Here is a 53,119-nt window from a genome sequence, read left to right as displayed (position 1 = left end):
GATTTCTTTCAGCAAGTGCAGCTGGTACCACCTGGCCGGCCTCTAATGGACGCCCTGCCCAGAAAGGATGAAAGGCTTTGGTTCTTACAAATGAGAATATCCCTCCAAATGAGCTAAATACTCACCATGGAGGTAGGGCAGGAAAAATCACAAATTATATTTTTTCCTCATTCAGTAAAGCCCTAGTGTTTCTCACTGCATTACTCTTTGCGTAATTCAATATTTAGATCCTTGAATAAAAATTCTACAAGAGTCTTTCCAGCAGTCTTATTGTGATCCTGACCTTTCTTTATGCCCTTCATTGGATAGTACTGACACCGATATATATATATGGGTGTATAAAAAATATAGATATTTAATATATTTATACTTACATATAAATAAATAAATATGTGTATATATACACACGTGTGTGTATATATTTACACACACACATATATATATACATATATATATATACACACATATAATTTTGACCAAATAATTTTGGCTCAACACACTCAAGACTAAAAGATATTAGTCAGGGGCGCCTGGGTGGCTCAGTTGTTAGGCATCTGCCTTCGGCTCAGGTCATGATCCCAGGGTCCTGGGATCGAGCCCCACCATCAGGCTCCCTGCTCAGCAGGAAGCCTGCTTCTCCCTCTCCCACTCCCCCTGCTTGTGTTCCCTCTCTCACAAGATCTCTCTCTGTCAAAGAAATAAAATCTTCAAAAAAAATAATAAAAGATATTAGTCATCCTAAACATAAAAGGAAGTAGTAAAGCAATATATAATTATTTTTCTAGAGATTTTATTTATTTATTTGACAGGGAGAGCACAAGTTGGGCAGCAACGGGCAAAGGAAGAGGGAGAAGCAGGATCCCTGCTAAGCAGGAAGCCCTATGTGGGGCTCGATCCCAGAACCCTGGGATCATGACCTGAGCTGAAGGCAGACGCTTAACCTACTGAGCCACCCAGGCGCCCCCATTTTGTATTCTTTATTAATAGCAAGGTGGATGCTGCCAATCCTTAAGTAAGCCCATGCTGCCCCTTTAATTATGAGGACTCAGCGTTTTAGAGTCTACACAGGCCATGCTTGCTGAGGAGTTACGTGCTTAAGATCCTATGAACATGTTTCATAACTCCTCTGCTAAAAGTCTGTCACAGAGCTATCAAATCCATAGATCTCTCTTTCTGGGAGTGAGCTCTGAAGAAAAATTCACATGCATACCCACAAAAGAAAGATAAAATGAAAAGGACACCATGACATAAACTTTTCTAATAAATGCTAAAGTTGTAGTTTTGGTGTTTTCTTCTCTTTTTTCTTTTCTTTTTTTCTTTCTTTTTTTTTCTATAATAAGACTGTAGCATATAATTTTTTTTAAAGATTTTATTTATTTATTCGACAGAGAGAGAGACAGCCAGTGAGAGAGGGAACACAAGCAGGGGGAGTGGGAGAGGAAGAAGCAGGCTCCCAGAAGAGGAGCCTGATGTGGGGCTCGATCCCAGAACGCTGGGATCATGCCCTGAGCTGAAGGCAGATGCTTAATGACTGTGCCACCCAGGCGCCCCTGTAGCATATAATTTTTAAAGAGAAAAATTCATAGAGGCCAATTAATTTGAAGAAAAAGATCAGGAGGGCCTTTTGTTGCAAATACAAAGAAGAACACTTTTCAAAACTGTGGCTTAAGTGATGTCAATAGTTACAAAGTCCTTGGAACTGATGAATTTTATCCTGTGGAATGACATTTTAGGCCATTACTGACATTTATCCTTTCTTATCATGAGCATTCGTAGGTCATTCCCCAAGGAGTTCTAAAATTTTTCTAAGGAACTTCTGCATCATTCTAGAGTAGCATTTGCTAAACTTAATTGCCTTAGGAAAAAAAAAACACTCTTTTATATCATATTTTGCATAGCAACATCCCAAACACAGCAAACATGATGATGCATGGAAAATAGAGAGAGTCTGGGAGAAATACAGCTATGGAGGGACTGGTCATGTGTTCCCAGAAATCACTTGAGGACTGTGTTTCTGCTCTCTCATGACAGCTGCCAGGGGTCAGGCTCATCCATGGTTCTTATTTCCTGAACCTCTGCCTTAGCAATTCTTACAAACAAAGCTTTATTTTATTCAGAAATCAGGTGAAAAGGAAAGAAAAATCAATGCTTATTAAAGGGGTAAAAAAATCTTCCAAGATGATGTGTACTCCCATAAGGACGGGCTGCATATTTTAGAAGTATAGTAAGTATGCACTGGTCTGAAACAGTTGCTATAGGAACCAAACTTTTTCCCCATTAGATGGAAGGGTAGTCGCTGTAGTAAATTTCCACACAAATATCTAAGCTACACCAATTGAGCATCAGTTGGGAATCAAATCCAACAGACTGTAGACTTAATAGGCTGATGTTAGAGGCGGAGGATAAGGACTCTAATATAAGGAAAATCTTTGCACATCCAGTGATCGAACTAGATTTGCTAAACAAACCATCAAAATAGACACTTTGGTGCCCATTGCTGTTTTTATTCTGCTCTAATTTCCCAGAAGGGCATCACCCAACTGTCAGCCAAAAGCTGTGCTGAGCAATATCAAAGAGGAGTCTTACAGCATGGTTCATAAGAATTTATTCTGAAAAAAGAGAGCAAATGTGACAGAGCACCACATAGACGGATACATAGGGTTCTGGGAGCAATGGGACGTGTCAAGTGGGGTTAGAGTTATGGACGCTTCCACAATGAGCTGGATTTGAGTCTAGCTCTGAATGTAAAGACATTTTAGGATTACCTTAGCCTTAATCTCTTTATTTCACATAAGACTACATGAAGAAATCTGCATCTGAAGTTGAAAAGGGCTCTTTTCCTATAAAATAAAAATTCTAAGTGATAAGAAAGCATTGCAAAGGTTTGTTAAGATTTTTTTTTTCTTAATGGTACCTAAAATGATAGCTCTACGATGACATCTTACACTTAATGAGATACAGGCATAGGAGAAGGATGAATAAGGAAAATATGATCTTGAAGACACGCAACAGAAAAGCAGAAGTTCACTTTGTGAGATGGAGAGGGGGCGAAAGATCATACCACACAAGACTCCCAGAAAAATATTGGTTAGCAAACATAATAATTTTAGATTTAGTTTTCTCTTAAACATTTGAATAAACTATCTAGCACACATGAATTCTGATATGACTTTTAAAAGAATCTAACAATTTAAAATAGTTTTAAAATCTAATTATTTTAAGAAAATTAGTCCCAATGTGTGTATTGAAAGGATTGTAATAATAAAATATCAATCTAGGGGCACCTGGGTGGCTCAGTCAGTTGAGCGACCAACTGTTGATTTCAGCTCGGGTCATGATCTCAGGGTCGTGAGATCGAGCCCCACGTCAGGCTCTGTGCTCAGCGGGGAGTCTGCTTGAGATTCTCTCTCTCCCTCTGCCTCTGCTTCTCCCCCTGCTGACATGCTTTCTCTCTCTCTCTCTCATTCAAATAAATAAATAAGTCTTTAAAAACATGTATCAATCTAAACACTCTGAATTGAATTAAATTTACATGAAAAATACCTCAGTCTAAAAAAAATCCCCAAATACCAGATGTTGAATCAATGCCAAGAGATGACTTAAGGGCCGCCTGGGTGGCTCAGTCCATTAGGCATCTGCCTTTGGCTTGGGTCATGATCCCGGGGTCCTGGGATTGAGTCCCGCATCAGGCTCCTTGCTCAGTGAGCAGTCTGCTTCTTCTTCTGCCTGCTGCAGTCCCTGCTTGTGGGTTTCTACAGTCTCCCCCCTCTCTGTCTAACAAATAAATAAATAAAATCTTTAAAAAAAAGGAAATTACTTAAAATATACTTAAACTTCTAAAAGAACACTAGAAACCTAAGACTAAATGTTGATAGAATAATGTATCCTTTACAAAGAGCGTATTCTACTGAAGGCCCTTGACTTCCATTTTACTTTTTTAGAATTCTTCATTTCGTTTAATTTTTAAAAGCATAAGGGTCAATCGTCATCCATTTCTTGGCTCATACTGGAGTAACTAGAAATTTTGAACACTTAGAATCTTGGCACATTCTTTATTTTACTTTTTACGTTATAAAATATACTTAGAAGACTTCTTACCAGAGTCTTTAAGGCTTTACTACTGTATTTTAATTCTCTGAAGGGTGTGTCAAAGAGATTTAAAAAAAAAAAAAGTTTTGGGTGCATTAAAAGAACTCCAGCAGTTTAATGCTATAGAAGACGATGACCTAAAATCTAAGATAATGCTATAATTTCAGGCTGAACTCACCAGTCTCACTCGTCTATACCACCCGTACCCTAGAAGGCCCTTGGGTTAATGCTGGACATCATCTCACTACGTGGGTGGCAGCTGCCTGTCATCTCAACAATTCTGAAGAAAAGCCAGGGAATTTGTTTGAAAGTATTTGTCCAGATGAAACCACATGTGGCCTCCAGGGTGCTCTGGGCCTGAAGCCTAAGCCTGCTGGCCATGGAGAGCCACAGAGCTCATCCAGAAGAAAATCTGATGTCTCCTCAAAGCCAGTAAAGATAAAAGAAACCTGCATTAGTCCAAAACAGCACAGTTCATGTGTGGGAATTGCACAAGATGAGGGCTTGTCCTCTTTGTTGGCCTCAGAAAGGCCACGGAATAGAAAGGAAAGTAGACAGCTGCTGAGTCCCTCTGTTTTGTTGTTTTCCTTGTTTACAAGAAACTTTGGACAGTTAACTTTGCCTTGATTAACCCTATGGGTGGATCGGGGGCCTTGAGCATATAATAGCGAACTGGTTACTACGTCCACTTAGGTGACGGAACCACACGACTGGAACAGAATGCTGTGACAAGTAAGGCTTGACAGGCTTTCTGTGCCTTAGAAAGGTCTGATTCCTCTTAATGGTGGTTGACTTGCATGACATATGGATGGTAGGAAAGATTCTCGGGCAGGCTGGAAAGCTGTTGACCCTTGTTATCCCATGGCAAAATATTTGGTAAAGTTGTCACTCAAATTGTCATAGAAGAGAAACCACTCGCTTATCTATCCCGTCGAGGGGAACTGTTTGGAAGAACTCAGACTACTGCGGTAGGTCGACGGCTCCTTGTTGCTTTTCTCAAGATATGATGAGAGAAAAGAATTCAGGCAAGGGCCATGCAGTTTGCACGGAGAAATGGAAGTGAACAGACTTGTGTTAAGAAGGGCTTCTTAGAATGCAGCTTGCCATCTAAAGTCCAAATGTGTAGCCCTCTAGTGTTGGAAAATGCAATCAAGAAAGAGAGAAACACAAAACAAAGGGGGCAGGACACCCAACACAGACTCTACCCCTGGGAAGATGAAAGGGGATCTCAGAGGGCTGCAGCGACTCCAGATTGGAAAATTCACCCAGTACCGATGGCCTCTCTTCCATCCAGAACGTACAGAGACCTAGCGAAGGTCATCCTATGACCTTCCAGAATGTACACAGAGGCATCCAGAAGGCACAGAGGCTTTCCTGATGGAATCCACAGTGCTGTTGGTGTCTGGCTGATGAAGAATGATAAGACAACAAAAAAATCTATTCCTTACTTGAATACTTAGAGTGATCGATGATGCCTTTCTTGGCAAGAGTCTTCTGATTCTCATAGGCTGTAACAGAAGAAAACTGCATTATCTGTCAGACTGGAGTACTTCTCCTAGAGATAATATAGGATTGTTTTAATATTATAGATACATGTGCATAGAATATTCTTTGGAGACATACACAAGAAGCCGGTCACAGTGGTTGCTTCTGGGAAGAGGGGTACCGTACCTGTAGGAAACTGCATGAGGGAGGCTTCCTTCCCCTGTTCCCAATTAGGTAAATCATCAGTCCGTGCACATCCATCTCTTATTCACACACACACCGCAAAGTAAAAAAAAAAAAAAAAAGTTTCTGGGGCGCCTGGGTGGCTCAGTCGTTAAGCGTCTGCCTTTGGCTCAGGGCGTGATCCCGGCGTTCTGGGATCGAGCCCCACATCAGGCTCCTCCGCTGGGAGCCTGCTTCTTCCTCTCCCACTCCCCCTGCTTGTGTTCCCTCTCTGCTGGCGTCTCTCTCTGTAATAAATAAAATCTTCAAAAAAAAAGTTCCTAATAAAATTACAAGTGCACATACCTTTTCACCTAGTTCTCTCCCTCTTCTCAATGATCTACAGATAGAACCAAATGTGTGAAATGATGTCTGTTTAAAGTCGTTAAATTGTAGCATCCCTTTTAATAGCAAATATTGAAAACAACTTAAGTGAAATCTTAAGCGTCCATCGACAGGGCACTGGTGAGGTGTCTTACATACAGCCTTATGATTTAATACCCACATCCACAAAAAAGAGATAAAGAACAGTATATACTGGTAAAAATGAGCTCTACAATATTACTAACTCAAAGAGGCAAGTATTACGCAGTCTCATTTGAGCTAACTAAATGAGAGGAATATATACGTGTATGTATAAATACGTGTATATATATAGGTAGCGTGTTTTTGTATATACATATATATATTCATTTGTTTTGATTAAATATTTCTGAAAGGTACATAAAAGATGATAACATACGCTGTCTCAGAAAAGGAGAACTTGGCAGAGGTTCAGGGGTGGGGTAAGTAACACTTATTCCAAAAGAATTCCATATCCATATTCCATATCGATAACAACGTTTAGGTGTATAACCTTGCTTCATACACAACATTCGAGTGCCTAAGTTAAGGCATTTAAAAAAATATGTATATATATACATTACCTCTCCAAACTCATTTCCTTATATAGGCAGCATCCTGTAGAATAAAAAGTGTGATTCTAAAGGCCATATCCGCATGTACAATTTTAAAAATTAATATGTGCATGGATTTTTTACACCGATCTTGTGAAACAGTATGTTCAGTTTCCAGGGATAATTAGCATCAACTTAGTCTGTTGCTAATTTCAGTTATTTCTCACCAAGTACATTACGGAGAAAAAAATGCTGCTGCCACCTTTGATGTCTTTCACCAATGAATGAGTGAATCAATTGTTTATTGTGAAGACCAGATTCCTTTTTACTTATTTATTTTTTGGCCACGGGCATCGAGTCTGTGGCATGGTCAGAGAGAATGTTCTTCTGTAATGGAAACCACTCTTTCTAGCTACAAGGACATATTCCATTTCTTTTTAAAATGTTCTCTTCCTATCCCTGTTGCCTTCCCTCCTTCTCTTTGTTTTCCACTTCTTTCCTTCTGTTTTTCAGCATTAGTTTCCTAGAGAGACCATTTGTTTAAAATCCTTAGAGTAAAGAATACCTTAGAGTAGTTGGAAACCTCTAATGACTATTATTAATAAAGCTTTCATCTAAAAAGACCTAAAAACTAGCAAGAGTTTTGCTTTACTTAACATTCTTTCTAGTATGTCAAATGGCAGATTGAGCTGGTCAGTGTTGGTGCAAATCATTGGCTCTGGATCTTCTAGTGCTTTTCTGTGTCCCGAAGAGTTTCGAGACCAAATTTCTGCATAAACTAAATTGAAAATAGTCAGATACTTTGAGAGCGATGGACCATTAGAACTGGAGGGAGGGTTGAACAAAGCCTACTTAGTTTCTTTGCTTTACAGATGAGGAGACTAAGGTTGAGGGACACTGAGTGATTTCTCAAAGGTCGCATTACTTAACAGTCAGAGCCAAAATTTTTCACCATAGAGGTCTCAGCCAGGAAGAAACAAACCCTCCAGAAAAATTATCTTGCTCTTTTTGTCCCTTATCTATGCTTGTCTTTTACTTGGAGTAACCAGTGTTTATGAACAAATCACCTTCTGTGGGTTACTAAGAACTTGGAAATGAGAGAAGTTACATTGCCCTCTTAAGAGTTAATCGTGCTATTAACCAGCATTGGCCTTCTTACCTCCTGAAAAATTCCCTTGAGCTGTTGAAAAGTATCCTTGGCTTTGGTGGTCAAATTGTTAATGTGGGCTGTATTAATAGACAAGTAAAGTCACATGCTAATCTTGTGACATTGGCCGATGATATTAACATATCTAGAGAGATAAGAGGATTTCAGCATAAGAGTTTGAACTGCAAATATAGAACAGGAGCAGGGGAGCCAAGGTGGGAGTTGACCTGTATCCTGCTCAGAGCAGGGGAGAGGAAAGCCCAGCTAGGGTGTTGAGAATTTCATTGTCCAGCATCTCCCTTAGGAAAAGAGTCCTTCTGTTTTGAATTTCCTTGGGTTCCTGGTTTTCTTTTGACCTCTGAGGCCACTCATTCTCTAATCACTTTCTCCTTCTTGCTCTCCCATCTGACTTCTAAGTGGTAGAGTCATTGAAACCTCATTCATTGTCTTCTCACCCGATAACTTTGTCCCAAGGTGATCTCATTCATATTGATGAATTCTCAGATTTATAGCTCTATCCCAGATCTCTTTTCTTTTTTCTTAGAGACAGACAAAGAGAGACAGAGTGAGTGTGTGTATCCCAAGGAGGTCCATGCACAGCACAGAGCCCAACACTGGGTTGGATCTCACAACCCTGAGATCAAGACCTGAGCTGAAATCAAGAGTCAGACACTTAATCGACTGAGCCACCCAGGTGCCCCTCTGACTCAAATATCTATCTATCTATCTATCTATCTATCTATCTATCTATCTATCTATCCATCCACCTACCTACCTGTATATATCGTCTAACTCCAACTAGATGTCACAAGATTGTCATAAATACAAAAGGTCTAAAATTATATTCTTGATCTTTTTACCTATCCTCCCCAGTCTGGTCTGTGTTTAGATGTCCCCAACTCAGAAAATGGCACCTCCATTGCCTGGCTGCTAAAATCATAAGTTTAGTGGTCATCCTTGAAATCTCCCTCCTCTCCCCTTTTAATCCATCACCATGTTACATTTTTATTTTTTATATATTTCTTGACGCCAGAAGCTATGCTTTGTCTTCACTACCATGGCACTGGTAAATGCCAGTATCTTCTTTACCTGGTGGGCTGTGATAGTGTCCTAGTCTTCCCACATTCATTCATTCTTCTGCTTTAGTCCATGTAGCAATTGATCATTTGCCCCCTCTCTGCTTAGAACATGTTAATGCCCATTGCTTCCCTCTTCATCGTCAGCTTAAATCCTTCTGCTTTCTCTGTATCCTCCAGCCCCAATGGCTACCTTCCTCCTGTGGGTTGAGGGTTCCTTGCCCCATATCCTTTATACATTTTATTCTCTCTGCTTGGAGTTCTTTTACTTCCACAATCCTTCTCTTCCTCATCTCTCCCAGCTTCTATTAATTCTTTAGTCTAATTTAAATGTCATAGAGACAGAAAGTAGAATGGCAGTTGCCAGGGGCTGGGGGATGGGGGAGAATGGGGAGTTATTGTTTAGAGGGTATAGAATTTGTTTTATAAGATGATAAGACTCATGGAGAAAGATGGTGGTGATGGGTGCACAACACATTGAATGTTTTTTTTTTAAAGATTTTATTTATTTATTCGACAGAGAGAGAGACAGCCAGCGAGAGAGGGAACACAAGCAGGGGGAATGGGAGAGGAAGAAGCAGGCTCATAGGGGAGGAGCCTGATGTGGGGCTTGATCCCATAACACCGGGATCACGCCCTGAGCCGAAGGCAGACGCCCAACCGCTGCGCCACCCAGGCGCCCCCCATTGAATGTATTTAATCCCACTGAAATGTACACTTAAAAATGGTTAAGATAGTAAATTTTGTCAGGTATTTTATCACAATAAAAAAATGATGTTCAGGTGACAACTCAGACTCACGTGCCTTTTGATTCTGTGCACCAGTCTCTGAGGTCCTGCAGACAGTGAACCTGTGGGCCCTCAGACTTGAGGTCAGGCCCTGGGCCACACTAATTCACTAATAAATATCACCCAGGAGGCTTTGTTGGAGACAACCTTGCAAACCGTTTTCCTCAGTGATGCTTGGCAGCATTACTGACTTCAGCTTATCTTTTTGGGTGGTAATATCTGTGCTGAGTAATTCAGGAAGTATTGCCAAATTTTTGCCAGTTATTAAAGATAGCAGTTTCCAAATACAGTTATCATCTGCGTGCGCCACTAAGGAGATTAGCCAGGCTAGGGTAATTTCAGGCTAGGACTTCTAAACTGTTCAATCTGGTCCTTTCCTGTAACTGGATTTCATAAGCTTGGAAAGTTCTGCTGATAGTATGCTAATGGGCCCAGAACCAACTGGACAAAAGTACTACAGAGTCGAAGAGTTTGTTTTTGTTTTTTTTTTGTTTTTTTTTGAGAGAGAGTGCGTGAGCTTGGCGGGGGGTGAGGGGGGCAAGAGTTGCAGAGGGAGAGAGAAAATCTTGAGCAGGCTCCATGCCAAGTGCAGAGCCCCACACAGGGCTCAATCCCATGATCCTGAGATCATGACCTGAGCTGAGACCAAGAGTCAGACACTTAACCAACCAAGCCAGCCAGGTGCCCCAGAATTATATTAATAATAATTATTAATAATAAATAATAAAATAATAAATAATTATTAATAATAAACCTTAGCAAGGAATGTATTGTCTTTCTACATACCAGGGACTATGCTGTTATATTGTTTCATTTCGTTTTCATCACAACTCGACAAAGCATGGCTATAGGTTTTCAACCCCATCTTATAGACTAGGAAAACATATCTTCAATTTTGAAGCACGGTTAATAGGTGCTGAGCTGCGATGTGAACCTGAGTCCACCCGACTCCAGAGTTTGAGCTCATAAGCACGACAAGAGATTGCCCTCTGACTTGCTCATGCAGCTAGTTGCTGTGCGCTCAACCGCTTTGTTTAGTAGCCAAAATCCCTATCCTCTAAGTCTGGTTTATGTCATGATAATAATGCCAATGGGTCATCAAAATATATGTTCGGACATCATTGATTTATTCAACAAAGGTTTTTTGAGCACCTTTTATGGTGTAGATCCTAAGGAATGTAGACGAAAAATACGGTCACTTCTCCCCAGAAGCTTGCAGTTTTGTGGGAAAAAAGCAGATCATCACACAAACACAATACAAGATGAGCCATGCTGGAATAGGAGGATTGAGTCTGGGACTCAAAAAGGGGTGTCAGGAGACAGAGAAGGGCAGAGGGAACAATGTGCAAAGACTGGGGGGCAGGGGGCAGGCATCTATACCTCAGTATTATAGGAACACCCATCACCGCGGGTAGGGGGCAGCATTTCAAGGAATCAAGCCGAAGAGATCACAGGCAAGGGGCCAGACCACATGGGATCTTTATTTGACTCAGAGCTCTTTTGAATAGGAATAAAAACCAGGTCAAACCAGCTGCAGGAATGAAGTCTGACCTTTTAGGCTCAAGTGCCTGCTCCCAAATGGCTCTGGTCTCTGTGTCTCTTAATTCACACCGTTGAGAAAAAGAATCTGATCAGTCACTGACCGATCGCTGAGTCCGGTGTCTGCCCCTCTTCTGCCTGGTAGAGTGAGCCAGGTATATGTGCGTGTGTGTTTGAATGTAGATGCAGGAAGCTAGCACTGGAGATTTCAAGGTCGGGATCCCATGGTAGGAGTGCAGGATAATGTCTCAGGAATCACAGATGGGAAGGTTTCCCTCAGAGGCCTGTGAGTGAGAAGGGCAATAAAGTCAACCTAGCAGGACATTGTGGGCCATGGAGAAAAGTCTATTCTTTAGTAGACATTTACAGGAAGCAAGAGAAAAACCATCTGTTAAAACCACAAAGTTATCATGTAAGGCAACTCTCATTCACGGCCCCCAAGCCTAACCATCGTAAGGCTGAAATAATTAGAATATTTTTGTATCACTACTGATTGTGAATTTTAAAAAACGTAGTATGTGTAGGGATCATCTCACAAATAAAATACTAACCTAAACATCTTATCCTTCAGTGTGGCAGAGAAGGGTGACTGTACCAGCAGAGCCACTAGACAGAAGGAGACTTAAGTCCCTGAGTGACTGCATGGAACAGAGTGTGGTCCCCCTGCCCCCATTCACCTAAGGCAGTAACATAAATGAGAAATTAATGTTTATCAGGCAAATAAGATTTGGAGGTGGTTTGTGTTTGGAGGTAGTTTGTGTAACTAGTGTTCCTGACTTAGAAAATGCAAAGAGAAATGATGTGCACCTTTTCTAGGCTTGGCCTGCACACAACACTCTGAACTCGGGAAAGAACAGAGCCTATCGCTCCGTAAGTCTGGGTCCTTGAGCAACTTTGTGCAAAGGAGTTCCTGTTCATTTATTCGCAGCACAGTATTGTTACGTGAGCAAGAAATGAGTTTCTATTGTGTTATTATTATACGTTTTGGGGATTATTGTTATGGATATTCAGCTATCCTAAATAGCAAGCAACCATTCTGGATAATCACTAGCCTTAGTTTTGTATCTGCTATAAGGTAATAAATACAGAAATGATCTTCATAAAAAGATGTGAAAAAAGTTTAAAGTGAGTTTTCAAAAATATTTGTATATAACCATTTTTATTTAATTAAAGTAAGCTTTTCTACAATGCTCTCAAATTCTGTTTGTGAAAAAGCTAAAAAGAAAATGCCATTTTTTTCTATCGCCCCTGAGATAAAAATCAGTGTAAGCAGCTGTTATTGCTCTGATATTTTGTATTTCATGTGCTACTGAATTTCTCTAATTTAAAATTTCACACAAGAATCTTTTCCTTTTAGACTTTCCCTAGATGCTTATTTTGAGTTGAAGACAGCTCTACTCACATAAACTTATTGCTTAATAAATTAGTCATACAAAAGGAAACTTCAGAATTCACCAAATAGATACAGAGGAACAAAAAAGAAAAAGGAACATTCCATTTTAGTGAAACATCCATAGTGAATTACGGAATAAAGCATATTGAGTGGCAAAGTTTTTAAAAGTTGCTATGCCCGGAAGAAGGCTATTCTCTTTGATTATCCTCAGTGATGCATTTTCTAACTTGTCTTCTTGACTTTAGGTTGCCTTCTTCATTTTTCTTCCTCCCAATACGAGCCCTTCGGCATAGCTAGCATTACGGACACTGACGGTATTTGGGAAGAGCTGCAAATGACATAGACTAAGAGAGACCGTATGCTGTTGAACGTGCAGCTGTCTTCCCGCTGGAGTAGGAAGAAAGCATACACCGCTGTGTCCCATTCAAAATACTTCACAGTCTTTAATGCTGTGCTCTTTGTATCATGCAGTATAGAAAAAATCTTAAGTTCCGAGTGCTGACGATATTCTTTAGCACCCAGAAATTAATCTTTGTGTGAAACAAGTACATAAAAATAATGGATCACCTTACAGATTGGAACACGCCACATCAAACTTCCGTGTCTATGGGGAAAACCTAATGCTGGTAAAAAAAAAATTTTCTCTCACCTAAGTAGAATAATTTGAATACTGTTTAATCATTGCCTCGGCATTTTGGTAAAGACTATTTTTATTCTCTTCACAGTATTTTCCTCTTTGAAAAGCAAAGTTTCGGTTTTTTTCCCTATGTGAAAATGACTATATATATTTTTTAAAAACTCCATTATTCCTTATTGGCAATATAAATAATCTTGTGCTTTTCGATGACGCCGATATCATGTTCCAGTTGCTTCATCTCTTCTTCCAGCTTCTGCTTGCGGATCTTCTTTGGGATGGAGTCGATGAACACCGAGAGGGACTGGAACTCCTTATGTACCTCTTCCCAGTTCTTCTTCAGCCCCTGCAAAGGGGATGAGAACTGTGAATACTACGGTAACTGCAAAAGTAATGTAACTGGCTAAAAAAATATATAGTGTACTGGTGAAGACAACTGTAACTAGGTAAAGGAAACTGATGAAAATAACTTTAACAAAACGATATGTATTTATCGCGTACTTGGCTACAGTAACAGAAAATATTGTGCAGAGGCCAAATCCTGTCCTCCACTGCGCACTCAATTTCCAGAGGGAGTATTTATTTGCTCTGTGTTTCATGTTACTGTTACTTGTTTTTGCCATTAAATATGCGTATGCAGAGTTAGGGGTAGTATGAAACGAAGCTCATAGCAAATGCTTTGGTAAAGACGAGAATCGATGTCCCCGCCCCCCACCCCAAGCAAGACATATTTTTGAACAGGAAATTATTTCTTATAAAAATTTTAGTTTTTTTCTTTAGAATTTTAGTTTTGAACCATTATCCCCATTCATCAAAAGACCTGATTTGGACTTGCACATTTGCTTCTATCTGGCTTAAATGGAATTGTACAAAATGCCCAAAATTCAATGTAACAAGAGATGATCCTTTGTGTATTTTTTCAATATATTAGAAAGAACTCTTCATATAATCAAGTGGGCTATACTTCCCATTAACGTCTACCCGAAATGACTGAGATGTCGTTAAATGTAACATGCATGCTAATTCAGTAATGTAGTTAATGTTTTATATTCTCAGAAGCTGACAAATGCAAAATTAGGGGTCTCTAAGGAGCAATAAAGGTTATTTTCGTCTGCCTAGTCCCCATTTCTTATCACAGTGCACTTAGAGGGTCCCATTGACAAAACGGGCTGAAACCTCTAATCAAATTCGAGTCATGAAATTTTTGCAAAATTAACACTTTCTGTTATTTACTAAGGGTACACAAATCACTTTATTTACACAAAAACAAAAAGTCTAACTGAAAGTAGAATTTAAAATATTGCCTTGAAGGGATGGTCCTTGAAATCCATGGCTATATATTTAGGTGTAAGAAAAGATGAGAAGTATCTTATATAGTAACATCTTCATAATAAGCCCTCATAGTACAACTTTAATCTTGTAGAAACTTTCAGGGGATAATAACATTTCAGAGGTTTATTCCTATGCTTAGGTAAAAATGATGATAGGGACGGCGCACACTGTTGGCCGGGGAAAGGGCAACAGATTTTTGAACCCTTATTGAGTGAGACTAGATGAAAGCTTTAAGGAAAGGGAAAGAAAGAGGGAAAATATCCAGGTTACATTTTAAAAAGAGGAGGATGGGTTAGTACAGTTCTTCATAGTGTATGAGATGTATTCCAAAAAGAGGTCCTCAGAAGAATTCTTTTTTCATAGCTTTTCATTGTGAAATGAGAAATCTGTTTCCACGGTGCCCCACGGGGCTGCCTACTGCACAGAGGAAATCTATGCATTTATACACTTTCAACTATCAAAGGTTTTTCATAGCTACTTGAGTGGTATGTCCACATTTTCTGTGGTCACAGCAGCTACACTTTTTCTCTGTAGCCTTTATCTTTTAAAGGATAGTTTGCTTTATCTGCTGGTGTGCACAAAAACCTTTGGATCAAAGTCAACAGGCAGGGATGGGAACTACATGTAACTCATATATTATATTGACATAGCCTCTCTGCTGTTCTTAAGACTTATTTTTGTTAGTTCATCTAAAAAATCTTTTATTCATTGCAGGAATAGTGATTTTCTTTTTTTCTTAATTGACTTCTCTCTCTTCTATTTTATTTTATGTTTTTATTGTTAGTTTGGGAAAAGCTTCAAGTAGGGAGAAGCGGTCATAAAATAAAGAAGAAGTGCCTTCAGTCCATGCTCCTTGTCCTGCTCTGGGCCTAGGGCAGGGTGTTGCGAGGTGGCTGCCCACGCCATCCCCTCCCCCGCCCCCCACTCTTTCGCCCTCCAGCCTCTGAGTCCAAGTTCAACACTGGTGGGAGGAGAGAGAGGTTGGGGCATTTCTTCTTCCTCTCCCTTAATGTTACCTGGACCCTAGTTCTGGCTCACGTGTCTGTGAGAGCAGCATGGCTCAGCGGCCCCTCTTCCAGGCTCCAGATCTTACCAGGCTCTGGTAACACTGTTTCTTGCCTCTGCCCTTTGAGCCTAGGGTGGTGATGGATTTCCACGGTCCTTAATCCTGGGGTGCTTCGGGGTTTTTTGTTGGCTCCCTTAGCCCTGCTTTCCTTCTGTAAATAGTTCCTTCATAAACGCCCTTCAGAATCCTGCCGAGGGTGCCTTGCATTTCCTGCGGGATCTCTGACCGACAGAGCTTCCTTTCGTCACTTCCCGTGCACGTGTGACACTGTAGTGGGGGAAGCGCTGGCCCAGCAGTTGGCCGATGTGGGCTTTAATCCCTGTGTAGCTACCGGATAGTTTTGTGACCAAGGGCAAATGTAAACCAAACTCTAAGTTCACCGACAGTAAAGAGGGCATTTGTCTTGCTCACAATAGTATCCCCTGGGCCGGGTATAGTGAATGAATAGATAAATGAACAAAACTTAATATATTTGCATTTTATATCCTCATATGTCAGATGAGAAGTGTGGAATCATTAGACCAGATGATCCTTTAGGTAGAATGAGACTGTTATTTTATGAAGAATGAGCAGGATGTGGCCTATTCAGGGACATACAGCTATATTGTCATAGTGCCGTGTGCCACTCTGAACCAGGGAGGGAAACATGACTCAGGGTTTGTCAGGAGCAGAGCTGGTCGTTTTGTTACCATGGCAGCTATATTACCTGGCTAATAAGGCATATAAGGAAGAGTCTGCTATTGTTCTATCAAACTCCGCAGTGACCGTATTAGGAAACTGAGGGCTGCTTATCCACTATAGCCAAAAAGACACAGGACCGAAGAGCCTTTTCCTCTGAGGGAAGTTCTTCCTCTCGTTTTCTGTTTTTGTTGTTGCTGTTTTTGTTATAATATAACATTATATCGGTTTCAGGTGTACAACATAATGATTTGATATTTGTATATGTTGTGAAATAATCAGCACGAGTCTAGTTACGATGTCACTGTACAAAGATACAGAATATTTTTTTCTTGTGAAGTCTTTTAAGATTCACTCTTTTAGCCACTTTCAAATATGTGATACGCTATTACTGACTATAGTCACCATGGTGTGCATTACATCCCCAGACTTATTTTATATGAAGTTTGTATCTCTTGATTCCCTTCACCCACTTCCCCTACCCCCCACCTCATTCCCCTCTGGCAACCACCACTCTGTTCTCTGTGTCGGTGAATTTTGTTTTGTTTGTTTTGCTTTTTAGATTCCACGTATAAGTGAAATCATAGAGTATGTCTTTTTCTGTGTGACTTATTTCACTTGGCATAACACACACACACACACACACACACACACACACACTCACAGGTATGCCACATCTTTCTCACCCATCCGTACATCAATGGGCACTTAGGTGGCTTCCATATCTTGGCTGTTGTAAATAATGCTGCAGTGAACATGGAGGCGCATATATAGTTTCAAATTAGTGTCTCCATCCTCTTTGGATAAATACCCAGACGTGGAATCGCTGGATCATTTGGTAGTTCTCTGTTTCATCTTTGAGGAACCTCCACACTGTCTTCCACAGTGGCTGCAGCAGTGTGCATTCCCACCAACAGGGCAGGTGGTTCCCTTTTCTCTGCATCATCATCAACACTTCTTATTTATTGTCTTTTTGGTAATACTCATTTTGACAGGTGTAAGGTAGTATTTCATTGTGCTTTTTGATTTGCATTTCCTCGCTGATTAGTGATGTTGAGCATCTATTCACGTGCCAGTTGGCCATCTGTATCTCTTCTTTGGGAAAATATCTATCCAGATCCTCTGCCCATTTTTTTTTAAAGATTATTTATTGATTGATTGATTGATTTATTCGATGGAGACAGAGATAGAGACAGCCAGCAAGAGAGGGAACACAAGCAGGGGGAGTGGGAGAGGAAGAAGCAGGCTCATAGTGGAGGAGCCCGATGTGGGGCTCGATCCCAGAACGCCGCGCTCACGCCCTGAGCCGAAGGCAGACGCTTAACGACTGAGCCACCCAGGCACCCCCCTTTGCCCAATTTTTAACTGGATTGTGTGGGGGTGTTTTGTGGTGGTGGTTGAATTGTATGAGTTCTTTATATATTTTGGATATTAACTTCTTATCAGATGTATGATTTGCAAATATCTTCTTCCATTCAGGAGGTTGCCTTTTCATTTTGTTGATGGTTTTCTTCCCTGTGCAGAAGCTTACTAGTTTGATATGGTCCCAGCTGTTCATTTGTGCTTCTGTTGCTCTTGCCTTTAGAGTCAGAGCCCAAAAAACCATTTCCAAGACTGATATCAAGGAGTTTACCACCTATGTTTTCTTCTAGGAGTTTTATGGCTTCGGGTCTACATTCAAGTTTTAAATCAATAATGAATTAATTTTTGCATATGGTGTAAGATAATGGCCCAGTTTCATTCTTTTGCATGTGGTTGTCTAGTTTTCCCAACACCCTTTTTGAAAAGACTGTTCTTTTCTCATTGTATATTCTTGCCTCTTTTGTCATAAATTAATTGACCACATATGCATGGGTTTATTTTTGGGCTCTCTATTCTCTCTATTGGGTTCTTTCCATCTATGTGTCTGTTTTTATGCCATTACCATATTGTTTTTAAATTACTATATCTTAGTAATATAGTTTGAAATCGGGGAGTGATTTGAGCCATCTTTTCATCCCTGGAATAAATCCCACTTGATTATGGTAAATGATACATTTAACGTATTGTGGAATTGATTTGCTAATATTTTGTTAAGGTTTTTTGTATGTACGTTCAACGGGGATATTTATGGCCTATGATTTGCAAGTGTATGTGGTGTCCTTGACTGGTTTTAGTATCAGGGTAATGCTGGCCTTGTAAAATGAGCTTGGAAGCATTCCTTCATGTTCAATTTTTTGGAAGAGTTTGAGGAGGGTATGTGTTAAATCTTTGAATGTTTGGTAGAATTCATCAATGAAGCCATCTGGCCCTGAACTTTTATTTGTTGGGAGTTTCCTAATTACTGATTGAATCTACTTACTAATACTTGGTCTATGTAGATTTTCTACTTCTTCATGATTCAGTCTTGGAAGATTGTATGTTTCTAGGAATTTATCCATTTCTTCTAGATTGTTCAAAATGTTGGCATATAACTGTTCATAGTAGTCTATTATGATCATTTGTAGTCCTGTGTTCAGTTGTAACTTTTTCTCTTTCATTTCTGACTTTATTTATTTAAGCCCTCTCTTTTTTTTTTCTTAGTGAGTCTAGCTAAAGGTTAATGTACTTTATTTTTTTAGAGAACCAGCTCTTACTTTCATTGATCTTTTCTAGTCTTATTGGTTTCTATTTCATTTATATCCACTCTGATCTTTATTATTTTCTTTTTTTCTAGAATGTTGGGCTTCTTTTGCTCTTCTTTTTCTAGTTCCCTTAGCTATAAAATTAGGTGGTTTCTTTGAGATTTTTATTGTCATAAAATTCCCTCTTAAACTGTCATCCCATAGATTTTGGTTGTATTTCTATTTTCATTTGTCTGAAAGTATTTTTTTAAAAGATTTTATTCATTTATTTAGGGAGAGAACATGAGAGAGGGGGGAGGGGTATAGGGAGAGGAAGAGAGAGAATCTCAAGCAGACCCTGCACTGACTGTGGAGCCCTACACAGGGCTTGATCCCACGACCCTGAGATCATGACCTGAGCCGAAACCAAGAGTCAGACACTTAACTGACTGAATCATCCAGGCACCCCCAAAGTATTTTTTGAATTCTCCTTTGATTTCTTCATTGATCCATTAGTTGTTCATTAGATTATTGTTCAATCTCCATATGTTTGTGATTTTTCCAGTTTTCTTCTTGTAATTGATTTCTAGTTTTGTGCCATGATGGTTGGAAAAGATGCTTGCTATGATTTCAATCTTCTTAAATTTATTGAGACTTGGTTTGTGGCTTAACATACGATCTTTCCTGGAGAATGTTCCATGTACACTTGAGAAGAATGTGTATTCTGGTTTGGATGGAATGTTCTGTATCTATCTGTGAAGTCCATCTGGTCTAATATGTTGTTTAAGTCTGAGGTTTCCTTATTGATTTTCTGTCTGGATGGTCTATCCATTGGTGTTTTTTCCTATTTTTCAACATTGGTTAGATAGAAAAACCTGGCTTTCACAAAAGCATGTACTTTCTATAAATGGTAGAATTCAAACTAGAGAGAGATGGAGTGGGAGAAGGAGAAAGAGAAAGAGCAAGAGAGAGAGAGAAGGGGGGGGTGGACCAAAACCCAGTACTCTGAAAATGACATCCAAAGTCCCACCTCCATGTCTGCCAGCCTTCTTGCCTACCTTCTTCCTTTCTTCTTTCCAGCACACCAATATTAAAGCTCTGTGTTTATAATAGACACTGAGTTAGGCACAAAGGAGACTGCTGTCAACAAGAAGACACAGTCTTTGCCCATAGGTCAATTCTGCTGTCTGGAAGACCTTTTTACTGTGCAGTTTAAGGCCCACCTACATCCTTCAGTGGATACTCTGTCTTAGGACTTGATAAAACTTACAATCTTCTACACACACACACACACACACATCTACATACATACGTATATACATATCACCTCTCATCCATTATATTACGACATTATCTATAGTAGAATTTTATCTTATGTCTTTTTAATATCCTTGAGGCTTAGCATGACACTTAATGCAAAACAGGAATTTAGTAAATGTTTGCTAATGATTATGACATTAATAAAATGTTAAGAATTTATAACAGCATACAAATCCATTTTCAAGAGAAGTTAATGTGGAAAAAAAAATTTTCTGGTCACTAGAAATGACTTTTGTAGAAATCTTTCAAAATAACAAAGTAAGAATAAAGTACTATTTTTACCTCTACAAGAGATATCATGACTATAGAAGAGTACAATTAGGTGCTTAATTAATACTCTGTAAAGATATTTTAAATGCTTCAGATAAAAGTCTTGCATTAAACACATAAGGTCATATATTTTTAAGCCTATTTTATTCAAAACAAGGAAAATACATAAAAAACCTAACACCTGGTTATTTTAAAATTGGACGTTTGGCTTATAGGAAAGGAACAAAAAAAGTTGGTCTAGGAGCAGTTTCAATTATTCTAGAGCTCCATCTAGTGAAAAACATCTATTTTATGGATATCAGTTTTGAAAAATTCAGGGACATGACAATGAAAATAAAAATGCCTTTTCACTTTACTTACGCATGTTCGTTGAAGGAGAAGGTAGGCTTCCTTACCACACTAACTACCCCCAGGAAGAAACAGAAGCTCGCAAATTTGGAAACAAAATATTATTCAATAATTCCTAATTGCAACTTTTGCTCTCCCCAAAGAGCCAGTGTGCTGTACGTAGCCCTCACCATAACCAAAGAGAGTGTTCTGATTTCAAAGTCAAGGTGCAGGCTTTCATATTCATTGATAATGGACCATTCTTTCAAAGATGTTCCAAAGTACTACATATGAATATAAATTACAGAACAGTTACCTGCAGAACCGCCTCCCTTTCTTCATCGGAGAGCCTTTTCATTGCTGCTTTCCTAAGGTTTTCCTGGATATAATTATCATATTCTTCTTGGGCTTTCTTTACTTCTTCATTTCGCTTACATATATATTCAGGTGTGACGCCATAATCCTTATAAGAATTTTTCAGAAAAAAAATTAATATCCTGAATGCAATCTTGTATATGTGTACATATCAACTAATGATTGGGAGAAAAAGAAATGTTACAGATTTTTTTGAGCAAAACATGACAAATTGACAAAATTTAATGTTTTTTTTTTTTTTTTCTTTTCCCATTGGGAACTAGTTGATTCTATGTCTTTTAAAACCATCTGAATTGTTATTGTGGCTGCTTGTTTTTCTCTTCTGAAGTTTCCAGCCCCTGTTCCTGGCTGATGACTCAGTCCTTGTTTCACCTCTAAGAGTTGGCTTTTCTTTATTTCTTTTAGGTGCTCCAGCTTTTACCTTTAAAGATCTTGAATATCTTGAGGTCTCTTTTACAAGTTCTTGTTATATAAGAGAAGATAAATGCTTCCAAAGTATTATAAAAAAACAAATACATGACGCATGTCTGCTTTAAGTAAAAACTGAGTTGGGACCTTAAGGTGGTTTTTGGAATGCAAAATCGATTTTTAAGGTTCCTGGGCTGCTTACAAGGACTGACAGTGAAGCAATCTGTTGTGATTTTTTCAGACTAGTAAATATGCTTGATATCACTGTGTACAGAAACAGATCTACTCCTTACTTATTTTTCAAAAAATTATTTAAGAATGTACTTGATGCCAGGTATACCAGTGAATAAGAAAGGCAAAGTTGCTGTCCTTATGGAATGTGCATTCTATGGTGAGGGAAACTCACCAAAAATAGAGTATAAAGTAACATATGCATCAGTGTTCCAAACTGAAACAAAGAATAGTAAGGGGGAAGAAAGAAATAGGATCTATTTTAGATAAATAAGGAGGTCAGTGAAAAACTCTTAGAGGAAGCAGCTGTTAAGAAGTATGATAGCCATTAAAATTATTCATAAACATTCTGGTTCTTCTCCTTCTAGGCAGTTGATGGGACAACACTTTCCTGATCCCCTTGGAGTAAGATGTGATCATGTGACGTGACTTGCCCAGTGAGAGTGGAAGTGACCTCTGTCCGTTTTGGGTAGAAGCCTCAAGAATTAACAGATGACTTGCCATGTTAGTATTCTGTTTAGTATAATGATGGGAAATATTTGGGGCTGCCTGGGTCTTGGAATGAGGACAAGAAGCAGAGCTTCCAACCCTTAATGGACATGGAGCATAAGCAAACAATAAAACTTAGTTGCTTTTAGCTACTAAAATCGGGGGTTATTTGTTACCAAAGCATAACTTAACCCATCCTGGCTAAAAAAGGGATAGTTTGAAATCCTAGCCATAAATGTGCTCTGGCAAGTTGCAAAACACTCTACAAATAAATCCTAAGAGCACAGTATTCTGGTAAGTTAGTGCAGTGGTAAACAGTCCAACTCATTTCAGGAAACACCGAGGGCAAAACCTCATTACAGCTAAGTAGTTACTGATGCTCCTAACAGATGATTCTGAGTCATCGCGAAAGGATTAGATTATATTTGGCATATTCTGTTTAATAAAGGGGATAACGTAATACATTTCAGGAAAAAGAACTATCTCGCAAAAGGGCAAAAGCTTCAGTGATCTGAAATATTCCCACGTGCTGGGTCACTGAGGGCTGATGCATATTCTTAATGTTAATAATTAATAATACCCACTCTCTATGGAACTTCTATTAGGTGCTAGATACCGTGTCAAGCGCTTGATAGATTTTATATCCTCTAATCCTCACTACAACTCTGTGATAAATCTAATAATGTGTAAAAGTTCACAGGGTTAAGTGGCGGAGTCAGAATTCGAAGTGACGTCTCACTCTCATTGCTCTAGACCTCAGGCAACCATCAGTGCTCTGGTTTGTTTTCACAGATGCTTTCCCATGGCACAAATGGGCATACAATATTTTATTTGAAACTAAAACATGAGGTTCACTCACTTTTTCTAAAAAAATGACATTGCCCTTTGAAGACTTGATCTCTCACTTACCATTAATAGGTTTTAAAAACTTAACTCTGAGCAGTGGCGAGTAAGTTGAGAAAGTCTTTCGTGAGCTCTGAATGCCGGCCAGCAACCCCAAGAGTGTGACAGGTGCAGAGCGTGGCTTGGTAAACAAGCACAGGGAGACTAACTTAATATTTTTCTGTCTCCATGATGAGTGCTCTCAATTTGCTGTTCAGGGCAGAAAATGTACTGAAGCGGACAGCTTAGGCAGAAGGCAGCCAGAAGGAGGGGCACGGTGTGGACAGTTGGTGGCATAACCAGTAAAGGAGAAGGGTTTTTACATCATAGCGGACAAATAATGGATTGGAAGTTGCCTTAAAGAACCAGCCAGAAGAGTGAAATTTCTGTTTTTCCACCCCGTAGGGGACAAGGGCTATAAGCAGCCTTCGGGGCACAGGAGGAAGCATTCATAGAAGCTGGAAATAACTTTATCGCCACGTGCTGCCAACCCCTAGATACCTGCTAAGGTCTCTCAAAAGTGTCTTAGCTTATTGAGTGACAAGAGCTTCGCAGACAATAAGTGGTGGACTCCGACAACGGCCTCGAGGTTCCCGTTTGATTTGGAACAGGCACCGGATTCATCGTGGTAGATAACTAAACCCCTCAGACATCACTGCTGCAACTTCTATTTTTCCTCTTCCTTTCTTCCTTCTGTCCTCCCTTTCTTGTTTGCTACAACTTATTATTATGGATTGTTACTCTTGAGGATTTTGCACTCATATTTTACTATGTGTGTTCCAAGCGATTTTGCACTCTGTAAGTATACAAAGTAAAATAGGTTTTGTATGAGGTTATTTTTGTAAGCTTTTTAAATTTTAAAGATCTTCTATATTTAAACAACCTGAAGCTCCTATAATTTTCAACAGTAAAATTGTATGCCTATCTCATAAGCACTTTTTCAGATAGAGATGAAGGTCCCCAAAGGACTAGATTATTGTACAGTACTTTCAAGGTCTGCTTTATTCCACACACATTCAAGTTGAAATTGTAATGTGAATTATTTACACTACATTGATAGGATGGATGGCTCTAAAATTATTTTCCTCTTCATTTTTCCTCATTCTGTTACCAAGATACTACAACCCGATGACTAAATCTTTGGACTTTCCGAAAGGTTATTTCTTAGTAATGACTCATAGTAATGACTACGCTGTTCATGAAATTTCCACCACACTAAAAATTAACATCTTTTAGGGAATGTTTGCTATAATTGTTAAATATATTCATAATTGAAATTAAGGGAAATAACTAGAGTTTTCCTCTACTGGACTACTTGGTGTTATTCTCTCCAAATTCTCCGTAACTTCATCACATTAGATTTGGCCCAAACACCACATTAGATTTGGAGGAATAATTTGCCCAGTGAGAACACTATTAATAATATTATGGATAATCATTATGAACACCATACTTAAATTATTTGCATTTAAGGTCTCATTAATACATCACAAGGCTACCTTTTTATTGATGTATTTCGGAACTAGTCCTGAGGTTTCAAGATCATGCTTGTCTCCAGTTCTTTTGTCAACATAAATTGGTTTAGGCTTTTTAGCCACGCCCATAATGACGTCAGCTGCATTTGTATTTATAAAATTTTTGTCGCTCTGTATTCCCATGAGTGGATGTTCAGTCCTCAGTGGCACGGGAGGCTTTCTGGGCTCGTTCCGATCAAACTTTTTTTCTGTTAAACATAACATTTTCTTGTTAATATTAGATTATAAACATTGCTATTCAGTACTATCATATCTAGATATTTTACCACTAGTATATTAGAGTTTTATTAATACCATATTCAAATATTTAGGGGAAAATCAGTAATCATAAATGCCAAAAATTAAGTGCAACATAATTAATATGTTGAAGAACGGTATACAAATTTAAGGGAAGAAGATAAGCACCCCAATCATATGCCAGCTAACTAGTATATTTTTACTAGCTATTGTAAAAATATTTTCTAAAAAAGATATCAAAAATAAATGTTTAGCTTTTTCACTGAAAAAAATTCAAAGAAACTTCGAAACTCTTTTCTGAGTACTAGCAATATTACTAGTAATTGTTTTTTCAGAGGAAAGTTACTGTAAAGTCATCAATAACTCAAACTTGATGAAAGTCCAAGAATTATGGATTTTTTTCACCAGAACTTTTATTATAAGGCATGAAGATCATGTAATAGCCATGTCCCCAACATGCACCTTAATGAATAAAAATTACCAACACAGCTGAAGTTTCTAATTCGTTCCTCCCTGATTGCATCTCACTTCCTAAAATTACTACTATCCAGAATTGATCTTATTTATTTCTCTCTACCACATTCTCTTCATTAGCAGCAGATGAGACTGGCCATGTTTACACAACCTCTTCAACTTGACCATTCTGACTCCTCCACTTTGATGGAGCCACATCAAAACAAGAATGCTAAATGTAAGATAAGCTAAAATGTGAGATAATCACAATTTATTTCCAAGAACTAAAAGCAACAGCCATCTTGACAAAACCTTACCCAAATCTTAATCCCACACAATTACTAGGTACTTTGCCTTTATTCATTTCTGTTTGAACTTTTTATGAGTTTATGTAACTTTGATTAGTGGAAAAGAGATACTTACTATTAAATGTCTAAGGCCTGGATAAACCTCTTGCAATGGGCTGAATTGTGTCCCCTCCAGTATACATATGTGGAAGCTCTAACACTAGTACCAAATACGTTTCTGTTTAAGCCACCCAGTCCGCAATATTTCGTTATGGCAGCCCTAGCAAGCCAACACTGCTGATATTAATTCCACACACCCAGAAATATTATCAAGGGGTTTTTGAATAGTTACTTATTCATTAATTCACACACTGTGTTTTTGTTGAGAAATACTACGTCCCCAGTTAATGTCCTCGGAACTGCAGATATAGTAATGAACATGAGACAAGTCCCTGTTCTCATGGAATTTACGTCATGGGAGGAAAGAAAAAATAAAATTTAATACGTAGACTATAATATATGTATTTGCTTGAACTATATGTGAAATTGTTTACTGTTTCTGATCTACCAAAATTGTATCTTCCGATTTAACGTATTAATGAGATGTTGTGAGCATTGTTAGAAATTGAATTTGTAGTAAGGAGGGCACGTATTGCATGGTGCACTGGGTGTTATACGCAAGTAATGAATCATGGAACTTTACATCAAAAACTTGGGGTGTACTGTATGGTGACTAACATAACATAATAAAAAATTATTATAAAAAAAAAAAGAAATTGAATTTGGAGTTCCTATAAAGCCTGGAGCAGAGAATAAGGGCTCGTTGTTACAACCCAAATAGCTTCCTTCTACCAGATACATTCAACCAAATGAGGTCTGCATAATCTGTTTGCCTAAAAAACTAGAGTTATCTATTCTCTAGACGTTCACTTGGAAAACATTAAGAGGCCCAATTTAATTATGAATTGAAAGTGCATGCAAAGGTAACTCTAAGGAAATCTGCAGCGTTAGAAATGTATATAAGAGGGAAAACTGAATTCTTAGAAAATGAGGAAACAGTTTAGAAAGGCTGATAATTCATTCTTACGTGAGTAAATTACAACCCTTGACTGGCTTTGGTTGTCCGCCCGATGGTGCCTAGAGCCGGCCCTGTCTTTTCGTCATGTTAATCTATTTAAACCTCACCTTTTCTGTCATCCCAGGTGTAGGGGTTGGCAGTGGGGTGAGGCTTGAAAAATGGCATGAGGGCGTCTCTTCACAAGTTATTTGGTAGCTGTGATAATAAATCTGAAAACCAAATGGTTTGTTTTTTATCAAAATGGCAAGGTCAACACAGCCTTGTCATGCAGATGTTCTATCATTTGAAGTTAGAGAAATGTTCATGTATCTGTAAAGTATCGTTCAGTGTGTCTAGCAAATTACTCTCTTCAAAACTATTGTGTTCAAAATGACAGAATATTCGAAAAGAGACTGGAAGCGGCCTTGCTCTACATTACCTTTAACTCATTGGATTGAACTCTTGCAACACCCCCACCTTCTTGATTATTCACGAGGCTAATATAATTTTGTGTTTGTTTTGTCCTGTTATAAGGGGAGAGAGAGACTTCATCTCTTTTTCCTTATTTGATATTTAGGATTTATATGTTTGGTAGTTGTGTTATATAATGTGCTTAACTCCAGAGAGGATACATGAGAACCTAAATAATATCATTGAAATAAACTGATTCCATTTTAAGATTTTCCAGTGCTCTCAAGTGGTTGTGGGTCACAAAGTACCAAGACTCCCCTTGAGAAATATACAAAAGAGACTTTTGAAAGACATGAATTTATGCAAAAATGTTGTATTTTTAGATTTGCTTTTTCCATCTTTCCTGATAATATCCTCATCCTTTGTCATGCCATTATGGGTTATGAAAGGGGATTGTGGGATATAAAATATTGCCAAAGGGAGAAGTAGTTTCACTTTTGTCAAAAGGTACAGCCTAGCTGGGCTTGAGATGTTGCATTATTTCCTTGATGCCAGGCAACAGAAAAAGGCTAACTGTAAAAGAGAGAGACTAATTTCCCTGTCCTCTCTATCATCCTAAAACATCAGGAAAGACACACCCAGGATAGGAAGAAGCTGCTTCCATGCATACATACCCGTCTGTTTTCCAGGTGGCCTTTTTCCTAATAGCTATATACTCTATGACCATGATTAATTACATAATTTGCAAAGCCTACTACAAGATGACGACGTGGAGCTCCTTGATCAAAAATTAAGAATTTCAAGAGAGCAAAGCAGAGCATTAAGCCAAACTTCTAAGCACACGGCCCTGTGTGACTACACACAGGCCCAAGAAGTTGGCTTTGTCTCCCACTCATTCATGAAGCCTCCTCCATGACACCTGACTCATTTACTGTCTTAATGGTCTTAGAGATCTGGGACAGTTAAAGCCCATGCCTGATAGTTGCTTCAACTGGTATAACAGTTGTGAGTCTCATCTCTTACAGAAAAGACCAGATAGTGTTTAGAAGCCACACAATCTTCTCACTGGGGTTTCGAACTCTTCTTGTAATTGTTATTTGTTACTGAGATCATCTGGCTAGGGACCAAGATGGTGAGGCATGTGGGGCTGGAGGTGGGGCTTTACTGGCTAGTCCACGATGTAGGTCAGATGCTTGTACCATCACAGGGAAAGTCGATTTTGGGGACAACTTAGTATTCTCCACCTTCTTGTTCCACTACATTCTCTACTACTACTTTCTCCTAGAACTTCAGATTCTGTTAAATATGAGGTAAACTTCTCACCTGTGAACATTCGATATTCATTGACTGTAAGATAATTCTAGTTAATTGATCTGTTAGCCCTTTTACTATTAAATAGAGTGATAAAACCTACTGGGTGGTAGAGGTTTTTCCTTTGAATGTTTCTTCAGGAAATCCTTTGGAGAAGGTACTTCAACTTTTGGTGGTCCCATAGTCTTCATTGCAGTTTTATGTTTTTGCATGTTATCTTTTACAGATGTCTTAAAAATGGATATGTACCTAAAATTAAAAAAAAAAAAAGTTGTAGCATTTGTATTTCCAGTAAAAGTGATTTCAAGTTTAAGAAAAGATATACACTTTAAATATATATAAGTCTATATTCATTCAGAGACAGACATAAAGTGTGATTATCTGAGCCCTGTCTATCAAGCACCCTTGATGGAAGCTTTGCCCTCAGAGAGAGGCTCCAGGGTCAAGGTTATAATATTTCCTTGTTAACTTGTGAACATGTGTAGCATCGACAGGGATGTCGCCTCTCCCATTCCTGATATTGGTGAATTGTGTCCTTGTTCTCTCTGCTGATCTGTTTAGCTAGGCATTTATTTCATTGATCTTGTCATTGTGTTTCTCTAATGTTCACATGTTTTCCATTTCAGTGATTTCCACACTTATCTTTGTTATTTCCCCTTATTCTGGTTTAATTTGCCCTTCTCGATTGAGTTTCTTAGGGTGCATCTTTAGGTATTTGACTTTAAACTTAATCGTTTCCTATTAGAAGTATTTAAAACTGTAGAATTCCTCTAAGCCTGCTTATAGCTGCATCCCACGATATGCTTGTGTCGTCCTTTTCATTCAGCTTACAATACTTTCTTAAATCTTTTCCGTTATTTTCTTTGACTTAAGAGTTTCCTTAGATGTGCTTTGTTTGGTTTCCAAATATTTGGGGATTTTCCAGATGTCTTTCTGATTTCTAATTAATTTCTACTATGGCTAAAGTATATATTTTGTACAATTTCAATCCTCTTAAACTTTCTGACACTTGTATTGTGGCACAAAGTAGAGTCTAACCTGGTAAATGTTCTATATACAGTCAAAAAGAAAATGTACTTGGCTGTTGCTGGCCGGAATGTTCTATAAATATCACTCAGGTCACACTGGTAGTATTTTCAAGTGGTCTACTAATTATGGAAAAATGTTGAAATCTCTGACTACAATTGTGGATTTGTTCGTTTCTTCTTTTAGTTCTATCAATTGTTGCTTTCTGTATTTTGAAATTCTGATCATAGGTCATAACATTTAAAATTACCAGATCGTCTTGAAGCGACTACTTCATCATTATGAAGTAAAGTTCTTTATTCCTTTTGAAACTCTGTACTCTAAAATCTACTCTATCTCGTATTAACAAAACCACCTCAGGACTCCTTTGATCTGTGGCAACACAGTGTTATTCCATTCTTTGACTTTTTACTTATTTTGTGACTATTTGTTAAAGGGTTGGTTTTTTTTTTTTTTATGGAGGGCACAGAAATTTAACTTTTTCTAATCTCTTTTATTTGTTTAGACCATTAATACCTGATGTAATTTTAAAAATACATTTGTGTTTAAATTTTCCATCGCGCTATTTGTTTTCTACATACACCTTTGTTCATTCTTCCTCTTTTTGTTTCACCTTAGTTTTTATTTTTGTTTGACTTTATTTTGTGGATATTCTAAAGTTTACAATATACATGTTTAACTTACCAGAGCCTACCTTCAAGTAACATTATACCATGTCACACACAGTATAAGAACTGTACAAAAGAATATTTCCATTTACTCCTCCTCCCACCTTTGTCCCAGTGTTTATTTTACTTCAATGTGTTATAAAACCCATAATTCATTGTGATTAATCCCCTGTAAAAAGCTAACTATATTTTAATTAAATTTAAAGAGAAAAAATAATTTCTAATATTTATCGTATATTTACCATTTCCAGTGTTCTTTATTTCATTATGTAAATCCAAATTTCCAACTTATACCCTTTCTTGTGCATTAAGGACTTTGTAACTTCTGGCTTCTATTGTTTCTGATGAGATATTTGCTATCTTTCTTCTTCTGTATTCGATGTTTCTTTTTCCTTTGGCTGCTTTTAAGATTTTTCTCTTTATTTCTGGTTTTAAGAAATTTGATTGTAATATCCCTTGGTATGGTCTTCTTCTTCTCCTCCTCCTTCTTCTTTTTCTTCTTTCTGCTTAGGGCTCATTGTGATTCTTGGATTTGTGGATTTGGAAATTTCATTAACTATGTCAAAATTTTGGTCATTATTCAAGTATGTTTTCTATTTACCCATCTCTCTCCTCTCCTTCTGCAATTCTAATTATACTTACGTTAGGCTGCTTGATGTCGTCTACAACTCACTGATTCACTTTTTTCCTTTTCGGTTTTTTCCTTTCATTTTGTATTGTTCTATTACTTTGTCTTCAAATTCAACAGTATTTTCTTCAGTGTTTTAGCTACTGTTAATCCCATCCAGTAGACCATTTTCATTCTAGAAGTGGTATCCTTTATGTCTAGAAGTTAGAATTTGGTTTTGTTTTTTGTTTTTTTGTTTTGTTTTGTTTTGTTTTTGTTTGGTCTTTTTTTTTAGTCCTTCCATTTCTCTTTGTATCTTGCTCATGTTTTCCTCTACCTTTTTGAATACATAGAGAATATTTAAAATAATTTTAATGCTCTTGTCTACTAATTCTCTCATTAATGTCATTTCTTTGTTTGTATTGACTGATTTTTCTTTTGGTTATGGATTATATTTCTGGGTCCAGAAAAGCTTTAAGTCTAGCTCTAATTTGGCCCCACTACTGAGGCAGGCAATATACTTTTGAGTGGACTACTCAATGCCCTGTGCCCCAGGAGGTGTTTCCACTCTGGCTGGTGGGAATTCAAACTTTATCCGGCTCTACTCTCTTCTGTTGGTTATGTTTCTGGCCTCTGTAGGTTCATTGCATACATGTAATGTCAACCAAAGATTTCAGAAAAATCTTGCATATTTCTACAGCACACACACTCCCTCTCTTTTTCTCTCTCTCCGGCTCTCTCCTCTCTGGTACTCCGTGTCTCTGTGCTATGAACTCTACATGCCTTGAACTCCCCAGGCTCTGAACTCTGTCCCATTTAACTCAAGGAACTGCTGGGTTTTGTTTAAATTCCTCTTCTCTGGACTTTGGCCTGGAAACTCTCTAGGAAGAATGGTGAGGCAATTGTGAGTCTTGTTTCTCTTCTCCTAGGGATGACTGCTCTGTGCTGCTTGTTGTCCATTGTCTGAAAACCATTGATTTACACTTTTCCCCCCTATTGTTTTAGTTGTTTAAGGTGAGAGACGAAATTCCATCCTTGATTGGACACAGAAGTTTAGCTATACCACTTTTAACAACTTGTACTCTCTTCTTACACAATCTGGATAAATTTCTTTGGAGCAACACTGAATTGCTTCTTGCTTTTTGGGGACTTCCTCAATCTTAAATTCAATAGCTAAGGATTAATTATGGTCTAAACTGAATGAGCTCATTAGATACCTTCAGAAAATAATGTTCAATCCAAACTTGTGCCTTAAATTTCATACGCAGGTTGGAACTGGCAGATATTATCTCTTGATTAATGAAATAACTTTCCTTGTGGTAAGAAAAGAGTATGTATACTCTCACCTCTTTTTAATTTTCAATCTTGTGATTCAATACATTATTTTGTGAGCTGAAAATACGTTTTGTTACATGAAACAATACGTTTTATTCTATTTGAATAATTTTTTGCTTTTCCAAATTACAAAAATAGAAAACAATGATGAAACTAATATAATGGTATATGCCAGTTACATCTCAATTTTAAAAAATGAATAAAAATCTAGTTTTCCTCAACCCATTTTCCAAATAAATTCAGTTTTCTATATTTCTATTTATGTATGAAATATAACTTGCTTTTTAAAACTTAATACAATGTGATCTCTTTCCATGTTAGTACATGTAAAGTTTACTTTCTTTTCTTTACAAGAGATGAAAAGAAGTGTTATTATTATGGAAGTCTGCAGAGACTGGACAGCCAAATTAAAAATCTGAATAACAATTTCTAACACTAGGTACAAAATTCTGAGACCATATATTGGAACAATGGGAATTTTAACTTAAAATTTCACTATACTAAAAACAAAGGCTTTGGAATATTTTTGACATTCTTTGAATAGAAGTTCATTTGAAAGGACTACTGCTTTCCCCAATTGAATTATTGGCTACAAATTGTCTGAATCTCAGGAGAAAATGATCCTGTCATCTAAGATTTCACAATAGTCAAGACTGCTTAGCAAAGTTAGATACATAACTAGACTTTAAACGAAGAGATGTTACAAAGCCTCAGAAAATACAGATTTAACAGTATGGAAATTGGAAAAAAATGAAAGATAGTCCAAGAAGAATGAGGAGCTCTGCAAATGAAATTCCGACTACATGTCACAGTTAACATCAATGAAAACCAGAAAGCCTAAAAACAGCCAACTAGTGGGTGCTTACACATTAAATACTTCCATTTTTAAAAAAGTATGTACCCAGAAACTCCACAATGGTGAGCCTGAGGTCAATTTTGGAGCGCATCTAAAAACTTATAGAGAAGCAATGATTAAACAAGCCATTTGGAGTTTCAGTTCACTGAAATGAACATCATTTTTTAAAAAAGATTATTTGACTCATAAATCAGGCAAATACCTTAGATGTAATATACATCTTATGTTGGCAAAGCCTCTTATCCTTGCTGATAAGGTAAAGAAATATGAATTGATTAATGGATGCATATGGATGACTGACTGAACCCTCAAAATCTGTGTTGGTGTCAGCCTAAAAAGATGTGTCTAGTAGCCTACTAAAGAAGTAGCCTACTAAAGTGCAAAGTACTTGCCCTGTTCGATGACAGGTGGAGATATAAAAGACATACTTACTAGATTTGCAAAAGACACAAAGCTGGGAGGGATGGTTGAGAGAGTATATGAAAGAGTCAAAGTTCAAAACTATCTCCACAGATAATAATGAGTTTAGATCAAAAACAGTTACATTAATTATAAGATGGTAGAGACCAACCTTAGTCATAGTTCATGTGGAAATTTCAATGTGAGGCAATGGCAGGGAAATGAATGTCAAAATGCTAATGAGTGTATTAATAAAAGTATTGCGCTGCAAGGAAAGAGATATGGTACCATGGGCTGTTCAGTACATACCTAGAATATTACCTTAAACAAAAAGGAAAGACAGAATGATTGGAGACATTAAGTAACTGGAGCCATCAGTAGAAGGGTGACAAATTTGGTGAACATCTTGGAAACTATCTCAAGCATCATGAGCAACTGAAAGTTTGAAAATGGATTCATGGCTTCTCATTGACTTTAACACCGTTACATCTTGAGTCCCAGCTCATTAAGTTCAACTGCAAGAGGATGCCCTTCACCCCACTTTTGTTACATATATCCATTTTCTGAGTTCTCAGTTATCTGCATCTCTCATTAGGGTTTCCAATAATATATGGTTTTATTGTTAGTCAACATGTTCATGTTTATACTGTAGTGTCCCAAGGAGACTGTAACCTCTGAGATGTGGGAGATCACAATGCAGTTAAGTTGTTGAGGAATCCACTTCTTTGTGAAAGCTGGACATTTTTTGCTTATCTTGCAAAGAGCTGCAGTGAGCTTTCCTGAAGCTGGATTTGTAGCTCAGTAATGCAAATAAGTCTTGTAGGTTAATACATTTCTTTCTTATTATTAATTCTTCCCATTAGTAAGGGGATTGGGTCAGGACAAGTAAATGTTAGTGTGGTGAGAGGAATGTGTTATCATGCTCTGTTTTTATATATCGGTGGTTTGCTTGCCTGACACATTATCACATTAAAACCTTCTCAGGGTTGTTGCAAACAGCGTAGGTTGTTGTGGATAGTCTCACTCTAACAGAGAGAGTTCTTTGGCACATTTGGATGCCTTCTATTCCCTTCACCAGGAGTTCCTTTTCCCTACTTAGTCCTTGAGAGTCAACTAAGGAGTTTGTGCTGTCACTTCCAACATTTCCCAAGAGCATTCTCCAAGGGCAACGTTATACACATAACAGGGGCTCATTTATTGCTTGCCAAATGAATAAAGATTGTTCCTAGGAAATTTCGTGAAAAAATTACTTAGAGGCAGTAAAGGTGCATCTTTTTTAATTACCAGTGAACAAAACACCTATCTCATAAAATACCTTAACGTTCAAATTCAGTTCTCTATAGAAAATACAATCTACCGGTGGTTACAGAAAGGAGGAGCTTCATCTAATACAACATACAGGAATTTGTGACCAAAAATTCATTCAGCAGTTGTTAATTTGAATCCTTTTCCCAAACTCTGAAACTCCATCACATTTTACTTTACATTCCTCTTTCCAGTTTCAACTAGATTTTGAGAAGCTAATAGAATATAATATAGGTACTGCTCTTGTTAAAACTAGATACTCAGGCTTAAAATGGAAGGATTTGCCCACTTGTTGATGCTATGCACCTAAGTGATTACTGAAAGGAAACATAAAGATTATCTGGATCATTTAGTTTGTTTTACACATCAGAAAACAAATGAAAATTTATTAATGATTCCCAAACCAATTAGTTACAGAGCCTACTTTTTAGCCTAGTGCTTTTTCAATGTGGTTTTGACTTGCATCAGCAAAAGAAGGTAAAAACCAGCAAATATTTCGAGTACTAGGAGGAATAAAATTTTCTGCACTAGTCACCTTCTTTTCTCCCCATAGATTTACATAAGTTCTAAATTCCTACAGAGGTGGGGCGCCTGGGTGGCACAGCGGTTAAGCGTCTGCCTTCGGCTCAGGGCGTGATCCCGGCGTTACGGGATCGAGCCCCATGTCAGGCTCCTCCACTATGAGCCTGCTTCTTCCTCTCCCACTCCCCCTGCTTGTGTTCCCTCTCTCGCTGGCTGTCTCTATCCTGTCGAATAAATAAATAAAAAATCTTTGGGGCACCTGGGTGGCACAGCGGTTAGGCGTCTGCCTTCGGCTCAGGGCGTGATCCCGGCGTTCTGGGATCGAGCCCCACATCAGGCTCTTCCACTATGAGCCTGCTTCTTCCTCTCCCACTCCCCCTGCTTGTGTTCCCTCTCTCGCTGGCTGTCTCTATCTCTGTCGAATAAATAAATAAAATCTTTAAAAAAAAAAATAAAAAAATAAATTCCTACAGAGGATAGTAAATGAGATATTTACTTTGGAGTTAACTTTTTGAAATGTGGGGAACTTAAGGGCTCCTAATACCTTGTAAATATTTTAACTCAATTACATACTTTTGGGCCACCACCCATCTACTCTTCCTTCTATCCAACTATCAGATCCAGAGAAGACCTTAGAAGCTAATCTATTCTGTTTTACCAATCAAAAAACTGAGCTTCAGAATCAAACAAGAATTTATATTTGACAATAATCTCAGAAATAAATAACTACTCTCCCTTTAGAGAGGGAGCAGTAGTGTAGTCAGAAATAAAACAATGAACTCCTGAAACCAAATACCAAGTATCCTAACACAGGATAATATAAATGATTTTTTCTTCTCAACAGCAACAAGAAATTTCACGCTATTTTGTATACCACATCATGTATGAACAATTAAATAAATTACGAAACAATTACATACTGTATTAACAGGCATTTAACATAATAAAACGGCCCTCTCACAGCACTGGATGGCCCTCTCTGTGAATTGTGAGATGCGAAATACCTAGATTTGCAGCCACTTCCTTAGGCTGAAATCCAAGGCTACTTCAGTGAGACAAAAATATATGTTCTTTCTTTCTCAACGTCATATGATGCTCAGTTAACCCTAAATGGCAATAATTTTTCCCTCTTCTTGTTTCAAGTGATAATCTTTGCTTACCCACATACCTAGGAGGCTGGGGAGGCTCCTTCCAGTCAATAGGTATGAGGTTATAAATGCTCTCAGAAAAGCAAGTTGTATCCATGGCCACCAAAATGACTCCTTAAAAATATTCAGCTTTTTTTCTCACTATACCAACATCTGTCTTTTTCTTCACTGTTTCTCCTTTCCTACTCTTGTCTTCTCAGAGAACTACGGTTTCTCTCTTTCACCTAATTCCCCTTTGACCTCTTCTTAACAGTCCTCTTGGGAAGAAAAATAAAATTACCCTTCTAATTCTCTTGGGGTTGCTTAGCGTTGTTGACGGCGTGGTTGCCTTGGAAACAGTTGCTAGGCTACGGGGAAGTGGAAGGCAGCACGGTCAACTAGGTTTCCCCCTGCAGTTTTTCTGCTTGAGTTCAATATGGAAACCACTGTTTATATGTGCCTTTGGGAATAATGAGTTGAATGGCATCCCCTTAAAAATATTGCTCGTTTCTGTCTCTGCGTATCTGGAGAGAAAGATATACTCTACCAGAGACAGTACGGAAGCGCAGTTGGTACGCAGCCGTCACACAATAAGGCTCTTGTGCGCAGGCGCCAATCCCGGCGGGGGCGGGGCGAGTCGTTGAGGCCGCGCTGACGCCGGGCTTCTGGGGAGAGCTGGACCCGGTGGGGAGGAGCCTGAGGAGCAGGAAGGATTCAGGTAGGTGGAGCGGGTACCGAGGGTCACGTGCCCGATGTGCTGTTCCTCGGGGCGTGGGTGTGGCGGCGGGCGCGCAGGCCTTCACTGACGCAGGCGCAGAGACAGCAGCGCGGGGCTGGGGGCGGGTCAGGCGTAGCGAAGGCCTGGGGCCTGGGCTGTGGGCGAGCCCGGTGAGCCCCAGAGGTGTGGTACTCCGTCCTGAGGCGGCACTGGCGGCTCCTGGACGCTCCTCCCCATTTTCTTTCCTTTCTCCCGTCTTCCCAGTGTGATTTTCTTGGTGAGTGATTTGAGGAGAAAGAAAGGGAAACGGAAGAAACCGGTCCGTTCCCATTGCATGCCTTCCGCACCTCGTTCCTTCCCCTGTCCGCTACTCCGTTGTAATCTCAACTCTGCGCTCATTTTCCCCGCTGCTTCTGCCTGGGGCTGCATGGAGCTCGCTGCGCGGCCCTGCTCGCCACCTGTGGGAGTGCGCGCCCACGCACGTCCCGCGGTCCTCCCCATCCACCTGTCGCGTAGTGATCCTCCCGTCGACCCGACCTCCCTCCTCCTCCGGTTCTCTGCTCTCAGCCCTGTGTACCGCCTGGTCGGGCCCCTCCTCTTAGGTCTTTATCCACAGGCGTGTGGACTTGATGTTTGTTAAATAAGCAGCCTAACCTAGGAGAAGCCTCTTAAATGGGCCCCTGAATTTTTGTCAATTTTTATGGTGTCCCATTTTGAAAATGTCTTCTCGGGAGCGGTTTTGTTCCGTTTTCAACCGTCTGCACTAACATAAACCTATTTATGCGCGTATGGCTGCTGAAAGAAATTCATGCAGAAGCCTTTGCCATCTCGAGTCTCTAAAAGACGTTTTGGCAATATCTGGGAAAGAAGATAGTTGGTCTGAACGAACCTTACAGATGCCACTGCCCAAAGGGAATAGAGATGGTTTAAGATAAAAAACCAACACCAGTTTTGGTTATCTCACTGCCAGTGTGATCGGTGGAGAGAGAAAAACAGCATGATGGCTTCGTTAACCTTTTAGTTCCTGCTTAAAAGTCTGTGCAGAATGTGTGGGTACTTATAGGTTGGGGCTCTTAGCGAATTTCATTAGATAAGAATAAATTTAGTTTTTTCTTATCTAGTTGATCAGATTTTCATTTTTTATCCCAGGCGTTGAGCATTTTATTTCAGATGAGTGGCACGTTGGAGATGATGGTCCTGTTCTTCACATCAGACCTTCTACTTTTCAAAACTTTTTTTTTTTTTGGTATATACCACTTTGTCGTTTTCCTTACCCCTTTGACTATTTTATGTTTTGGGTTTGGAGGGCTATTTTGTTTGTTTTTGCTTAGCATGTATAAAGAGAAAAATTCTCTTTATACATGCTAAGATTTGAACTAAGGACTGGTAATGATGATACCATTAACCAAGTGGATAGTCATTGGCCAAAGCTTATACATTTTCTAATGAAGAAGAAACACTTTGGGATGCTTCATATTAATCAGTTCCTAAAAAAGCCAGTAAGGGCAAAGCATGATTTCTCCAATTAGTAAGTACCAACCAACCTTAACTAGTCTTGACTTTCTGGTGTTACTGAATACAGTAATTTCAGGGGTGTCAGTATATTTATTGTGGTTTTAAAAATACCAATTCATGATCTCCTCACTGTAGTATATTTCATTTACAGTCATGATGAAGTTGTTAAATCATTTAGAAAGGAACTTTTTCCTTAGATACTTGATCTATAATTCTGCTTGCCTTTTGAAAGCATGTTTACAAAGACTATAGTTCTCATTTTTATAATTCCCTCAGAATGGCAGTACTGTTCAAGGAAATGTCTATGTCCAGTACGCCTACGGGGAATTAGTATTGGTATACTGACAGGTCATTAGTTTTTTCTGTAAAGGGCTAGATAATAAATACTTTAGGCCTTTGCAGGCCAAATGGTTTTGGTCAAAACTGCTCAACTGTACTGTTGTCGCTCAAGAGCAGCCAAAGACAATACAAAACAGATGAACAAATAAATAAGCAAAGTTGTGTTCCCATGAAACTTAATTTACAAAAAGGGTGGTTATAATTTTACACAGATTTGGCCTGTGGGTTATAGTTTGCACAGACCCCTGCTGTAAATGGTTGTATGTACAAGTTAGAGTTTTTTGCTAAAGATTAATTCTAATTTACTTAGATGAACAAAATGAGCTTAGGTAGGAATATAAAAAAAGACAACTAGGAGGAAAATTAACTCTGTATAAGAGATATTCTTTATAATAATATATTTCTAAGTTATAAAATTAAAAAGGGCACTTAAAAAGTCTTTTGAATTAAATACTCATATCATTAGGAGGATATCTAACAGTTAAAGGCTAGCAACAGGAAAGGCTTAATCAGCTTTGGTACTAAGATAGGGGCAAAGACGAGTGATTAACTTGTAAATTCTACTTGATTGTAAGATCCCTTGGGTACAAGATGACTGGAGTGTGTGGTCCTTCCACCCTCTCCACCTTGCTATTTGCAGGGAAGTAATAGCTGACTGACCAAAAGGCGTGTTGAGAGGATTTTGGTCAATAGTCCAAAGTAGCACAACTTCACCTCACCCTGGTTAGTTTATGTCCTAGGAAATTTGCATTTTTTATTATGTATTGGAAAACAATTTATTGCTCTAAAAATACAGTCATTTTTAAGAATTAAAAAAAAAATAGTCTTCATAAGATGAAGGACTAGATTTAGTCATTCTTCTGAGAAATTTAGATTGTATTAATATAGGGTGACAAGCATAATCGTGGCATAAATATTTTCAGAAGTTCACTGAACCACAGCCAGTTCTCAAGAAATAATTTTTAAAGTGCTATGACTTCTGTTTTATTTTGGAATAGTATGTAACAAATATTTTAAAAGGGTGACAAATGCTAAATCATCCTGACTAAATAGGATTTGGATAATTTCCCAGAGGAACGGAAACTAGGTGATTTTATAATGGAATTGAAAAAACTCTTCTGGACCATTTTGGGAGTAAAAATTGATAGTAGGTATGGTTTTAGTTGATTAGCAATCATATAGTGGTGTCCTTAGGAAAGCATCACTGTAAATAGGTTGCTGAAAATTAATATGAATTTCTGGTTTAAAAATGTAAGTTTATTAGCATTCATAGGAAATAATTTAAAAGTGATTTTAGAAAGTGATTTCTGTACTTTTTTCTTGAATTCATTATTCAGTTTTGATCAGCTTGCCACAGTAAAATTGTTAAATTTTGTGTCGAGATCAAAGAGTACTTGAATTATATTGTACATGTGGACATTCTGTTTATGTTTTTTGAAGTTCTTGCTGTGACACTGACAGCCTTTTCATTTGTCTGTTTGAATGACAAGTGTCTATTATGTCTAAAAAGTATCCAGTGGAGTTAGTGGATCAAAAAACCCCACTCTAGGTGATCAGCAGGAAAACCTATTTAAAAAGTATTCACGTATGATGGAGTTGGGTAGATCTTCCACCCTCTGAGGAGTTAGACTAAAATGTTTTCATGAAGAACTTGGCTCTACAAAAAAATATTTAAGAACATTGATACAGTAAAACTTGAGTACTTTATGGCCAAGAGATTTGGTCTTTAAGTACTACTTTGTTTTCTGCCTCCCGTGATTGACTTCCATTTAATTTGAAAAAGTTTTGTCCTTTGGCTGAAGAAAAACTGCCTGTTCGTGACCACTAGACTGAAATACCTATAAAGTATAAATAAATGCAAGAGCTTAATAACATGGCTTTGAATCGTAAAGGAAAATGATACACAGGTGATCCTCACTTCTCACAGGTTCCATATTTGTGAATTCTACTCACTAAAATTTTTTTATAAGCCCAAATTAATACTTGCAGAACTTGTGCATTCATTCATGGGCACACGCACAGTGGTGGAAAATTTGAGTCTCCTGATGTGCGTGCTCCAAGCTGTGGTCAAGCAAGACGATGCTCTGCCTTGCTGTTTCAGCTCAAATGCCGTAAACCAGTGTCCTCCCGCCACTCTAGTTAATGCCACACTTTTCACATTTTTGTGCCTCTAGTTGGTGATTTTGCTGCTTAAAATGCCCCCTAGATTGCTGACATGCTGCCTAGTGTTCCTAAGGTATTAAGGGTATAATGTGCCTTACAGATAAAACGTGTGTTAGATAAGCTTCATTCAGGCATAAGTTAGAGTGCTGTTGGCTGTTCAGTGATAATGAGTCAGCTACGTATATATATGTGTATAAATTATATGTTAAAAATATAAGAAATATATAAAATGACTTTAAACCCAAACACATAAAACAAGCCTATGTATTGATCAATTGGCAAAAATGTGACTTGAGGGTCACAGAAACCTAACCCTGTATTTCCCTAGGAGCAATGGGAATACGCACTGTTCACTAATTCAGTACTCGTGATGACTTTATAGAACATAATACCATGAATAATGAGAATTGAGTTTATTACCTCTGAAGTAAAGACTTAGTTTCCAGATGAAAGTTATATGCTGTGGATATTATTCTATCTTGTCTTTTGGTTTGCTTACAATGGATGTTGAAACCCTAAAATTAATTTGTGGCTAAATGTTACAAAATAAAATTAGTATGTTACTTAAAATAGAATTTATCTTCTTTATTTTTCTTTAAAAATGATAATATTTGTTACCTGTTATAGCCCTTTAACAACTGCCTTTTGCTATTTTCAGGAAGATTTTTATTGTGAAATAATATACTAAATTCAATTAAACTGTCATAATTTTCTGGTTTTAATTCATATAAAATAAAGGAAAACAGGTTAAAAAAATAAGGCGACCAACGCATAATGTTTGTGTTACGGTCTTCTACTTTTAATGGTAAGCATTGTAGCAACCAACACAAAGTGAAAAAGATCAGTTAAAAGATTGAATGTCCAGAAAAACCAACCAGCTACTCAGGTAATACAATTACTGTTAATCCAGACATCAGAAAGTTACTCATCAGGAGCTGAAAAAGAACACACACTCCTGAATAACAGGTGAATCGGGTGGTTTTAGAAAGTGTTCCCCCTCCTCCAAGGAAACTAGCTGGTGTTAAAGTACTATACTAGAATGCGGTTTGGTAAAAAGACATTTGCCAATATGATTCAAGTGTATACTTCTCTGATCCTTGGTTTATGGCAGGGAAGGAATTAGACTGTGCATAGCAAAACAGTTCTTGATTCATGTAAGTACCCATATTTTCTCTGAAGGCTTATAAACTAACCAAACCATAAAAAAAAAAAAAAATACACCTAGCCTTGAGTCTAGATACTCTGATTCAATTTATATGTTTTTGGTTCATTGTCGTGGAGTGACAATAATATTCTTATATCTATGACAATATTCTTATATGCCAGCCTATGATATGTGTTTTGAATTTATTATAAACTCAAATAGCCAAGGTGTACCTGTGTGTAGCAGGCACCTTATTTGCACTTTTTACAGTAGGTATTATTACATACAAATCATGTAGTGATTCAGATGGATAAAACAACCTACAAGAGTAATTCAAACATTCATTTCATAGCTTTAGTCCACTGATTTAAATTTTTCTCCCATTACTGAACATCCAGTTAAGTAATTAAAATTTCGGGTGTCATTGTGAGAGATTTTATATTTGTTCTTATTTGGTTTTATTGCTGTCCTTCATATTGCTTGATGGAAGAAATTCCTTCAGTACTGTTTAATGAAATTTCTTTTCCATTATAAGACACAGATGTTGGGGGAAAAAACAGTATCTTAATCTTTTAATAATAGATTTGGGGAAACATGAAAAGGGTCAATTCGTTCTTTTTTGTGTACTTTAAATTTTTTCAGGTGGATATTTTAATAACAGACCAGTCTGTGTGGAATTTTATAACATTGTACGCAGTGATGATTAACTTGAAAATTTTTCTGTTATAGACTCCGTTTTTTGCAAAGATTGACTTTGCCTCAGCATCAACAAACCCTTCATCTGAGATTGGTTCCTGTATGTCATATGGTTTACAAGTCAGCACATACAAGCTGAAAAGCCAAATAAGGAAATGTATTCCTTCTCTTGACAGTTCTAATTTAACTTGTAAGTTAAATTCTGTGTTAGTTTTAAAATGGTTTAAATGTTTAATTACAGAACACAGTAGCACAGATAATCAGAGTAGTAAAGGATTGAAAGTTTTCAGAACGTATTTGAACATGCCATCTGATATTTAATATGGCTTAGTTGCAGAACATGTGAACAGCCCCACTACATGTCTGAGGACTTCCTTTAGTCAATATGAATGAACACTGCAGCAGTTACTAAATTGCATGTTACGTGTGACTAAGAATTTGACTTGTCTGGCATACATTTGTGTTTTAATGCTGAGTATATTTCCAAAGACAGGGATTTGAGCAATATGGGGAATAGCAGAGCTTCTTTGGATGCCAGAATAATTATTTCCTCTCATCATTGGAAACGTTCCTGAGTTTTTTGGTTTTTTGGGTTTTGGTTTTTTTTGCTATCACTGTAGAGTCTGGAATTTGAGTGAAGTTGTCTCCACTGATAATGTTTAGAGGACAGAAACAAAAGTGACAGTTTCATGCTGTTAAGGTTATAGGTATCCAGTACTCAGTAGCCTTTGACTTTGCTGTTAATTATCAGTTTTTCTTAACTATTTACATAATTTATACCTTTCATTTTAACTTTTTTAAAAAGTTAAAAAGTAAGGGTGATTCTTTACAGCACGCATATAAAAGGCACATAAGAAAGAAAATCCCATATCTCTGCCCTATAGTTTGGAAAGTTATTTAAGCATTTTGTAAGCAAATATTCTACTTTGCTTGTGAATTTTATGAGAAATTTATGAGTAGCAAGATAGTCTGTCAGCATGTTCATATAACTGAAGTTAGAAATTAAATATAAAGAATGTTCAGCTTTTATGAATTACAAGTAAATAGCATTCCAAATAATCCTTGTTTATATAGGTTATAAGCCAAGAAACAATTTTCATTACAGGAAAAGAAATATTAATGTGATTTAGTATTTTTTTTTAAAAAAGCTTCTATGATATGGCATTTTCTGAATAAAGCGTTGCTTGTAGTTTCAAATTTTTAAAGTTTTGATTATCCAGTCTTGAGATTAAAAAGATTATTAAAGGGATAAGATATTATATATGAGAATTTGGGTTTGAATACTTCAAAAAATGTCCCATACATTTGAAAGATTTCTAAACAGTTTATGTACCGTGGACATGGTTATTTTCAGTACCACTTGGGATTTTAAGTTTGCTGAAATTAGTAACCAAATGTCTTTTTTGTTTTTATGTTTTGAAAAGGGCTAAAGCCAGTTTTTAGGTTGACTTGGGCAGAAAAGTGAAAAGAAAATGCTCCACTTTAACCGATGTCCGCATCTGAAACAAATAGCCCAGAAATGTTTTTCTAGTATACATGTTAGAACGGATAAACATGTGCAGCTGTTTCTTTCAAGAACCTTTGCACTTGCAGAATTCAGGAAGTCGTGGCGCTCAACCCACTCTCTTGTTGGAGACAAAAATATTATCCTGATGGGACCGCCTGGTGCTGGGAAAACAACAGTAGGCAGAATAATAGGTCAGAAACTAGGTTGTTGTGTCATAGATGTGGATGATGATATCCTTGAAAAAACCTGGAATATGAGTGTGTCTGAAAAATTACAGGATGTTGGTAATGAGCAATTTTTAGAAGAGGAAGGAAAAGCCGTGTTAAACTTCTCTGCATCTGGAAGTGTGATTTCCCTTACGGGGTCCAATCCCATGCATGACGCTAGCATGTGGCATCTGAAGAAAAATGGAATAATTGTATACCTGGATGTACCTCTACTAGATATAGTCAGCCGCTTAAAACTAATGAAAATCGATAGGATCGTCGGTCAGGATGCTGGAACGTCTATGAAAGACTTACTTAAGTTTAGAAGACAGTATTACAAGAAGTGGTACGATACCCGTGTTTTCTGTGAAAGTGGGGCTTCCCCAGAGGAAGTAGCTGACAAAGTGCTCAGTGCAGTCAAACGATACCAGGATGTGGACTCAGAAACGTTCGTTTCAACGAGACACATTTGGCCTAAAGACGAGGAACGGAAGGTGTCAACAAAATTCTTTAGCGAAGCAGTGATTGAGGGGTTGGCTTCTGACGGCGGACTCTTCGTTCCTGAGAAAGAGTTTCCGAAATTAAGCTGTAGGGAGTGGAAAAGCCTCGTAGGAGCAACCTACATAGAAAGGGCACAAATACTGCTGGAAAAGTGTATACATCCTGCGGATGTACCCGCTGCCAGATTGGGAGAAATGATTGAAACTGCTTATGGGGAAAACTTTGCCTGCTCAAAAATCGCCCCTGTCAGGCACCTTGCAGGCAACCAGTTCATCCTGGAGTTGTTTCACGGACCAACAGGGTCATTTAAAGATTTGTCTTTACAGCTTATGCCTCATCTTTTTGCACACTGTATTCCCCCAGGTTGCAATTATATGATACTTGTAGCTACTTCAGGAGACACGGGGAGTGCAGTCTTAAATGGTTTTGGCCGTATTAATAACAATGATAAGCAAAGAATAGCTGTGGCCACATTTTTTCCTGAGAACGGAGTAAGTGATTTTCAGAAGGCTCAGATAATTGGCAGTCAGAAAGAAAATGGATGGGCAGTGGGTGTCGAGTCAGATTTTGATTTTTGCCAGACAGCTGTAAAAGGAATTTTTAGAGATTCTGATTTTACTGGCTTTCTTATTATGGAATATGGAACAGTCTTAAGTTCAGCTAATTCCATAAACTGGGGCCGACTGCTTCCCCAAGTAGTTTATCATGCTTCTGCATATCTTGATCTTGTTAGCCAAGGATTTATTTCTTTTGGAAGCCCAGTCGATGTCTGTATTCCCACAGGAAACTTTGGTAACATTTTAGCCGCAGTGTATGCCAAAAGGATGGGAATCCCTATTCGAAAATTTATTTGCGCCTCTAATCAGAACCATGTTTTGACCGATTTTATAAAAACAGGACACTATGATCTAAGGGAAAGAAAATTAACACGAACCTTTTCACCAGCAATCGATATTCTTAAAGCTTCAAACCTGGAACGACATTTACACCTGATGGCTGATAAAGATGGAGAATTAATGACAAAATTATACAGTCAGTTAGAAGAGCAGCGTCACTTCCAGATAGAGAAGATGCTCGTTGAGAAACTTCAGCAGGATTTTGTAGCCGACTGGTGCTCCGAGGGAGAGTGTCTGGCAGCTATTCGTTCCACCTACAATACTTCAGGCTATATTCTGGATCCACACACGGCTGTTGCCAAAGCGGTCGCAGACAGAATGCAAGACAAAACTTGCCCGGTGATTGTCTCCTCTACGGCTCATTACTCCAAGTTTGCACCTGCTGTCATGCAGGCTTTAAAGATTAAAGAAATCAACCATACTTCATCAAGTCAGCTTTATTTACTGAGTTCCTACAATGCATTGCCTCCCCCGCATGAAGCTTTATTAGAGAGAACGAAACGGCAAGAGAAGATGGAGTACCACGTCTGTGCAGCTGATGTGAACGTCCTGAAGAGTCATGTGGAAAAACTAATACAAAATCAATTCATATAAAAACTTTTGGAGTCAAATATTTTTTTTTCCTGGCGATAAGCATGCAATAATAAATCCCAGATGTTGTCTGGAGTACAATAGCATTTTCATTTTTTGGTAAATATATCTACATGTAGATCTATTATCTCGGAATTTCAAATAGCCTGATCTCTATAACTGAATATTGCACATCTTCCTTGGAACCTTATAATCTGGAAGTGACGAAGGGTAGCATAGTGCATGGACCTTTGTGTTGTGCTGTGCTTTGCACTCGTGAGGAATATATCCGTTTCCAATCCCTCATCCCCACTTTTAAGTGGATCAGAATGTCTCGTAGTCAACTTGGCAATTAGAATATTTAAGCGTAGTTGTTAAGTAATACATCTGTAACAATTGCTAGTTTTCTGTTGACTGGAAAGATGATCTATCATTCAAATGGCTAACCTGTATGAAGGAGTAGTAAGTTCATCTGTTAAGGTTGGGCCAGTGTTCGTACCTCTCTTCCAAGTCCCATTTTGGACTACAACCAATTAGATGTATCCTACACCATTCAACTTAGATAAGTGCTCTGTCCTTCACTTCCCTTTGGATGGTTATAGTTAGGGTTATGTATTTTAAAAATCAAGACACGTGATTTAAATCTAGGATGTAATAGTCAACATAACTACTTAGTAGTGGATATAGAAGTAAATATCTATTTCATGAGAAAAGCTTTCCAAAATTCAGAGTATTTCAATAGTCTTAAAAGTTATAAGTAGTAGTTTTTCTGTATTATTTGGAGTCCATTCCCATATAATTCGTCTTTTGTCTCGCTCTTCGATAAACATTGTCTTTTTTGGCAACTGAAGCCACACACAATTGATAACACACATATCGAGCTTTTCTTTCTTTGTAGTAGCAATTTTAACCATGATTTACGTTTGTGAGTTTACTGGATATTTTATTTCTGAATTAAAGATTGTTACTGAAAGGATCTGTAGTGTAATGGACTGCTCTCAACCACAAGATGGCATTCCTAACATAATTTGTCTTTGCAGATAATATTCTGCTTCATTTTCTAAGAGAACCACCTCCATGAAGAAGCATACTAAAAGTTGTAAAGAAAACATTTTAATAGTTTAATGTATAGAAACAATTTGTTTAAAAAAATACTAAAAACCAAACAGTTTTGTGTTAACATTGAATGTCTGGCTTGGCTTCTACAAAGTAAGTTCTAAAACCAAAAATTGAAAACCAGAAGCAGTGACAAGAAAATAATGGAGGATTCAAAGTCCAGTTATTCATGTATTCTTATTTTTTTCTTTTTCTTTTAAGAATATCTGTTTAAGTAGATGACATATTTAAAAAATAGAACAACAAACAACTAAATAAATGTTCACTGTATGAGAATGCACTCTTTTTCTGAAAGGGGGAGCAACGGTGCCCCCCAAAAACAACAGTGATTTCTGTCCTCCACTGTAGCTAGGGACACCACACAAAAAAATGAAACCGTGTACAGCACAAAAGAGTTACTGCAAGATAGTTATGAGTAAGTAAAAAATGAGTGATACAGGTAAGTGCTGTAAGGATTAAAAGGAAAAGGAAAGGATTGCCATGGAATAGTCAGAACAGGTTTCACAGAGGACGTGGAACCTGAGGTGAGTCATGGGAAAATTTGCTAGGTGAAAAGGAAGGGGCAATATGTTCTAGACAGAGGCCAGGGAAACGCGTAAGGTGAAATGCCCAAGAGAGCACCTGCATTTATCTGGAGTCAGTTTCTCTCACTGCCCCAAGCTGTCATTTGATGCCTTCATTTCTTTTTTTTTTTTTAAGATTTTGTTTATTTATTCGACAGAGATAGAGACAGCCAGCGAGAGAGGGAACACAAGCAGGGGGAGTGGGAGAGGAAGAAGCAGGCTCATAGCGGAGGAGCCTGATGTGGGGCTCGATCCCATAACGCCGGGATCACGCCCTGAGCCGAAGGCAGACGCTTAACAGCTGTGCCACCCAGGCGCCCCAATGCCTTCATTTCTTAAAGCCAGCTCTGCCCTTCCCCTCTCAGCTAGTAACCTTGTCTCATTCAAGAGAAGCCAGCCACCATATCTGAAGTACTTCCGTTTCCCATCATCGACTGTATAAATCTGTGCCCGTCATTCTAACTTTTCCTACTACCCTCTGCCCGAATGAGTTATGCTGCTGCTCCTTTCAGAGGCGAACTTCCACTGTGTGCCTCTCCTCATCAGTCATCCCTGCTGTTTCTTCAGCCTCTCCCCTCAGATGGAACCTTTCTGTCATTCAGATGCTCTCTCTCCATATCTTAAGAGCAAAACAAAATCGCTGAAAACATTCACATTTCTTCCCATCTACTCTTTCATTCCTTTAGACTCCAGATCAGTGCTCTTCAAAAAGAGTTGTCTATACAGTCACCATTTTCTTGCCTCTCATTTTCTCCAGTGTGTCAAGTGTATGTACAGGTTAAAGAGGAGTAATAAAACAATAACCCATGTACTCACCACCTTGCTCTAAGAGTAGAATGTTACATCTTTGATAGCCACACTGTCTCCTCTTTGATTACGAGCACTTCTCTCCCGCTGAGATAACCACTATCCTAAATTTTCATCATTCTTTGTTTTTATAACTTTCCATTGCTTAGTTTTGCCTCTTTTTGAATCTTATGTAAGTGGAGTCACACTGTGTGTTTTTCCATGACTTTATAGTTTGCTCAAAAACTTTAAAATCCATCCATGCAGATGAATGGAACCACAGTTCATTAAATCTGTATTCCTATATATATAATATTCCATTGTATGAATACCACAGTCTATCCATTTACCAGTTAGTGGACATCTAGACTGTCTCATGTTTATCTCTTCTTGGATGTAGTAGGTGTACTGTTTTGTAAGATTTGTGTGGAAGACTAGTGAATATGGACTTTCAAACATTTGTGCTTCTTTCCAATAACATGTAAAAATAGGTTTCATATCTCGGCATTATTAAAAACTTGTGCTTTGTCTATGAAATGAAAAATTGTTATTAAATTTCAGGCTATCATAATTTCTAGCTTTATCTTTGAGAAAGTATTTTATAATGTCATAAATATAGCAAATTTAAGATTTTTGAGAAAAAATGAGACTTTAAAATTACTTCTTAATGGAAATCATAAACTATGTTTCCATCAAAATAGATAGTAGAAGGCCTCAGATTGTTTTGTGTGAGGTTTTCTTGGATTGTAATAACAATTCACTTTGAAAACCAATCACGGCAAATAGTTTCAATCCATTAAATAACTTACAAACCTTACATAATTCAAACCACTTAATGTTAGTTTTCTTAAAAAGGCTATTTTCATGTGAACCTCAAACCCATAAAAACATACAGGTTTTGTCCCAATCCAGGATGTTGAATAAAGTTGCATGTGAAATAGTTATTTGTGTGGGCCCTGTGTGTGCAGTCCAACCATTAAAATCATTCGTTTTATCTCTTCAAACTTAAAAAACAAATAGGCTCTTTTAAAATCAAAGTTAGCATAAGCTTCTCTGGTTCAAAAAAGTAGAGCCAAGAAGTTGCCAAGCAAAAGGGACCCGTCAGAGACAAGAAACCAAGTCAGCATAATGTCTAGCAATACTCTGATCAATTGGCAATGTTTTCACGAGAGCTCTACATCAAAAAGTTGAGTTTGCTTCCTACAGAGGGTGCATTAGTCAATTTAGCTATTTTTGTTTTTAAACTCTTTTATCTCTGAGTTCTTAATGACTTTCTTCATCTAAGTGGTGATAATGGTCGTCTGGAGTCACTGCACTGAAGTTCATGTGCAGATGCGACATTAATTAGGTTATCGTTGTAGACTATATTGAGAGTTCAGTGGCCTATGATACGCAGACTTGCTAAGGGCAGGTTAAATTTCATTCACGAATATTAGGAGAGTTTATAACTTAAACCCCCAATGAATTATTTTAAGTAAATTCTCATATTTGGTGAATGAGTCCTAAGATTAGTCAATTTAATACCCTCTCATACTAAATTTGATGGTATCCTTGCGAGGCGTTTTAAACAAATGATTTGTTACTGTTTTTCAAAATGGAAACTTTAAGATCAATATTCCAGAGTTCATGAGAAATGCCAGAAAAAGAAAATCCTCCAGGAGCCATTTTGAATAGTTAGAAGTTAATTTTTTTGACAAAAGTTATGTTCTTGGTACTCTTCATGGCACAAGTATCAACACATGTTAATTTTTAATTTTATTTCAAAGTAAATTAAGCTTTTTGTATTCATGGTAACATTAAAATTTAATTTAATTATATGTGCAACAATAGGTTTTCTTTGAAGGCATGTAAAAAATATTGTTTTGGGTATACTTGATAGCATATGCCCCAGATTGGCAATTCTTGTGATCGTATGTCATTTTCCTTAAAATTCAAGGACTTCTATGTTTCAAAATAGTTTGTTTCGTGTACAGCACTCATTATCTCATGTTCTTATTGAAAATAAATAGTATTTTGGAAAAAAAAATTTCTTGTGTAAGATTTAAAGTTTTTATTTTAGTTCTTTGAGGAAAGAACTTGAATATTTCCACCTGTTACCTAAGATATCTATCTGCTCTTTTGTCAAATAAAATGGAGACTCATTTGGTAGGACCTGAAGTTAATATACGGTTGGATTTTTGATTTGGGTTCAAAAAAAAGATTATTTGTCAAGTACATCTGTTTTTCCTTCATCTGTCTCAAAATTGATTCACATTTCTTTTACCTAATTTTAGTTACTGCCAGTCTCTGTTAAAATATTGATTATAAACATTGATAAACTGCATAATATTTAAAAATAGGGTCATAGAATTAGGAACTGAGGAAGAGAGGGCTAAATAAGGTGGCCTTGGACTCACAAGTGGAGGTGTGTGGTGGGCTGAGATTAGCTGGCAAGAGGAAGTTTCTGATCTCCATAGGTTATGGGGTGTCAGTCCTGAGCTACGAACTCTTTGCGAGAAGGCAATTCATCTTCGAATTTTTTTTTGTAGTAAATACAGTGTAGTGATTAGTAAATGTTTACTGGAAGATATTACTCTTCCTTGATCCTCAGTTGATCTCCTTGTGCCTCAGTTTTTCTATGTGTTGTAGATGGATAATACTTAGAATTTGCCCCATTCTTTAGAGAACAATGATCATTGGGATTAGTAAATAACTAAGTCCTCCTTGGAATTAAATTGCTATATAAATAATTTCTATATAAATTGGACTATTCTGTAGTGACTTGGGAATTAAGCTAGGAGTATATAAGATCAGGAACGCTAGAATGAAATGAATGAAAATGGTGGTCTAATACATTCGGAAGGTAGGTGGTTTATTCCTAGGGCAGCAGATTTCAAATATAATGCATGTCAGAATGAATGTGGGTCCTTGTTAAACATACCGATTCCCCAGGCTCAGCCTTGAGTTCTGGCCCATTAAGTCAGGAGTGGGACCTAGAAACTCGTATTGTTTTAAATTATTTATAATTATGGCAAAATGCACATAACCTAACTTCTCATGTTAGCCGTTTTTAAGTGTACAGTTCAGTGCTGTTATTCACAAGATTTATCCACTTGTGCAACCAGTTCTCCAGAACTCTTTGCAGCTTGCAAAACTGAAACTGTATACACATTTAAAAATGCCCCATTTCCCCTGCCTGCCAGGCCCTGGAAACCACCATTCTACTTTCTCTTCCTGTGAGTTTGACTACTCTAATTATCTCGTGTAAGTGGAATCATACGGTATTTGGCCTCTTGTGACTGGTGTATTTCACTTAGCACAGTGTCCTCAAGTTTCCATCCTTGTTGTACCACCTTTCGTTTATCCACTCATCCCCCAACGGCCACTTGCACTGCCTGCACATTTTGGCTATTGTAGATATGGCTGCCATAAACATGGGTGTACAGATATCTTTCAAAACACCACTTTCAATTCTTTTGAACCTACTTCCAGAAGTGGAGTTGCTAGATCATATAATTCTATTTCTATGATTTTTTGAGGAACTGCCTACTGTTTTTCATAGCTGCTGCCCCATTTCCTATCCCAACCAGTGGAAGCTTGTATGATTTTTAAATTGTTTTTTTTTAATTTTTTAAAAAATATTTATTTATTTGACAGTGACAGCCAGCCAGAGAGGGAACGCAAGCAGGGGGAGTGGGAGAGGAAGAAGCAGGCTCCTAGCGGAGAAGCCTGATGTGGGGCTCGATCTCAGGACCCTGGGATCACACCCTGAGCCGAAGGCAGATGATTGGCTGTGCCACCCAGGCACCCCTAAATTGTGTTTTTATGCATATACTTAGTTTTAAAAGTCAGTCCTGGAAAGCTGAGGAGATGGCAGACTGTCGTCCCAAAGAACCACCTCCTCGAGCCTGAGATTTGAGCTTCTTTTATGTTAGGAAGAGGGGAAGGTGGGGAGGAGTCGGAGTCAAAAGATGACTGATGCCTGTAGTTGAAGAAGGTTGAGTAACTTCTCTGTCCTTGGTCAGTTGATCTATGCGTACAGGAATCTGGTCATG

At 38.0% G+C, this 53,119-nt stretch overlaps 2 protein-coding genes across 3 annotated transcripts; one reads left to right on the top strand and one right to left on the bottom strand.

Annotated features, from left to right (window-relative positions):
• Window positions 1-13,384: 13,384 nt before the first annotated feature.
• ENKUR (enkurin, TRPC channel interacting protein) lies at window positions 13,385-36,542 on the bottom strand. 2 transcript variants are annotated; one of them, XM_008711015.2, is made up of 5 exons: window positions 36,407-36,542; window positions 28,624-28,769; window positions 24,729-24,952; window positions 21,161-21,307; window positions 13,385-13,615 (listed from the first exon to the last, which is right to left on the bottom strand). In XM_008711015.2, exons 1-5 carry the CDS (start codon window positions 36,481-36,483, stop codon window positions 13,439-13,441), a joined length of 771 nt encoding a protein of 256 aa, XP_008709237.2. In that variant the 5' UTR covers window positions 36,484-36,542; the 3' UTR covers window positions 13,385-13,438. The 2 variants fall into 2 exon arrangements, 1 of the variants encoding a protein (XP_008709237.2); XR_005838913.1 differs by lacking the exons at window positions 21,161-21,307; window positions 24,729-24,952; window positions 28,624-28,769; window positions 36,407-36,542 and adding an exon at window positions 15,695-15,789 and having other exon boundaries at window positions 13,531-13,615.
• Window positions 36,543-37,141: 599 nt separating this feature from the next.
• THNSL1 (threonine synthase like 1) lies at window positions 37,142-47,593 on the top strand. Its single transcript, XM_008711013.2, has 3 exons — window positions 37,142-37,360; window positions 42,974-43,130; window positions 44,365-47,593. The coding sequence occupies exon 3, from the start codon at window positions 44,413-44,415 to the stop codon at window positions 46,642-46,644; it is 2,232 nt and encodes a 743-aa protein (XP_008709235.2). The 5' UTR covers window positions 37,142-37,360; window positions 42,974-43,130; window positions 44,365-44,412; the 3' UTR covers window positions 46,645-47,593.
• The last annotated feature ends 5,526 nt before the right edge of the window (window positions 47,594-53,119 follow it).

This window comes from Ursus maritimus, unplaced genomic scaffold, assembly GCF_017311325.1.
Source record: "Ursus maritimus isolate PB19 unplaced genomic scaffold, ASM1731132v1 scaffold_31, whole genome shotgun sequence".
Classification (NCBI taxonomy): Eukaryota; Metazoa; Chordata; class Mammalia; order Carnivora; family Ursidae; genus Ursus; species Ursus maritimus.
This window is presented reverse-complemented; position numbering and strand designations above follow the sequence as displayed.

Coding starts and splice junctions, on each gene's coding strand:
- ENKUR (XM_008711015.2), bottom strand. CDS start 36,483: ATGGATACAACTTGCTTTTCTGAGAGCATTTATAACCTCATACCTATT. Junction 28,770..36,406: donor GAGCCTCCCCAGCCTCCTAG/GTATGTGGGTAA, acceptor TTTTAATTTTAG/GTACATATCCATTTTTAAGA. Junction 21,308..24,728: donor CGAAATACATCAATAAAAAG/GTAGCCTTGTGA, acceptor AATTCTTATAAG/GATTATGGCGTCACACCTGA.
- THNSL1 (XM_008711013.2), top strand. CDS start 44,413: ATGCTCCACTTTAACCGATGTCCGCATCTGAAACAAATAGCCCAGAAA.